This window comes from Benincasa hispida, chromosome 1, assembly GCF_009727055.1.
Source record: "Benincasa hispida cultivar B227 chromosome 1, ASM972705v1, whole genome shotgun sequence".
NCBI classification, from domain to species: Eukaryota; Viridiplantae; Streptophyta; class Magnoliopsida; order Cucurbitales; family Cucurbitaceae; genus Benincasa; species Benincasa hispida.
Window position 1 is genome coordinate 8,732,283 of NC_052349.1, and position 72,089 is coordinate 8,804,371.

Genomic DNA, 72,089 nt, shown 5'->3' on the forward strand with positions numbered 1-72,089 from the left:
AAAAAAGGGCAGAATTCTGAAAGCACCCCACTCCCAACAACAACACTCTCCTCTGAAAGTGAAAAGAAGAGACAAGATGATAAGAAGGTGTTTGGAAGCATTCTCAGCAACCTGAAGAAAGGAGGAGGACTACCCAAAGCTGGGGTGGTGAACCAACCACTGCCTACGGAAGAGGTGACGGAGGAGGAGTCAAGGAGAAGCACTCTGGTCATCATGGATCCTAAGGAAACTACGCAAGTGGAATCCTATGAATGACCCATCAGAGTCACTTTTGAGGAAGCGGCGGCGGAGAGGCAGCTTGAAGAGGCTGAAGAGAAGAAGAAGAAGAGCAAAGAAAAGAAGGCTGGAGGAGATGAGCCATCCCATCTAAGCAAAGTAGAGAAGAAGATCAAAGAGAAGAAGGATGAAGAAGATGAAGAGGCCAGGCTGAAGAAAAAGCAAGAAAAGAATGAGAGAAAGGAAAAAGAGGGCTGCAAGCCCAGAGCTGGACGGGGAATCCACCTCTGTAAGGGAGGACAAGAGGGAATCAATGCAACTTAGAGAACTAACGCAACCTGAAATAACACAAACGGTTGCAACTGAAGAAGGAGAAGAAGGAAATGTTACCCCCTTGATGCGGTGTCACAAGGAGAATGCGCCGTAAGGGTCAACCGTTGACCCTCCAATTTTGATTGACGCATTAGAAGAGTAAGAGAGGAGGAGAAAAGAGGAGGAAGAGAAGCAGGAGAAAATGATGCGGGCAAAGCTCATCATCGCAGATGTTAGTCAAAGGAGAAGATTACAAGATGAGAAGGTGCACCGCAATATGAATAGCGAGAGTCGAAGAAATAAGGAGGCTCGAAGAGGAACAACGCCTTTTGTTGGCCTCCGAGCAGTTCGAAAAAGAGTTTGAAACAGAGGAGAGAGAAGAGGTAGAAGAAGAAAGAAAAAATAGGGCAGAAGAGGAGAAAAAGAAGAAGGAAGAGAAGGAGAAAAAACGCCAAGCAAACGTGCAGCGCTTAAGAAAGAAGAAAGGAAAAGAACTTGCTGAACAGGAAAAAGAGGAACAACGCAAGGAGCGAGAAAGGAAAAAAAGGCAGCAATCTCGCCTTGCATTGACCAAGGAAAAGGGTAAAGCAGTCGCAGAGAGCAGCAAGCTCATGTTGGCAAAGGGGCGTCCATCAAGAAAGAAAGAGAACGATGACTTGCTGATGGAGATGGGCTTTTTCCCTGTGCCAACGCCACTACCAGACCTGATCACGAGCGTGATCGTAGAACATGGATGGGACACATTTTTCCAGTGCCCAGCCATTGTCATTTCAAAGATAGTGAAAGACTTCTACCATGGACTTCTACATGGCACCAAGGATGTGGAAACCATAAAAGGGCAAATGGTGTCTTTCAACGCAAGGGAAATCAATGAACTGTACCAAATGAAGGATAACCCGATGCACCGGGCAAAAAAATCATTGATGATCCCACTGAAGAGATGATGGAAGATGCGCTGCGAATATTAATGCAACTGGGCACCAAGTAGATGGTTTCATTAAAAGGCATCAGGACTCTTGCGTCCAAGACATTGCTTCTTGAGACGCGGCTTTGGGTGTACTTGGTCAAACGACGGCTGATCCCAAAAACGCATGATAAGACAATTTCGAGGGATCGCGTCATAGCCGCCTACTGTATTGCACACGGCATTCTAATCAATGTAGGACAGTTGATTGCAAGGCAGCTTAGAGCCTTGGTGGGGCACATCAAAGGGTAGTACTTCTTCCCGTGGATGGTTTCAAATTTATGCCTATCACTGGGTGTGGGCATTGATGAAGAGCCAATGGCAGAAGTTCACGGCCTAATAAACGTCAAGATTTTGAGGTTGCTTCTCAAAGATTCCCCACACTACTCTAAGCTCCCTTTGAAGAGGCCTAACATTGATTTGAATGCGCCGCAAAAGCCCAAGTCGAAGAAACAACGCAAAGACGACAAGGGAAAGGAGAAAATTCAAGACTCAACAATGCAAGAACTAGAACCCTTGGACCCTTTACCCTTAATAATTCGCCCTTCAAACCCTCCCGCACAACCTTCCTCTTCCCTTCTCGAGCACTTTACCAATCTTCTCCTTCCCCCAAATTTTTCAACCGCATACCCAGCAGTCCCATCATCACCACAACTTCCCCTTCCACTACCACATGTTGATGACCCACACGATTTGGGTGAAGGCACTTCTGCCCAACCCCAAAATGTCGTTGTTGAGGCATCGCAGGTACAACCCACCATTGCTTCATTAGCTGCTGAGTTAGCAGATGCCCAACAACAAAAACTCTTCTCCCAACAGCAAGAACTCTTCTCTCAACAACAAGCCTTTTTCAGCCAAAGAATTGATGCAGTAATCGAGCGAGTCGACGATTTACAATGCAGTGCTGCCATGACAAGGTAGGTGTTGATCAATATTCAGCGCAACACTTATACGATTCACCTACACCAAAGATAGTAAAAGAGCGCAACCATGAGTACTTTAATTTTCTGACAGCATATCTTCATGGACCAATGGTACCTCCGTATCTCAGGCAGCATCTAATTTTTGAAGAAACTCCTCAAGTACCACATCCGAACCCTCCTCTAGAACCTCCTGCTCCTCAATAATTTTTACAGTTTAATTTTTATTGCAGCCATTCAGTTATCTTTATTTCATTCATTGTTTAGCTAAATTCTTTGATTCTTTATATAGGAAAAAAGTTTTGTATTGCATTAATTGTAATTACTTGTATACTTAGTTAATTTTCAATACAACTGAGTAGCAATTCTCGCTATATGTCTGTGCCTCTTCTTTATTATCCTTTGTCAACTATGCGATATTCTTAATCTTTTATTTTGCATTATTCATTGCGCTGCCATGATGTGTAACATGCATACACTTAGAAATATTTCCCACACTTTGTAATTTCTAACTAATACTTAGTTAATTCGTAGCTTAGCAATGCTTTACCTTTTACCCTTCAAAATCTTGCTCAAACCTTCTAAGTGTTTGTCTATTATGTCTAAACAACGCAATGAGAACTTTGCGCATCTCTAAATTTGGGGGTGGGGAAGGTCTGAGCAGATGAGATCAAGAGTATGTGGTCATTAAGAAAAATGTTCTCATATAAAAAAAATTAATTAAAAATTTTTTTTCATACAAAACTCCAATGTCAGCGCAAGGGAAAACTAATAAACATTCCCAACCTGATAAGAGTTAGTTGTGAAAGGAGCTTGCTCGTAGTTGGATGTTCGCACGACACCTGTGGGAACAAGCCAAACGAAGGTGGGTTCCAAGAACGACGCATATGAAAAGAAAAAAAAAATAATAAAAGAATGTAAGAGACAACTCCTCTGAAATTCATGAGTTAAAGTTGAGATTGGCACACAAACGTAGTTGGATGTACGCATGACACCCGTGGGAACAAGCCAAAACGAAGGGTGTAACCATGACCAACAGTCTCTAATAAATGACGAAAAGTTTGACCACTGCATCCAGACGCATCAAGTTGTTTTGACAAGAAGAGGTAAACATTCTTTTTAAAACTAGAAAGACAGTTTTTAGCAGAAATTTGTAGTATAGAAGAATAAAGTAAGGCTTTGTTATGAACTAGCAAGGATAGAAGGAAATTGCGTTGTCAAATAATGTGCCTAAGTGGAGCATTCAGAGCAATCAATTGACGCAAAATTGAGGATAGGAATTGAGCATTATTGCCTTAAATGAAGATATGCTTAAGGACAAGCATATATCTAAATTTGGGGGTGTGATAACTTGTAGAAATACACGTTATTTATGCTGCTTTATTTAGATATTGCGGTTAAAAGAGAGGAAAATTGCGTCAATTGTATAGAAATTAGCTAAGAAGTTCAAAAATTATAAACTGTCGTCAATACACCCATTGACACCATTGCGATGGTAGAAAAGGATGTTTCCATTCTGTTTTGCAGGAAATCAAGTCACCGCATGTGTTCCTGGCTCAAGATAAAAAGATCAACGCATCTACGTTGCATTGCGCCCATCATTCAGGAATGAATAGACGATCAATGCAATGATGGTGCATGCGATAATCGATCAAGAGCTTTGCAATCAACGCAACTTCAACTGCATAAGGTAATAAAAAACAACACTGCATGCAGGCAAACGATCGAAGATGCAAAAGAGCAACGCAATTGCGGAGGATCCAGACACGTGTACAGCTAACCGTTGTGCATTTCTGACGGGATTGATTGCGTAACAGAAGAAATATTCATTCCACCATTTCCGGAGCTGCCATAACAATAGAGTGGGGTTCACACTGCAGAGGGTCAAAGCTGAGCCTATAAATAGCCTCTGAAATTCCATTGCAAGATATACTTGATACAGCCATATTTTGAGATTTGTATATTGAGAGAGGGACTGATCTGAATGCTAATCGAAGAAGATCCGGGAAGATTTAAGAGACAAGGACGAGAGGTGAGTCTTAGGGTAAATCCTTTCAATCCCCATCGTGAAGCTCTATACCAAGGTCACTTCTACCGGACGAGCAAGCCTGAGAGGGAAGTTCTTCCTTCCATTCACTCCATTCACCGGCAAGCAAATCCACCGTCCAGATCTATGTCAAGATGTTGACACTCTTCTGTATTTGTTTCTCTCTCTTATCATCAATTGTATTCATCTTCTTAATCTTTATCATTCACACCATGTATCAGACGTTAAATATTCGTATTGAATGTCATGATCATTTTCATCTCCATCTTTCTATCTATTTCCGTTCCTCCATCAATCGCTTTCTCCACGATGTTTTCTTAATTTCTTGGTGATTAATATAAATTAAACAAGTAACTTAATCTGTGCTAAAGAAATAAAGTTGTTTAGCTAAAGCATGCTAGATGGCATCTTCACCTATGAGAGCAGAAGTGAAGATGCCATTCTGCCTGTCGAGAGAAGGTTAAAAGAATGCGTTAACTAAAGCGAGAAGTACTTCCAGAGATGGAAGAAACCTTGCGTTCATTACGTTCATCCCTGTTTCACCATAGAGATGTGGGAACACGGCCGATCACCGAGAGGTGTACGCCAAGGGAAAGTGGTACCATAGTTATATCTTTAACGCAATTAATGAACTTGCGGTGTTTATATTAATTACCCTTTCTATTTCTGTTTCATACATAAAGACTTGCCACCGTATAACACGATCCTTTGTATAATCTTCACAGTCAGTCTCAAACTCAGTATCATGTATCAGTATCCTGTATCTTGTATCATAATAGCTTAGGTTTACTTTTATCGCATTTTATTTTATTATCGCAATTTTACTTTACCGCACGATTTTACTTTACCACAACTTTAAATACCTGCACACACACACTTTTTATTAATTGAAAAAAACCCCCGGTCGCATATATCACGAATGTAACGTATTAACTATGCAATCCCTGTGTTCGATCTCGGATCTCTCCAAGAAACTTGCGGTAGAATTATACTTGGTTTCAACGCAAGGAAACTTATGATAACGCAAGGAAACTTGTGACAACACATAGCATACTACAAAGCATTTCATTAATAACGCATACATCTAAAAGTAGTATCGCGGAAAGTCTGAATAAGCATAACATATCATCCACATTCCATTTCCATCCCAAGTCATCAAGTTTATGGCAACATGAGCTTGTTTGATCCATCATTCATCCCCATCCACATGCTTATTTGGCATTATCTCATATCATCACATTATGTGCGTACAGCGGTGGACATTCTAACTCCTCATCGCGTAGTTCATGATGAAACTCAATTGCAGCAATGAGCACTATCACATCCATCCGAAGGTTTCCCAGACCTTCTCATACTTTCTTTGCTTTTTTCTGAAACTCCTTAGCTAATTCCTCGGCAGATGAGGCTGCAGCATCAGAATGGCTGCTTTTCTTAGGTTTGCTATTGCTTGAGCGCAGTTGGTTGATGAATTCCTCATCAAGTTACTCGAGAGGTTTGAGGGTCTAAAGGATATCACCATAAACCTCGCGTTCATCTCTTCATCTGACCTCGCTTGCAATCGAGAGGTCTTGAGGGTTTTGGCCACGTGATAAGGTGGATTGCAAAAAAGCAAAGGCAAAGGCGATTAGGGTAGGAGCAATGGATGGGCAGAAGCCACCGTAGTTGGTGGCGCGTATATGGTTGGTGGGGCGGTTGGGAAGGTAATGGGATGTAATGAAGTCGTCAGTGAGACAACTTCGAATGTGGAACATGGGTTTGATGAAGGGGTTGAGGTAGGGGTACCCTTGCTACTTGCCATTTGTAAAAGATGATTGTCAGAATCTGAAAGGAATGATGGTCGGAAAGGGATATGCTACTTCGTCAGAGGCTGTCTCTTATACACATCTAGATGTGTATAAGAGACAGACCCTAATCATCACCTAACGCCACATTAAATGAGGTGACAGTTTTTTACGTCTTTTCAGTCTCTAGAGGAGACATACGATGTCCTTACCTGCGATGGGCTGATATTGTAATCGCGAAGAATTGGGCTTTTTCAAAAGCTCAACTGATCATGTGTTTTAAGCCCATAGCATCACTCCGTCGCACTCATTCATTGTGATCAAAATGACGCAATCAAAAGGATATGAAATTGAAAAAGAGTTGACAGTCATATAAAGTAGTAAATATACAGAAAGTAAAATAGATTCTGAAAGAAAACAGATTCTGAAAGAAAACAAAAGGATACACAAAAGGATATACTACGTCCCTGATGAATGTATGTCGCTTATCATCATAGGGACTGAGTGTTTCTTCTCTCAGGCTTACCCAAATCAATGGAGGTTTTCTCATGCTGAAAATCCCCTCCATGATACAGCTTCACTCTTTGTCCATTTACTTTAAATGCGTTGGTCCCATCTTCGTTGGTCAATTCCACCGCTCCATGCGGGAATACTTCCTTGATTATGAAAGGTCCGAACCAACGCGACTTCAGTTTTCTAGGAAAGAGACGCAGCCTGGAGTTGAACAGCAATACTCTTTGACCTGCCTTGAGGTTTTTCTCACAAAGACTCTTATCATGCCATCGTTTGGTGCGTTCTTTGTAAATTTTAAAATTCTCATACGTTTGTAAGCTCCACTCGTCCAACTCTAGTAGTTGAAGTTTTCTCTCTTCTCCTGCAGCCTTAAGAACAAAGTTGAGTTTCTTAACTGCCTACATCGCCTTATATTCCAGTTTCAACAGTAGATGACAAGCCTTTCCAAACACCAATGCATATGGTGACATGCCTATGAGTGTCTTATAAGCAATCCAATATGCCCACAAGGCATCATCTAGTTTCATGACCCAATCCTTCCGCGATAGGTTCACCACCTTCTCTAAGATTGACTTGATTTCTCTGTTAGAAACCTCTGCTTGTCCATTTGTTTGGGGGTGATACGCAGTGGCGATCTTATGGTGGACATTATATTTGATCAACAGTTTACTAACAATGCAATTCACAAAGTGGGGCCCTTCGTCGCTTATTATGACATATGGAGTACCAAAACGAATGAAGATGTTTTTTTGTACGAACTTAAAGACTATTGTCGCATCGTTTGCAATGCATGAAATAACTTCAATCCATTCGGACATATACAGCCAATAGAATGTATTTATGACCATTTCACGATGGAAATGGTCCCATGAAATCTATTCCCCAGACATCGAATACCTCCATCTCCAGAATGATGTTCATTGGCATCGCATTTTTTTCTGAAATCTTTCAGTGCATTGACACTTGTCGCATTTCATGGAGTATTCTCATGCGTCTTTAAACAGAGTGGGCCAGTAATACCCACATTGCAAAACTTTCGCTGTCGTACGCTGTCCGCCAAAGTCCCTCCATAATGTGATTCATGACATTGAAACGATATGCGATGGAAGGCAGTTTTTGGAACACAAAGTCTCAATATCTGGTCTGGTCCCCTTTTGTAGAGATTTGGATCATCCCAGTAGTAAATTTTGCATTCATGTATGAGCCTTTTCTTTTGATTGGATGTGTAGTTTTCAGGAAATTGTTTACAGACAAAGAAGTTGACAATATCCGCATACCAGAGTAGAAGTTCTTCAATCTTAAGTAGCTGCTCATCTGGAAATGAGGCATTCACCACTGATTGGATGTGATCCACCTTTGGATTTTCTAATCACAATAAATGGTCAGCGACCTTGTTCTCTCCCTTTCGGTCGATTATTTCCTTATCAAATTCTTGGAGTAAGAGAACCCATCGGATTAATCTAGACTTCGCATCCTTTTTTTCATCAAATATCTTATCACAGAGTGGTTTATGTGGACTATCACTTTTGACCCCCCAACAAATAGGGCCTGAATTTTTCAATAGCAAAAATCATCGCTAAAAGTTCCTTCTCGATAGTGGTGCAATTTTCCTGCGTGGAGTTTAGCGTCCTGCTAACATATGCGATGGGATGTAAATTTGTCTTTACTTTTTATGCCAAGATTGCCTCTATCATATACCCACTGGCGTCGCACATCAATTTGAATGGCTTCTCCCAATCAGGTGCAATTAGAATTGGTGTTGTAGTCAAAGCGTCTTTTAGTGTTCTGAATGCAGTAGGACAGTGTGAATCAAAATCAAACGGTCTATCAACTTCCAACAACGTCAAAGGTCGAGCGATTTTGGAAAAATCCTTTACAAACCTTCTGTAAAACCCTGCGTGCCTTAAGAGACTCCTCAAAGCCTTCACATTCGTTAGAGGTGGAAGTTTTTCTATAGCTTCAATCTTTGCTTTGTCCACCTCTAACCCATTCCTTGAAACCTTGTGTCCTAGCACAATTCCTTCCTCGACCATAAAGTGGCACTTTTCCCAGTTCAATACCAAATTAGTTTCTTCATATCTTCTCAGTATCTTCTCCAGGCTTTGCAGACAGATTTCATATGTTTATCCATAAACTGAGAAGTCATCCATAAAGATTTCAACCAAGTCTTCAAGGTACTCGGAGAAGATCACCATCATACACCTTTGAAACGTACTGGGTGCATTGCACAATCCAAAAGGCATGCGATGAAAGGCGAATGTTCCATATGAACATGTGAACGTGGTCTTTTCTTGATCCTCTAGTGCGATCATAATTTGGTTATAGCCTGCGACCCATCAAGGAAGCAAAAATAACCATTCCCCGCTAATCTGTCGAGCATTTGAGCAATGAAAGGTATGGGAAATGATTTCTTTGTAGCCTGTTGAGTTTCCTGTAATCCATACAAATTCGCCATCCTGTGACGGTCCTCATGGGGATCAATTCGTTGTTTGCATTAGAAATCATTATCATCCCACCCCTTTTGGGAACACATTGCACGGGGCTGACCTAAGTGCTATCTGCAATAGGGTAGATAATGCCGGCATCTAACCATTTGATGATTTCTTTTTTGACAACCTCTTTCATCGCAGGATTCAGTGTGCATTGAGGTTCTATTGAGCCCTTCTAATTTTCTTCAAGCCGGATTCGATGCATGCAATACGTTGGGCTAATACCTCTGATGTCTGCGAGCGTTCATCCAATCACTCTAATATATTTTTTTAAAACACTGATCGGCGCGGTTTCTTTTTCTTCAGGTAACGCAGGGGATATGATGACTGGTAAGGTTTCATTCTGGCTGAGAAATACGTACTTCAAGTGGGTTGGTAGAGTTTTTAGTTCTAGTGTAGGTGGTTGCTCTAACGAGGGCTTCTGTGCTTTTCTTTCTTCATCCAAATTTAGCATTTCAACATTCATCAACATTTCTATTATCGCATGGCAAGTCTCAATGGATGTTATAGCATCCTCTCTTTCTTCATTCTCTTCCTCGGATTCCCAATTTCCAACGTAAGTTTGTTCATCATCGAAATCAAATAAGCCTTCCTCATCTGGGAACTTCATTGCCTTGATAATATTGAACCTGAGCTTCTTTCCGTTGACGCTCATTGTGATTTCTCTCTTATGCACATCTATTTGAGCATGACTAGTAGACAAGAATGGTCATCCTAATATGATTAGAACATCTTTATCTGCCTCATAATCTAAGATAATGAAGTATGTAGGTAGGATGAATTTATCTATTGTTACCAAGATATCCTTTAATTTCCCTTCAGGGTGCACCAAGAATCTAGCAAGTTGAAGAGTCGTCGTTGTGCGTGTTAGCTGTCCCACATCCAATCTTTTGAAAATTAAAAGGGGCATTAAGTTTATGCTTGCCCCGAATCGCATAATGCTTGGCCAATATAGATTCCTCCTATTGAACAGGGTATTGTGAAACTACCTGGGTCACGCATCTTTGGTGGAATTATAGTGTTGTATTCTTGTGTCAATGCCATCGTGGCGAATCTTCCCATGCTTTTCTTCTTCGAGACAACGTCCTTCAAAAATTTCACATACACAGACATTTGCTCTATCGCTTCAATGAATGGAATGTTGATGTGCAATTGTTTCAATATTTCCAAGAAGCACTGATACTGGCCTTCATCGTTATATTTCTTTTTCAGTCTTTGAGGAAATTGAGGTAGCTGTACTTCTAATGTTTCATGGTCTGGAGGCTTAGAGGTGATCGTATCTTCTGGTTCCCTAATTGTTTTGGACTCCTTTGATTCAGTCTGCGATAGAGGCTTCTTTGATTCAATCGCAGGTTGCTCCTTTGATTCAGTCTTGCGAGGCTCATTTCTGGCTTCTATCGCCGCCTTTCCACTCCTTAAGGCAACTGCTTGACAATGTTCTTTCCCGGCATTCTCTGGATTGCGTGGAAGCTCGGTTGAGCTAGGCAGTGTCCCTTGGGGTCTGTTCTTTAGCTCTCCCACAATTTGTCCCATTTGAATTTCCAAATTGCGAATGGATGTAGCTTGGTTCTAAAGAACTGTTTCATTCTTTTTTACGTGTTCCTTCAACAAGTGCTCCAGTGATGATGAGGATGGTGGTTGAGAATTGCTAGCATGTCATTGTCCATTAGATCTATGGAAGAACCTTGGCAGTCCCTCTTTCTGAGCCACAGGCTGACTGCTTTGTTGTTAGTTGTTCTTCCAAGAAAAATTGAGGTGATTTCACCACCCAGGGTTGTAAGTGTTTGAATAAGGGTTGTTTTTGACAAAGTAAACTGATTGAGGATTTCGTGGGCATTCCTTAAAAGAATGTGATTCTTCACATAAGACACAGTTGGTGCTTGTTTGCTCTATTGCATTGACTTGCCCATTTCAAGCTCCTGAATTGTTTATTGTGATGCCTTGCAGCAAGTTTATCATCACATTCATTTGGTTTTGTAATGATGAGATGGCACCATTACTTGAATTACCTTCTTTGGGCTTCGTTCTTTGATCGCCTTCTTGCCAATCTTCATGATTTTTTTAGATGCGATCAAGAATATTCTTTGCTTCATCATATGTTTTGTCCAGAAAGCCTCCTGTTGTTGCCGCATTGACAGCTGTCTGCGATGCAGAGTTAAGTCCATGATAGAAAATGTCCATTTAGAGGCAATTAGGCAATCCATTGTGTGGACAGTCACGTACTAGCCTCTTGAATCTCGCCCATGCGTCATTGAGCAATTCTTCTTCTTCTTGTTCAAAATTGGTGATTAATTTCCTTCTTTTGGCATTTTCTATTGAATGTCATTATCATTTACATTTCCACATTTCTGTTTATTTCCGTTCCTCTATTAATCACTTTCTCCATGATATTTTCTTAATCCTTTGGTGATTAATATGAATTAAATAAGTAACTTAATCTGTGCTAAAGAATAAAGATGTTTAGCTAAAGCATATTATATGGCATCTTCACCTATGAGAGCAGAAGTGAAGATGCCATTCTGATCTGTCGAGAGAAGGTTAGAAGAATGCGTTAACTACAGCAAGAAGTACTTCCAAAGATGGAAGCAACCTTGTGTTCACTACGTTCATCCCTGTTTCACCACAGAGATGTGGCAAACATGGCCGATCACCAAGAGGTGTACGCCAAGGGAAAGCGGAACCGTACTAATATCTTTACGCAATTAAGGAACTTCCGATGTTCATATTCATTATCCTTTCTATTTCTGCTTCACACATAAGCCTTGCCAACGCATAACATGATTCTTTGTATATTCTTCACAGTCAGTCTCAACCTCGGTATCTTATATCATGTAACCTGTATCTTGTATCATCATAGCTTAGGTTTATTTTACCGCACTTTACTTTTATCGCATTTTTATCGCTTATCTTTACTTTACTGCACAATTTACTTTATCGCATGTACAACCCACAACTTTTATTAAATTGAAAAACCCCCGGTCGTATATATCACAATTGTAATGCAATTGACCTAAAACAATCCCTGTGTTCGACCTCGGATCACACCGAGAAACTTGCGGTGGAATTATACTTGGTTCCAATGCAAGGAAACTTGTGACAACGCATAGTATACTACAAGATTCTCATAAATAACGTATATCTAGAAGTAGTATCGCATAAATAAAGTGTCTAAATAAGCATAACATAGCATCCACATTCCATTTCCACTTCAATTCATTGAGTTTATGGTAATATGAGCTTGTATGACCCATCATTCATCACCATCCATATGCCTATTTAGAATCACCGCATCTAAACATCTTAAAGCGTCAATTTATGTCAACAAGTTTATGGCGCCATTTCCGGGGAACTGGTAACGGGGACATGGACTTATATCATGCATTATATATCGTAGTGTGTGTGCTTAAAAAAGAAAGCATCAATTTCTATGTCAACACCTATGTACCCTTGAAGAAAATGTTCAAGTCATGACGTAGTTCATGTTGGGTGTTATGTCCTAAAACTCGTGGTTTGTAAACAATCGAACTTATTCTGAGAATTCAATAAAGTTGTTATTGAATATATTGTTTTTTAGAAATCCAATAAACCGAAGTCCCTTGACTATTATATGAGTACTTAAACTTTATGTGGAGACATACAAGTGGATCAGGTTCGAGTAATTAGTCAAAATGAACTATAGTATATGAATAAGGTTAGGTACCTAATTCTGGTAACACTATTGGATGCGGCCTACTCTGTAGGTGTTATAAAGAGTTGTAAAGTGCTACAAACGAAGTGATCCTAATTCGTTCATGTTGAGACATGAGGAGTGGGGGTGTCCTGTGCAAATGAGTTTTGTGCAAGATCGGACCACAAAACTAGTTACTCTTACTTTATAATGTTGTTTACTGTATAAGACTGACTATTTCAAAGCGATGACCTAGGTAACTTGACCTTAATTCTGAGCTAACTATGAACTCCTGTTTGTTCGGGATTATCCTTTGATCTGCAAATGGTGAGAATAAACCAACTGCCTCTACTCAATAAGCTTACCATTTTGGGGATAAAACTGGATGAATAGCTAGGAACATAGGATACAAGAGGGAATTCACTTCTACCCGATTAGGGTTAATAGAGGGGTTGTTCCCTTCAAATGCTTATTCTGGGTCTTGAACAAGAGGTCTCACCCTTTCATTGGCCTGAGAGGGATTTGTTGATTGGATCATAAATCAATTGTTCATTAGGGGATTAGTAGGACTTAAGGAACAAGAGGTAATTTCGGGGGTAAAACAGAGATTCGACCCAGCCGTTATTACGAGCAACCTGTGAAAGGTTAACTTACTAATCATGGTTATATCGAGTGGACATAATATATCTACAGTGAGGGGAGTTCAGCTATGGGCTTTAGTGGAATCACCCATTAGTTAACGAATGGGGGTTAGATCGGTTTAATGAGTTTAGCCGATTAATCTCGAATCGTTGGAGCCCATGATCTGTAGGTTCGCGAGGTCACCCTACTAGTTCGTAAATAGATTAACTCTAGAATAGCATGATAAGTTAATTTGAAGTGTTCAAATTCTTCAAATTAGAATTAAATGAAATTGGAGAAATAATATTTAAATATGATTTAAATATTTTTGTGTAAAAATTATTTAATATTTGATATTAAATTAATTAGAATTGTTTAAATTGTTTAAATAATTATTTATTAATTTTATTAAGAAAATTAATTTATGAAATTAATTTTGTAAAATTAATAATATTTTCAATTTTATTAAATAAAATTGATTTATGAAATCAATTTTGATAAAATTGAAAAAGAAAAGAAAAAACACAAAGTTGGAAAATGATTTTCCATTGTCTTCTTCCTACTAACTTACAAACAACCCATCTTAAAATCTTCATTAACTCCAAGCATGAGCTGCATCTCATGCAGAAAATCTCTATGCATGAATGTCTACAATATATTGAAGAGATTTAAGGTTTTGAAGTAAATGCAACCAAACAATTTTTTTTAGAAAAATTCGTGAGAGAAGAATTTGTTCTTCTGCTAGGTTGCTGCTGTGAGTTTTCTCCAAATTCCCTTAATTTCAGCTTATTTTGGGTCCCACTACTCAATCTTGAGCACCAAGAGGATAGTAGAGAAGATCTTGGGGTGGTCTACTACAAGATTCGGTGGAGATTTGTAGCTGGTTCAAAGCTTATAGGAAGTTCTTCAAAGGTATGTCATGAAACCTATTTATTTCTGTTGAAGCATGTTTTCTTTTCTGCCAAAATTAATGAATTAGAGTGCTTATAGATCCTGGTAACTTCCACTGTGCATTGGTACCTTCCAACAGTTCAGGAGGAATATATATATATATATATATATATATTGTCTACTGAACTTAAAGTTTCCTTCAAGCTGCCTACGTACCCTTTATAGTGACAAGGATCAAGTCAAAACGTAGTTCAAAACAATTTTTTTTTTTTTTTTTTTTTGCCATTCAACTTTTTAGCTCATGTGGGCTAGGAGCAACATGCAGTTTAGGCTCTTGCAATTAGGAGCTTCTACATTTAAACTTCAAAAGCTTTTATTTCATCATTTGATCGTCATCTTCATTTGTAGGATTCATCAGTATGATGAGTTTTAGCTTCACCATCAAGGAACCTTCTATCATATCAACAGCCAGCTTCATCTTCATGCGTGAAGGGACACGACTATGAATCTTTTCGTCATTGTTTTCTTCATGAAATGATTTTGCCTTCAAGATTTTCATCATTCCTTTATGTTGATTGCTTGTTATCTTGAGACGATAAAAAACAGATGTTGAAGGTCGATCTTTCATTGATATAGAGATACTTGGCCTTCTGAAGGCTAAAGTTCGAGTGGGAATAGACGTTGAACATTGATTTTCTTCTTTGATCATGGACATACTCAATATTTAAAAGACTGAAGATCGAGCACCTGAAGGCTTAATGTGATCGAAGATAGAAGTTCTTTGCTCCATTTCTTTCGAGTCATCGACTCCTTCAGCAGTTATATGATTGTTGTTGATTTCTGCCATGCTGACAGCGTGACATACAATAACTTATGATACTTCATCTGGATGATTATTGAGGAAGCTTCTTGAGAGAAATTCTGCCAAAGTTATCCGTCGTCGAAGTTTACGAAGTTTTCATCTTCTTTCTTAACATGCTTAAACTTCCATTTTTTAGTCTTACTTCCTCTTCTATAATTTCGATGAAATCGCAACCCTTTTTAGACGGAACTCAACTTTCCTTTATTTTGTCGCGTCACAAGGATCCATCCTTCGTCGTCATCTTCAATGGGTACTTCTGTATATTGGGAGTCTGTCAGTAAGATCTCTTGTTGGAACTGAATAACTATAGGCTTAAAGGTCCCAAACTGGATCAAGTTTTCTCTTTAATAAGACATTGTCGGCATTGGAACACTTGAAATCGTCACTACTGTGATGTGATTTGTTTGAGCTACTTCATTAAGATCTAGCTCAATCTTCTTTTCATGAGTTAACTTTATAATAAACTCCTCAACACAAAGGACTTTTCAATTGGGTGACTAACGACCCAATGATACTTACAGTAATTAGGGTCGTCTACTTTTTCTGCTTGTTCTGACCACTTGCATTTTGGTAGTTGAATAAGTTGCTTCTCTAGCAGCTACTCTAGCATATCTGCAACATTAGAGTCAGGGAATGGATAAACATTCTCTTGTCTTTCTTTAAGAGTTAGGCAATGCTTCTCGCCCTCATTATGTTTTCTTTCAAATTTTATTTGTTTTCCTTTAGAGGAAAATTTGATTAGGATTGCATGAATGACCATAGATTCTCCAATGGCACTATTCACAATCTTTACAGTGCCTTTGGTTTCATTCTTGTTTTTTCTCCCTTTAGAGACTAGGAAATCTTTAGTTCCCTGTTGGTGATGCTCAGCTCCATACCATGAGCACATGTCGCCAACTTCTCAAATGTACGAAGTTTTATCCCATGTAGGATGTAGAGAAGCTCTCAGTGCATGGTTGGGTGCACATCTCCACTGCAAATAATTTAGTGAGTTTATATTTGCATTCCAAACTTAAAGCTCTCCATCGATTGATTTAGTCGATAACCGACTCTTCCTTTTACTGCTTGGTGCTTTTCAGCTCCATCATGTTGACGATATGCCTAGTGCTATAAAAGCGGTTAAGGAACTTTCTTTCCAACTGTTTCCAACTATCAATCACTTTTGATTCTATATCAATATACCAATCGAAAGCATTTCCTTTCAAGGTATGAATAAACTGCTTAACTAGCAGGTCTCCTCTGGTCCCTACATTTTCACAAGTTTCAATGAAGTGAGCAACATGTTGTTTTGGATTCCTCTTTCCATCAAACTGTTGGAACTTTGAAGGTTGGTACCCAGCTGACATTTTCAAATTTTCGATCCTCTTTGTGTACAACTTGGAGTATATAAAATAAGTTTGCGATGGCTATCCATATTAAACCCTTATAGAGTTTTCGTTTATATCCTGTAGTTGTTGAACTAACAATGAGGTGATAGAGATAGATTGTTGCGGTTAACTTTCCTGCAGGACAACCTTTCCTTTGTCATTGGCTTTAACAGCTAGAGTTTGACTCGTCTTGGCAGTTTCTCAAACCTATATATCATCTCTTAAGGCAGTGATTTCATGGTTTTTCTCCTCAAAAGCTTTAATTAAGAAATTTATCTTCCTCTTTATTTCTACCACGACTGACTCAACCGTTATATCAACCATCGTGACAGACACTGATCGATTAGAAGCAGAAGCAGAATTGTCGAATAAGAAATTTTCTCTGATGACAATCCCACCTTTAGGAAATTCCATCAGGTGTTCCCATATTTTCTTCCGATGAAAGAGTCTTATTCTTGCTCATGCAAGATCCCCTTTGAGTGACTCCGAGTGACATGTCTCGTATAGGAGCCATTTTGTAGCAGTTGCCTTGGATGCAACGTTCTTTGGTGCAATTTATTGATTTTTTTATTTGGATGATGAGAGAGAGATGAGAGGTAGAGAAGTCCCACTAGACGTATCAATTTGTTCACACGTGGTTTCCTGAGAAACTTGTTTCGTAGAGTTGAACTTGTGTTGATGTTGATGCTAATGTTGGTTTGATGCGATGTGGTGTGATCTCTAGTACTTAATCCTCTGATTCTCTCTCAGTTGAATGCATATGCTTAACTTATGGAAGCAGAGCGTGTGATGTTCTCAAAGTTGAAGTATTGGAAGAAACTTTGAATCTTTAGAAGACTTGTACTTTTAAGAAGTGTGCAGTTTCAAGAGTCAGGGAGTCTTCTGATCGTAAAGAATTCACTCTAGGCTCTCTGAAGTGTAAAACAGCTGACCTCTACAAATGAAGAGAACCCCTCTATTAATAAAGTTTGGGTTTCGTGGGCTTGGGTTTGGCTAATCTATGATGGACTTGGCCCTTGGGCCCAATTAATTGGATTTGGGCCTATTTTGGTATTTTGACCAAATTAAACCCATTTTTGGGCTCAACTAGACTTTAGCCCAAATTATAATATCGAATTGGATCAAATTAATTTTATTCAATCCAGTCAAGATGAAAACAATCACTCATATTCACCAATTTATGTCTTCAACTTCAATTTGGAATACCTGTCAACTTTTAATTGGTCTCAAATTTGATGATTTATAGTTTTGTCATTAAATTAGTAAATGATGTGGCAATTTGTGATTGGTCCAAAATTTCTCATTTAACAAATACAATAATTTTTTTTTAATTCCATATTTTAAAAATTCTATACAAGACAAATTAATTCAATGCATGCTGAAATGTTAGTAATAACAATTTTCTACAACTAATTACGTTAAAACTATATATATATTTCAAATTAAGTTGATGAGATTCTCTCTGTCATTCATCTCAAATTTATGAAAAAATATCTCTGGCCCACACCAATATCAAAAATAAAATACCCATATCTTGACATCGAAATAATTAATTGATATCAAATGGTTGTATCACGAGATAATATCACAAGAAAATTTTTTTTTGATATCTAGGTTTTGGGACTAGTTTCTATTTATTTTTTAGATTCCAAAATGTTATAAATTTAGTCATATATTTTGAGTTTGATTTCAATTAGTCCTTAAATTTTAAAACATTATAATTTTACTCTTAATGTAACAACTCGACCTTTTTGAATACTATAAGGGTCGTTACTCATAATTACACATTTACATTCAAAACATTTTGACCATTGAGGAAATAAATTTCATTAAAATAATAAAGACAGATTTCCAAAATAAATAACAAATAAGTAAAACCTTTGTTTGGGGCCCCTAAAATAATGAAAAAAAAAATACTTAAACAGATAAAAGTTTGACCAATATCGAGTTTCAAATCAAAACTTTTAAATAGTTTGAAAACGTAAACTGAGCGGAAGTGATTTACATGTCCCATATGGCATGATCACAGGTTCCTCTGTCACCCATCGGTCCATTCCTATCCTTACCTGAAAAACATAAATTAAGAAAGGTTGAGTATAAAAATACTCAGCAAGTGATCCCATTACCAGAATCAGGCTATGCATCCACGAGTAGAGAATGATGGGCTCGTGGCTCAAACAACTACATTTGTCTTAGATGATGAAAAGAAACCAAAAGACGTATTGTCTTGCCTTGACTTGCATGTCTAGTGACCTGATGACACACCGTCAAACATGAAAAAGTAACATGAACGTAAACCTGTCGATTCACGCATGTCTAGTGGCCCATAGNAAACATAGAAAAATAACATGAACATGAACATGTCAACTCACGCATGTCTAGTGGCCCGTAGGCACACCGTCAAACAGGAAAAATAACATGAACGTGAACCTGTCGATTCATGCATGTCTAGCAGCCCATAGGCACACCATCAAACATGAAAAATAACATGAACGTGAACCTGTCGACTCACGCATGTCTAGAGGCCCATAGGCACACCGTCAAACATGAAACTAGACCCATCAGTTCTCTCAAATAAAACATGCGTCAAGGCGAGATGGTAAACAACCCTATTGATCTATTCATGCATAATTTTAGTACTGATTAGAAATTTGAACATGCTCATAATACTCATAACTATCATGCAACAAGTATATCACAACGACAAAATCATGCTTCTAAAGTCCATTAATTAACTTTATAAATCTAATTTAGGCCGTCTGGCATGAAGGCACCGGTACTAGTACCACTTACCTCAACTTGGTCACAAAATTCCACGTAAATAATTCCTTAAAACCTTTGGAAAACTTGTATCAACCCAAAGTTGTGCTTGATTCAAGACAAATTCCAAAACTTGATTCAATTAGCCAATCTGATCAAGAATTAAATCCAAAATCAATAACTTAATTTTCTCACTATTACTCTCAATCCAAAAGAATAACCAACTAACAACTTACCCAAAACTTACCGATCTTTACCAATTTTCTGCAAAACGAAAAATGTACTCTAGCTTGATGGTCAATGCCTAAAAACTTACAAATCTTGAATCTAAGTATCACACCAAAGAGAGGTTACTAATTTAACCCAAAATCAAATTGGTGAATTTCACCTCCCAAATTATAAGGAAAATAAGTCTTACCTAAAGTTTTTCTCAAGATTCCAGCAAAGATCAGGCAAGTGGTGACTGATGGCGCATCAGCTCGTGGCTACCATAGATAGCAGCGGGTGTTGCTGTTGGATGGCATAAATTGTTTAGGCTAGCGGCTGGTAGTGAGGGTCTTGCATGATGAGGGTTTGCGAGAGTAAGAGAGAAGGGGAATTCCTAGTTTTACAAATTTTATTCAGCAGCAATTACGGACAAACCAGAGCTTCAAACAACGACCCAACTGTTAAAAATGAAACTCTACATGTCTCAAACAGATTGACTAAATTTGAACACAATCCAATGGTTCAAACTCTAGCAATCGATAATTTTGTGGAAGCTGTGGCTGAAAAACCGAATTGCTTTCTCCCCATTTTTGGTCTCTTTTCACTCTCATTTAATTTCAAAAAAATCTCAATTATTTTATTTTTTTCAAATTTTGAAAAGATAAATAAAATATTTTATCACAATATCTCCAAAATCTCCAAAGATTCTATTAAATTTATAAATCAACTTTTCAAATTATCTCAATTTAGGCTTCAAAAACTAAAATTAAAGCCATAAGATCCATCAATTTGATACAAATTAAATCCTTCCAAATATTTAAATCAATTCAAAACCACATGAAATTAATTATCTCTTTAATTTTTTTTTTAAGTTGCCCCTAAAATCCAAAATCAAAGGGAAGCAAAATTCAATATTTTCAAGATAATAATATATAATCAATTAAATTCAATTTAACCAATAAAAGTTTTTCAATTATTTCAATTTAATCTCAATTTTCCAAATGAAAGGGAAATTTAAACTCAATAATTGTAGATAATTAACTTTAAATTTTCTTGAAATTCGGGATGTTACACTTAACATTTGAGTTTTGCTTCGATTTGGTCCCTAGATTTCAAGGTATACATTTTTAACCTTGATTTTTAATTTCAATGCTCATTTTTCATCTTTATCATTAATGTATCTTGATAAATTTAAAATAATTAAAAGAATTATAATTAATCAAATTTCATTATTTTTCATCATTTTTTAAATTAAATTCAAATTTTCACATCATAATTATCTTTAATTAATTAAAAAAATTGACATCAATGATAAAAAATTAGTGTCTAATAAAAAATTAAGGTTAAAAATATAAAATATTGAAAATATGGATCAAATTAAAACAACACTCAAATCTCAATGGTAAAATTGTAACATTTTGAAACGTTTGGACTAAATTAAAACCAAACTCAAAACTTAAGAAATGTCATCTTGAAACCTAAAGACCAAATAGAAATTAGATCCAATGACCAAAAAGATATTTTTCCCAAATATCATTAATTGTATTATTCTCACAAATAAATTTAGAAAATTTAGTGAACTACATAAAGAATGAAGAGGAAGTTTCTTCTATTCCATAACAATGGATTAGTTTAGATGGGCAAACATTAATTTATATTCCTAAATTTTGGGGCTAATATCAATTTAAGCCTTAAATTAAGAATTGTATCAATTTAAACTCTAAACATCGAGTTTTGTATCAATTTAAGCTCTAAACTTTCGAAGTTGTATCAATTTAAACCCTAATCTAATAATTGTATCAATTTAAACCTTAAATTTTCATAATTGTATCCAAATAAAATATAATGGAGAGTTTAAGTTGTTACAACTATGAAAGTTCAAGGTTTAAATTGATACACTTTAAATTGTATAATTATTAGTTTGAGATTTAAATTCACCCCTAAAAATCAGAGTTTAAATCGATAAAATTATTAGTTTATGATTTAAATTCTCAAAATTTAGAGGTATAAATTGATAATTGTCCTAGTTTAAATTAAAGACCTAGAATTTTAAATAGGACTAGTTGCATAAATGAAATTAAAGCCCAAAGAATAGCATATGTAGTACAAGGATAACATAATTTCATATATAGAACAAAAATTGGTAAAAGACTAAAAAGCCCACACCTAGCCCCCATTTTGATCATTTCTTTCTGATTTTCTCAAATTGAAAGCTATCACTATAGTTGCTATCAGCTACCATCACTGATAGTTGCTATCAGTTATAACTTTCAATTTGAGAAATATTAATTCAATCTTGAAATATTAACTTCTAATTTGCTATCAGTTATCAGTGGCTATCAATGATATACTTTCATCAACTGGAATCAACCTTGAAATATTAACAGTTAAGGTTATCAGTGGCTATCAATGATAGACTTTTATAAGTAATTATCAACATTGAAAGAAAATCAACAACTTTGAAAGATTGAACTATACCAGTGATGGAAAACTATTAGTGGCTATCACTGATAGATTTTCATAAATGATTATCAACTTTGAAAGATTAACACAATAATTATCACCAATAATTTCCTATTCACTGGTAATAGCTATAGTCATTATCACTAATAGACTTTCATCAATTAGAATCAATCTTGAAATATTAATACTTAAGGCTAGCAATGAAATACTTCTATAACTAGTTATGAATTTTCAAAGAAACTCAATATATAGATTTCACCTAAATTTTATCGCCGATATCATTAATATCATTCATATCATGGTTATGAATGATAGCTTATTTCACTGATAAAATGCTATAAATGATCTCACTGATATCATGTTATCAATGATCTCGTTGATATCATGCTATCAGTGATAACTTTCTATCACCAAAAACATGCTATCAATGGTAGCTTCTGTTGGAATTGGTGTCCTAAATCTCTTGTAATTTGTAGTTTGTAAACTTTGTATAAACATATTGTTGTTAATAAAATAAATGTTATTTTATAAGCATATATTCAATCCAATAAACTAAGATCTGAGGTTATTTCATGTAATTTAAACAAGTATGTAGAAACATACAAGTGGATCTTGTTTAAATGATAATCTAAACGATTTGTAATAGATGGATAAGACTGGGTACCTTATCTTTATGACACTATAGATATGGCCAACTTTATAGGTGTATAAGTGTTGTAAAGTACTACAAATGATTTGATCCTGATCATTCATGTGGAGACATGCGAACGAGGGTATACTATACAAAGAGTTTGTATAAGAATGGACCACAAAATGATTAGTCTCTTTATATAACGCTGTTAATAACAGAAACTTACATTTCACTAGGATGACCATAGGTGGCATGACCCGAATCCTGAGTAAGTTGTGATCTCCTGCTCATGAAGGCAGTCATTTGATTTGTATGGGTGAGAGTGACCAGATTGCCAACTCAATAAGCCTACCATTTTGGAGATTCATCTGATTGGAGAGCTGTGAACACAGCTACACGAGATGAAATTCATTTCTTCCCCAATGCAGGGGCAAGTAGATAAATTGCTCCCTTAAGGGCTGATTCCGGGGCTTGAACATAGTGGTCACACCTTCTCTTGGCCCAAGAGCGACTTGGTCATAGTTGGACTATGACTTATTGTTCATTAGAAGGATCAGTGATACTTAAGAAGTTAGATGTAACTACAGGGGCAAAATGGTAATTTTGACCCAGTTGTACTTACGAGCAATGAAGGGTCATTGCACTGTTGATTGATTATATCCAATGGACACAAAAATTTATCTATAGTGCGAAGAGTGCAGCTGTTAGTTTTTAGTGGAATGACCGACAGTTAACAAATGTTGTATAATTTAATTAAAGAGTTTAATTAATTATCCGAGTACCATTGGAGCTTCAATCTACAGGTCCATAAGGTCCCCTCTGTAGCTCAACAAGGATTTAATCGATAATTATTTTTGGATTAATTTGAAGTGTTCAAATTAATTAAGAGAATTAATTATATATGAGATATAATTAATTAAATTAATTATGTATTTGATACATTATAATAGGAGAGGAATTTAAATATGATTCAAATACGAATTATATGAATGAGATACATGTAATTGAATTTAATATAAATATGATTTATATTAAATACCATAAATAAGTTGAGAGGAATTAAAGATTTGAATATGATTCAAATATTAATTATATGAATGAGATTCATATAAGTGAATTTAATATAAATGCGATTTATATTAAATGTCATGTATTGTTGAGAGAAAATACATTTATAGGCTATATTGTATTTGATACAATTTATAACTATAGATTATAGGTTATATGGGATATAACATATAGTTTATATACATATAATAAGGTTGTTATTATATGTATAATTATTATTAATTTAATTTTATTAAATTAATATTAATTAATTAAAGAGATGGAGTTCCAACTTCCTCCCCATTTTCTCTATGTTGTGGGTTGTGTGAGAGAAGAATGAATTTGATTTATCTTCTTCCTAAAAACACTGAGAATTTTTTTTTTTAAAAAAAAAATGGCTCTGATACCAATTGAAGGAACTCTATGAGGAGAGAACCGTGAATGGGCGTAAGATCATCCCAATTTTCATTTTTCACTAAACATAAGTTTTACAGTTAACAAGAACAAGATGTGCATTTACATAAATTATAGCATGCAATATTAAAGGAAAACTTAGGGTTTCAAAAACCCTTAACTTTGAAGAACACTTTCTTTAAGAATCCCTCGAACAAGTCACGGACGGATCTCCTTCTCCAAACAGGACACCACTAAATGGAGCCTTCTGCCATTCTCAATCCCTAAGGAGAATACAAGAGGCACCGTTTAGTAGTGTCCCATTTAGAGAAGGAGATCCGTTCGTGACTTGTTCGAGGGATTCTTGAAGAAAGTGTTCTTCAAAGGTAAGGGTTTCTAAAACCTTAAGTTTTCTTTAGTATTGCATACTATAATTTATGTAAATACATATCTTGTTCTTGTTTAACTGTAAAACTTATATTCAATGAAAAATGAAAATTGGAACAATCTTACTTTTGCTCACGATTCTCTCCTCATAGAGTTCCTTCAGCTTCTATCATCGATAACGTGTTATTAATGGTAGCTTTTATCATCGATAACGTGCTATCTGTGTTAGCTTCTATCACCGATAATGTACTATCAGTGGTAGCTTCTATCAATGATAGCTAGTGACCACCTTATTGTCCATTTCCTTGTCCCTTCCAAGTATTCGTACGGTCCCTTTTCTTTTTTATAACTCTCAAGGGCACTTCCATAAAAACAACGAAAAACCAAACCAAACCCTTCTTCGTTTGATTTTGTAAACAAAGATTACAGTACACAAATACACAAATATTTCAATTTGTGCCCTTCATTTTGGGTCATCTATGCCATTTTTTCAAGTTTATTTATGATAGACTTACTCTTAAAGTCCTACAAAAAAATAATAAAAACTATTTGCTTGTTTGATATCGTTCGCATTTCTCATTTTTTGAGAAATAAAATTGTTTAATAACTATTTTCGTTTCTTATTTCAAACTTTTAAGATTTTTTTCTAAAAATGGTGTAAATCTGCGGACTAAAAAAATAGTTTCTTTCAAATTCATTTTCATTTTCTATTTATATTTAATGTTTCGTTATAATAATCAAACTCGATAATTGACTTCTTGGTGTTAAGTCACTTCTGAATTGGGTGTTTTCAAGATTTGGATATGAAACTCGGCCTCATAATTCTTGTAAAAAAAAAAGGAAGAGGCAAAAAATGGAAGCAAAAATCAGAGAAGGAAAAGAAAATTAAAAAAAAAAAAAAAGTGAAGAAGTAAAAATCGAATAAAGGAAAGAAAATAAAAAAAATTAAAAAGAAGAAACTAAAAATAATAAAAAATAATAAAGAAAGAAGAATGTGTGTAATAAGATAAAGGAGAACGAAACTGAAAATTAGAAAAAATTCAAAAATTAATGAATGCTTCCATATTTATAAATATTTTTTTAAAGGTGATATATTTTTTTTTAAAAAAAAAATCATATTTTACTCTTTATTAAAAGAAGGTTAATCCAGCTCACTTAGGCCTCTCTAGGCTAGGAGCTAGCCCTCAAATTCTCTCTCTTTATAGATATAGGTATTTTATTTTTAAATATTGGTGTGGGGCCAAAGATATTTTTGCATATATTCAAATTGAATGAGACAAGAGAATCTCATCAATTTGATTTAAAATCGATATATATATTTTTTGTTTTAATGTAATTAATTATAAAAATTGTTACTGTTGACATTTCAAAGTTGAAGCATCCATTAAATTAATTTTGTCTTTTGTAAAATATTTAAAACTAAATATGAAATTAAACAAAAATCTTTTCCTAATTAAACTTGATTAAAATTTTATCCTAATTAGGGTAGCTAGCATAATCGGGGCACATCTAGATGGGGCTTGGTGTATTCTACTATGTCTAATTTCATCCATAATAAGTAAGATGTCACAAATAATATTATAGGCTTTTCCAAAAAAAAAAAAAAATTATAGATATAGAAATTAAAAGTTTATATTTTTTATTAAAAAAATTCATTAATAACACTTTTGAAAATCTGTGTTTAATTCTTAGTTCCTATATTTTAAATTTATTATATTTTGGTCATTGACCTTTCAAACTGTAAATTTTAGTCCTATAAGTTTCATATTTGTTAAACTTTAGCCTCTAAACTTTTAAAATATCGATATTAGTTTAAGAACTTCAGAAAAAAATAACCATTATAGTTATTTTTCCATATTATATGATTGTTTTAATTTATTTAACTTCCACACGTTGTTGTGATTAAGGGTGAGTATCGGTTGGTCAAAGTCGATTTTATGACCGAACCACCATAAAACCGACTATAGTCGGTTTAGCAAATGGTCAAACTGACCTCGATTGTCTAGGAGTAAAAGTCGGTCAATTTGGTTGATTTTATTCTTTGAAAATTCTTTTGGAACTTTTCGATTTGTAATTGTCCCAAACCGACACTGACCCACCCTTCTCCTTCTCCAATCGACTGACTTTGATTCGATCGGTCGACTCAATTTTTTTGGTCTATCATGCTCATCCTTAGTTTAATAATTGACACATACTCCCTCTTAGTCACATATTCAATCCTCTATCTCCATAAATACTTACTAACAAGTGACTTATCTACTGTTAATGTGAAATCATTTTTTTTCTAAAGAATAAATGTGTTGAAAAGAAAACTAAGATAATTACCAAAATGAAACATATCTAAAAGGAATATAATAAAAAGTTAAAAGAAGAATTTGAGATTTTTAACTGAAAATATAAATACAACCAATGAACTTGCGACTTGTTTTTAAAAGAACTTATTCGAATATTTTGTACAAAAATGTTCAATGCAATCTTATAAATGATGTGTTGTTTTCCCTTCTCTATGCAATTTCAGCGAAAATCGCGAGAAATTTATGGTGCGTTTACTCATTATGAATGAAATTCGAAATAATGAAAATCGGTTTAATTTTTAAAAAGTGTCAAACTATTCATAGAAATAGTAAAAAGAAATATTAATAGATATAGATAGATTTCTATCCACGTCTATCATATTGCATCAAGTTTCTATCATTGATAGATACGAACATATTTTTATCCATTTTATCAAGGAAGATTAAATTATCTTTTTTTAAAAAAAAGTAATTTTTTATTCGTGTAAATGTATATATTTTTAGTTAATTTAAAATATAGCATATTATTTATTTAATTAGTTAGAAATATAGAAGGATATTAGGATTTAAACATTAAAAAAAAAAAAGAAAACTGTCTCAAAAGATTACATCATATATGTGATTTATTTTTTTTTGAAAAGGTATTGTAATTAAAATGTGAGGTGAAAGAATCGAACCTCAAATCACCTTTGCATGAGATTAATTCATTCCACAAAACGGAACCGAACGGAGCGCTTAATTACCGCCAGATCCCCTTCCCGCATTTACGTATTTTCTCATTGCCATGTTAATTCTCCCACTTTCCTAGCCTATCCCGTCCTTCTTCCTGGCAAGTTTTGAATGAATCATCATTCATATTCTTCATTCACCAATGCAATCGCAGTCCTTTCCCCTGCATACAGATCTCGCTTCCTTAACTGAATAACGATCATTACTCTCTTGATTCTTTTTTTCTAATAGAATTGCTGTTCAATTCATGATCCCTGCCGGGAACCATGTTGCATTCCGATATGGATATGGACTCATCGGACGCTCTCCGCTGCAAGCGTAACGACGGTGCTCGGTGGCGCTGCAAGGAGTTGGCCTCGCCTGGGAAATCTTACTGTGAGAGGCACTTGATCCAACTCATGAAGCAAAGTTTGAAAAAGGTGCGGAATTCTGGTGATAGAAGTTTCTATTCCGGGGGTAGTAGAGTTACGGAGGAGGAGGTGAGACCACGATTTGGATCGCAAGGGGAAGAGAGTCAGGATGAGCTAAAGCGGAATGGAAATATGGTGAGGAAGCAGAAAATGCACCTCTCTAATTGTGATAGAGAGAACATTCCTTTAAAGGAGGTTACAATCGCTATAGATTCAGGAAAATCTGAATTCACGGCTTCCAAATTGAGTAACGGCAAGGATAGGGCGGATTCTGCGAAAAGGCATGGCACGTCTGCGAAGCGAAAGAGAATTCATGTTGTAACGAATGGAAAATCGGCCGAGACGGTAAATTCAGAGCTCGATACTTATTTATCCGCTCGTTTTAAACGTCGCTTCCATAAATTGTTTCTAAAGAATGTTCTACTCCTTGTATGAAAGTTGAATGTAAGGTGTTGTTCTATTCAGTTGTGTGATGAAAAATGCTGCTCCGTAGTATGGTGATTAGTGAATGAATTTTTAGTCTTCAATCAGAGTTCAACTACTATAAGTTGTGAAAGGCTGTTGCTGGTTTGTTTTAAAATGGACGTTCACGTGCAGGATTTGCCAAATAAAAAGAACGGTGGGAGTTTGATGTGTCATCAGTGTCTGCGGAGTGATACAAGTGGGGTTATCTTTTGTTCAAATTGCCAAAGAAAACGGTTCTGCTATAAGTGTATTGAACGATGGTAAGAACACTGATTAATTTTAGCTCGTGTCTTCTGCAGTTAGATGGGTCAAATCAAACATAATTGTAGGGTTGCTTGCTTTTAGTTTCAGCCATTTTTGGTTGTCAAGGAAAAATTCTTGAAAATGGTTTTTTCTGAAACAGGTACCCTGATAAAACAAGGGAGGATGTTGAGAATGCATGTCCATGTTGCCGTGGTCACTGTAATTGCAAGGCTTGCTTAAGAGAGTTTGTTGAGGTAACAGTTTCTTTTACCTTGTACCCTCGTTTTCCAGTAACTTGAAGTTGGGTAGTCGTTGATGCACAATTACCCAATTTTTGTGGTTGTTTTATCCTAGTATATCGTTTTGTATTGACAGTTTGCTCCTAAAGAATTGGATGCAAGTGTAAAAGTAGAGCGATTAAAATTCTTGCTACACAAGGTTCTGCCTATTCTCAGGCATATTCAAAGGGAACAGAGTTATGAACTAGAGGTTGAAGGCAATATACAGGGTATATTGCTTTAAACAATCTGGTTTTGAGAAAATAAACTTCATTTCTGGACTTTGTTACTAAATAACCAATCTACATCTTTGTGGGTTTCAGGTGCTCAATTGAAAGAAGTGGATGTAAAAAGAATCAAACTGGTTCAATCAGAGCGCATGTATTGGTATATTTTCAAACTTATTGTTGTTAATATTACAATATTGCCGCAACCACTTGAATCTAGATATTGTCTGGGGGCGGGGGCGAGGGAGGGGGGTGTATTGAGGGGGTCCTTAAATTCAATACAGCCCAGAAGGCATAAGTTCTGTTACCTATTAATTAACATAATTCATTACATTTCTACTTACGAACTTGAAACCTGAAGACCCCTTGGATTTGACCTAGTTGTAATGTAATAAGATCAAAACCTCTATAGCCAAACTCGTTGTGTTGGGTGATGTTCAATACAGCCCAGAAGGCATAAGTGTCCAACTGAATTGACAGATGAGCAGTGGAGTCTCAACTGTATTAAAGGATTATGAACATCAAGAGGATCATTTTCAAGGATGACGTTAATGATTATGAACAGTCTTAATAGTTTTGTTGTAATCAATTGTACTGAAAAGCTTGATGTAATTTTGAGACCTTGTCATTTTACAATCTCATTTACACTGGTGTGTTGATTCTTGTCAACCCCATTTCTCATCGCTTTTAAAGGAACTTTTATCCAAAAGAAAAAAGATGGAAAAAAAAGAGGGCATATAAAGATTTGTTTTTGTGGTGAAATATTTTATTTATTGTACCTGTAGAGTTGTTGTTTACGTTTAAATAATTCTTATGAACACATCTTACATGTGAGCCCTGTTTTAGGTTTACTTTGTTCTCTATCTCCCAAACACATACACACATAAATGTATGCGGATACATGTTAGCATTTCTAATATTTATAAGTATTTGTTTAAGTTGTCTTTATTATCGTTATTCTTTTTCTTCATGTTGTAATGGGTCTTTCTCCTCTGTATTTGTGTACAACAGCATATTCTTATTCTCTCGAAATTAAGAATATGCAGTTTTTCAAAATGCATCCATACATACTGGAAAATGCATACTTTCTTTCTCTCCCTCAGAAAAACATGTTTTTATTTGACAGCGACAATTGCAACACTTCGATCTTCAATTTTTACAGAAGCTGCTTCAACCCAAACTGTTCTTACGATCTCTGTCTTAGCTGCTGTAAAGAGTTGAGGGAAAGTTTCCATTCTGAAGGTAGAGAAACAAATATTTATTGCAAAGTTTTTAGAAATAAATTTTCTAGTCAACGACATCATAAGTGCATCAATGTGATGGCAGGAAGAGAGTGTCGGACATCCACATCTAAGACTTCTGTAGGTGGCATGTCATCTAGTTCCCAGGTTTGGAGTGCGAATCCTGATGGTAGCATACCATGTCCTCCAAAAGAACATGGGGGTTGTGGGATTGCAAGTTTGGAGTTGAGACGTTCCCTTAAAGCTGATTGGGCTACAAAGTTAATTGAAGGAGCAGAGGGGCTTACAAGTGATTACACAGTACCTGATACTTGTTCTTCTGAAGGCTGTTCATCATGCTGTCTTAATAGTAATGAAGTCAGACAAGCAGCTTTCAGGGAAAATAGTCACGACAACTTCTTATACTCCCCAAATGCTGAAGATATAGTGGATGGCGATGTTAACCATTTTCGAAGCCACTGGATGAAAGGTGAACCTGTTATTGTCAGAAATGTTCTTGACAAAACATCCGGTCTTAGTTGGGAACCTATGGTTATGTGGAGAGCTTTTAGACAAACAGGTGCGAATGTGAAGTTCAAAGAGGAGACATGCAGTGTGAAAGCCATTGATTGCTTGGATTGGTGTGAGGTTAGTTATCAAATTGCATTCAAGTTATAATGGTAAAGGAAGTGTGTATAATTTTATTATATCCTTCTAAGTTCTAGTAGTAGTAGTACATGTTGTTTACATATCATTATTTGTAGGTAGAGATAAATATCCACCAGTTTTTTGTGGGTTACTTAGAAGGCCGTATGCACAGAAATGGATGGCCAGAAATGTTGAAGCTAAAGGATTGGCCTTCATCAACTTCATTTGAGGAGCGTTTGCCTAGGCATTGTGCCGAATTTATTGCAGGACTTCCTTTCAGCGAATATACCCACCCAAAATATGGTCTTCTGAATCTTGCTACCAAACTTCCTGAAGGCTCACTGAAGCCCGATATGGGACCCAAAACTTATATTGCATATGGATTTCAGGAGGAGCTGAGCAGAGGTGACTCTGTAACAAAGCTTCACTGTGATATGTCTGATGCGGTAATTTTTTAGTCATTCCATTCCAGCCATATCTTTTTTCCACCTTCATATAGATATTTTTTCCGCTTATTTTGTTGATAAGCCACATACACACACGCATAAAAATAAAAGGGAAACAAACTCATTTTTTGCATAACTAGTGGTGTAGGTGGATTTATGAATACCTTAGCTTCTTTTTTTTTTCTTTTCCCCATCTTGTACCCTTTCATGAAATTAATTAAATAAATATTAAGTAAATGGGCGATCAGGAGTAGGAACACAGATTTTTAGTTTATCAAAGTGCTTGGAAAAAGCGTGGGGGAGAAATCCTTTAAAATTGTTCTTCCTTTTGAACTTTTCTTTAGATATACAGTATATTATAATCTGAAAATTTTCTGATATGTAATTAATCGATGGGTGATTGTTGATTAATAAATGCATAAACATGAGATATTTAGCAAACATCTCATTATTTATGAGCCTGCCAGTCAGATTTTAAATTTGAAGAATCTGGTTTTGTATATTCTTTGCCTGCATGAGAAAATATCATACTGCATCTCCAAGTATATCATTCTCTGCTGATAGTGTTTTTTTATTGCATCTAATGTTTTTGCTCAGCATTGCTTACCGTTACAATAACTTTGGTAAAGGTAAATGTACTGACTCATACAAGTAAAGTTAATATTAAGACCTGGCAACGTGCTTTCATTGAAAAGAGGCAAAAACGTTTTGCTGCTGAAGATCGTTCTGAACTATATGGTGGAATAAAAAGTACATCTGATGATACAATAAGGGATTCTGAAAGTAAACAAAATCAAGTTGCAGGTCAGAAGTCGTGCTTGATGGGTTTAGATGCAACTTTTAGAAAAGGAGTTACAAAACCTGTCAAATGTGCAAATGCAGATCCATCTATGACTGAAAAACCAATAGGAGAATCAAAGTCGCAGAGCAGAGAACAATTTGACGAACATGAATATAACTCTTCCAATTTAACGGATGTTACTATCAGAAATTTATCTGTAGATATGTGTAGTACTGGTTCTTCGGCTGATATCTCTTGTCCAAATGGACCTAAGACTGCTCAGAAAGTAGTTATTGAATGTTCCCCCAGTCAGCACTGTGGTCAATCTTCTAATGATACTGGTAAAATTCATCATGAAACTTATGATTCAGAAAAAGCCTCAATGTGTAATGAAGTTAATGATCTAGGATCAAAAGATTCAATTATGAATGGGGCAGATGGTCATTTAGTAGATGATGAAAAAATGGAGGTTGCTACTGGTGGAGCTGTTTGGGACATTTTCCGTAGGCAGGATGTTCCCAAGATAGTCGGGTACTTAGAAAAGCACCAGAAGGAATTTCGTCATATAAAGTGCAAACCTGTAAATTCTGTAAGTACTTGCTTTGCTTAGTGTTAGCTTCATTAAGATGCTCTGTTCAGGAGATTTATTGCATTCATTTTGTGCTTTCTACAGCTTGTTCATCCAATTCATGATCAGACCATTTTCTTTAATGCAAAACACAAGAAGCAGCTGAAGAAGGAGTTTGGTAACTTTTCTTTCCTTATCCCACTGTTCTACCTATATGTATAGTTATTTTAATTTCTAGATTTATATGTAGGTGTTGAACCCTGGACATTTGAACAATTCATTGGTGAGGCAGTTTTCATTCCAGCAGGATGCCCTCATCAAGTTCGAAATAGACAGGTATTGACTAGCTAGCTACCTTCTATTTAGATTTTTGTCAACATTTTTGTAGTGCTATAATTTTGCTTGATAGTTGATTGAACTGAATGAAAAAGACAATTGAAAATGTTGGAATGATGAGGGGAGATTGGAGTTGTCTGGATATGCTGCTTTTATAAAAATAACTTTAGAATTTTGGGTCCTTCGTTTAGACAAGCCAGTTATGTATTTGACTTAATCTCATATTTTGCTCTCCTTTAATTGTTTTTTTTTTTTTCAAGTTTTGTTTAATTCTACATGTTTCGAATTTCCAATCAGTCGTGCATAAAAGTAGCTCTGGACTTTGTATCCCCGGAGAATGTGGAAGAATGCTTTCGGTTAACAGAGGAGTTCCGTTCCCTCCCAAAACCACATAGAGCTAAGGAAGATAAATTGGAGGTACCTTTATTTTTCACTACTTAATTTTCCGGTTTTCATAAGTTGGTTGTATCTTTATTTGAAGGAGCTTTGCATTTGAACTTGCCATTTATTTGAGTGTACTCCAATTAAGAATTTAAGAAATCACATTCAAATTGATTCTTCTTTGTTTATCAGTCAAGGATCTTGAGTTCTGTTTGAGATAGTTTTGTTGTTATATGAACTAGAATTATTTTATATTCCAGGTGTTCGGTATATGTAGCCACTCCTAGTTGTTAGGTATCTTTGACTATCTGTAGATATTTCCTAGTTGTTTGTCTTCTGTTTGAACTAAAAAAATTGTGTAAAAGGTAAAGATTCTCTTACTTAGATGGTTTACTATCACTAGAGTAGAATGAAAACCTCAGGACTTGGATGGGCCTTCGATGAAGTCATGGTAAAATTGTCCTAAATATGCTTGGAATTGGAAGGGCTGGAAGTAACAGCCAGAGTTTTCTTCACCAGTCTTTTGATGCCCCAATTCATTCATTGGGAAAAAAACTCGAAATAATCATTTATAAGTTCATTAAAAAACTTGCGTAGTTGTCAAAAATCCCATCGGAAGAAACTCAAAAGGTAATCCAGGATTGGGTGAGATGGGTGAGATGGGTGAGCAATAATTAACCTGTATACGGTAGTCCACCATGAGTCAAGGATGTAAACATCGTATAGAGTTTGGACTCTGGATTCTCAGTTAGATCACACGACAGGAGCCATATGAAGATTGATCGCTAGTGCCACCTACTTTGTGATGTTTTGAAAGAAGCATGCATTTTGAGGGAATGGTTTGTTGGGATAGTGTATCCGCAGGACCGCAACTTTACCCCAACCTTGGGTGAAATTCTATTTCAAAATTGTTCCCTATTGTAATTGGACAAACCATAATAATAATAATAATAATAATATTTTTTGACAACCCATAAATGCACTAAGTAAGATTGATATGGCATAGTTCACCTTCATCAGTTTGGAGGTTGAAATGATGATGAAGGAAATAAGATACCATGTATGAATAACTAATAGAATGTTTTAAAAGGCTATTTAGACTTACGCCTCGAGGCCTAGTAGCCTTGAGACTTACACCTCCATTTAACCTTAAAGAGGCCATAAAAAGAGGCTTACACCAGACTTACGCATAGAGCCTAGTAGCCTTGAACTTACACCTCCATTTAACCTTAAAGAGGCCATAAAAGAGGCCATAAATAAGAGGCTTACACCAGACTTACGCATCGAGGCCTAGTAGCCTTGAGACTTACACCTCCATTTAACCTTAAAGAGGCCATAAAAGAGGCTTACACCTCTGTCAAATTGCATTGCGCCTAAAAGTTTCTACAACTCATGTGATTAGGAATAATATTAATTTGCCTCATCAAGAGTCAGTATGGTTCTTTGTGAAACCAAATATTATCATGATGAAAAATGAGATGGTGGAAAGGAGGGGATGTATCGTATGTAGGTTGAATTTGAGATGTAAAGAAAAATGTCTGATCCACAAATAATTCTTATTTTGGCATCTAATTAATTTATGGTCACTTTTTTGCTCCTTTAGCTATTTGCATTTTCTCCATTGGCAGGTTAAAAAGATGACACTTTATGCTGCAAGTTCTGCTATTAGAGAGATCAGAGAACTGCTGTTAAAGCTTGACTGAGGTTTGTTTCATTCCTGATGATGTATGGGATTTTGATTCTTGAAATTGCGGTTCACTGTGATGATTTTTAAGTTTTAAACATCTCATCTTACCGATTCATTGCCTAGCTCTTTCTGATTCTGGTGAATCATTCCATTGGGATACACGGAAGTAGTCTACGGAATTACCTGTTTACCTTTTGCTTCTTTTTGTGATTTATAGTTCGTGAGTGTGCTTAAATTTTTATTATTCTGGCTTTTTTTTTTTTTTTTTTTTTTTCTGTTTTCTCAGTTCTTTTAGTATCTATACCAAACCCCATCATATTGTGACATGTGTCTGTTTATTAGAGTTGCTTCTTCCTTTATACGTGGCCTCTGCTTTATTTTAGGGATGCTGAAATCAATACATCATAATCTTCTTCTCTGTTCTTGATATTTCATTATAATCCTGATTATGTGGATCTTTGGGTGTCTGGTTCAATCATGGCCAAAAAGCCAACTAATGTCATGGTCTTGGAATAAATTGCAGAAATCCTTCCAGTTTCTTTTTGAGTAACACGGGAAAAATAGACGCTTCAATCCTCCCAGATACGAGCCACACGCTCAGTTGGCAAAATTACCTGCAGTGTTGGTAGCCCGTCATAATGTTTATATGTGGAAAGGTGAGGATATCTATGGAGCAACTTTGAAGTCGGCTCTCTCTTATTCAAGAAGTTGTGGAAGGCTGAAAATAGAAAGCTAATATTTTAGCTAATGAATAAACTGGCAAAAATTCCCTTCTTTATTAGACAGCAGAAGAAATGTGGATGCTGATAAAGAGCTTTCTCGAACTTTAGAACACCGGATCATTTGAAGTAGAATGGAGGCTTCATGATTAATGGCCATGGAATACTGTAGAAGCTTACTACAGTTTTTTTCATTGCCGTGGTAACAACTTGATCTTTGTGTGAACTGTGAATGAAAATGTTCAAATGTCGATGCAAAAGGAAAATTTTCTCTATGCCTTAGGAGACCTAGATGCGATTTGGTAGAGATCTCGGTTGTCAAGCCTCTACCTAAACATCAGAGAAGTATTGGCTGAAGTTAGCAGGGAATAGTCGGAAAAAATTAATGTCGGGGACTTCCTCAGCTTCGGCATCCCCTCTTAGATTTGAGTAGAGGGACCATTCTTCAAGGTTCTTGTAACTATGGATAATCCAGCTTAGTTTCTTGAACCTCTTGTCAAAAAGGTACTCAAAAACTGCCATTGAAAAGGGAAATTGTAGTATGGATATTGCAAGAAAACCAACTACTCCAAGGAAATATGTTGAGAAATCCATGGCAAACCAACCAATTCGGAGACCAGCTAGGGTCCTTAAGATTGAAAGAAAAAGCACATCGATTAGCACATTCTCCCGCAGAAGATATAGTAAGATAGAGCACAAGCAACTTGTTCAATAAAGGGTTGATCGGTTTACAACAAAAACTCATTGGACAAACTGCTTCTTTATTCCGATCTTCTCAGCAAGTTTCAACTACCACAACTAATGATCATACTGCCTCATTGTGTAGGAAGGTAAACTTCTCGACGCTCTTAAAAATAATATCGAAGACAAAATTTATGAATAGGCTCTAGAGTGTCAGGTCATATGATGTGTTATTTTTGACTTATTAAAGAACGGTCAAATTATGAATATGGCCCCAATGGTTTTCGAAGTTTCAATTTGGTTGTTATGATTTTAAAAGTTTCTAGTTGGTTTCTATGATTTGGGCCAAGTTTCAGTTTGTTCTCTATGGGTTTCAAAGTTCCAATTTAGTTACTATTGATAAGTCGTACCTCACAAATGTCCTATATCTATATTGGCTGTCATATTTAAATATGTGACATATTTTTTTACTTTTCGTACTGATAGTTGACAGTATTAGAATTCAGGGCTTAGTAAAAAGGTTTTTGAGGGTTAAAAATGGTTAAATGGTTAAGAGATTGCTTTGTGAAACCTAACAAAACTATAAGAACTAAATTGAAAATTGGAAAATCATATGGACCAAATTGAATCTAAGTTCATTGAGCCTAAATTGAAATTTTAAACTAAGCCCAAACCACAAATTCCAAATTTATAATTTAACCTTCAAAAACTTATTCCAAGATTAAGATTGTACAGATAGCCTATTGCTCCTTACCGTAAGTGGTTGGGGTAGGATCTATTTCTCTATTTAACGATTTAATTCTTGATGTTATTTTGTTTCTTCCTAAATTAAACTGTAATTCATAATCCATTATCAAGTTTACTGAAATGAAGAAGTACGTTGTTGAGTTTTACTCGCATGCCTTTGAATTTCAGGTTTTGAGTTCGAGGCGAGGGTAGTAGAAGGTTGGCAGTGTTAAGGAGTGCTCAAACCGCTACATTCTTAAACTAAGAATTCTACAAGGTTAAGAAATGACGAACCTGTTGGCTTCTCTATCCTTATTATTATTAATCATAGAGGAATCATGTTTCCACATAATGATTTTGGTCATCCAAATTTTTTATACTTGAAAAAACTTCAACCTTAATTATTCAATAAAGGCCTTTATTTCTCTTAATCATAATGCAAATTATTACCAACTGTGTAGGTGTGTCCCATCATCATATCCTCCTTTTGAATGTAAAACCTCCTATCCCTTGTCTATGTTACAAGTGATACTCGAGAGCTTCTAGGATAAAAAAAACGTTATTGGATTCAGATAGTTTGTGTCTATCTCATTCTTGCGCTGTTAGGCTGTTTATATGTATTTCTACTACTAAATAATGTGTGCTCATTTCATGGGGAGTGTCGAATAGAGAAGTGTCATCATAGATAGGGATACAATGAAGGTTTAAGATGTATAGTTTACTACTTTGCATTTTAAATAGTTCACAATTTTTGTTTTCACTAGTAATTTGATTGTTCTGGTGCGTTGTTAATACTAATGACGTCAAACATCTTACATGAATTAAATTATTTTATGCTTTTTGCAGCATAACTTAAATTGATAGTGGCGTGGAAGAACTTGAAGAGGAATCCATCTTGTTTACTCGACACACGGATCATGGATGCAAAGTGATCGGACCGTGTTCTAACACCATTTTTGTTCAACGTCATTGGACAATGTAAAGGTTTGATAGAAAATTTTGGTGGCTTCTCTTCTAAAATTGCATCTTAAAACATGCAGAATGGGTTAAATTTTGCTTCTCATAGGATAGTTTCTGCATACGGTGAAGCAAGCAATTGTTGGTAGTCCTCTACATTTTACTACGACATCTAGACTTTAGTATATAGGCCTGTTTTGATGATGGGGAAAAACTCATCTCCCAATGAAATAAGATGCAATACTTCTAGGTGAAATGGAAATAAAATGATTATCAAACGAAATTTATGCTAAGTTATGGTTTTTATGTAACACAGCTCTGGTTCTTAAAATTATTTGATCAATCATCACTTTCATACTATCTTTACTTTTCACTTTATTTTTTGTCCAATGCGTTGTCTAGCAGGGGCCTTTTTGGTGATGACACTGTTTTTTCCAGCACAAAAATCAAAACTTTTCATTCATATTTCCTAAAAAGTTCATAAAATGAAAACCAAAGAATACTGGCATGATTTGTTAAAAAGTTTATAAAATGAAAATCAAACAATAATAATAATAAATCTTATTTATGAAAAGACGAGAACCTAAGTTTTCAAAATTTTTGTAGAGAGAAGATTAATAGACACCAACGTTATAGAAAAATTAACCATAGAGATTAAGATTATGTCTGGTTTAACTTTTTTAAATATTTAATTTTGAAAATAAATCGTTTTAAAAAAATTGAAGTGTTTTGCCATCATTCAAAATAGTTTTTGAAACACTTTCAAAATATATTTAAATTTAAAGTGCATCAAAATAGTTTAAATAAAAAAATAAAAATACTTTTTTTCTAATCATTTCAAACAGATCTTATATATAATATTTGGCAAAAGCACAGACATTTTAACTATATTTGTACACACACAGACACATATCCAAATAACTTCAATCTTCAAAACATTATTATTAATAATTAGTTTAACCATAGTTGACTTCTACCTCTGTTCCTATCTATGAGTTCCTTAGAAACCTCAAGTCTTCTATATTATAATAACATTTCCTTTTTCTTTTGTAGTTTTCTCATTAAATTATTTCATTTTGAAAAAAAAAAAAAAAAAAAGATGGGTTGAGTTTGGCATTTTTAACATCTTGTGAAATAAAGGGCAAAAATAAAACTTTAATTAACTAGTCATAATTGGCCCCACAAACAAAGTACTGCATGTGAACTTTGACCCAATATTACAACAATCTTTATTCTACTCTCTAGTCTCTTCCTGCAGCAGCAATGATCCCAAGATTTCAGAAGAAAATTTGTCAACAATTAGCAACTTATTAACCTTTTCTTTAATTTTCATTATTTTATTGATTGATCATTTAAATTAAATTATACAATGTTTAACAAACAGATTACTGAATTATTTTAATGCCTCGTGATGTCTTTATTATACAATATAGTTTAGGAATAGCCCAGATTGTCATTTAATAACATATCTGGTAATTAAAGTGATCCCAAAGACCTTCCTCTACAGGTTTAATTTCTTTTATAGATCAGAAAATTTATTGAGTTCTTATTAGAATTTAGTGTGGAAGTTGTATTGGATGTATTTATGAGAATGGGAAGGAAAGAGAAACATTTAATTTAATTTATAGATGACAAGAACAAGAATGTCGTGATGCAATAATTTGAAGCTTTCCCAAGCTTTTAATTTGTCTCCTCTTTCTTTTCATGTTTGGATAACTTTGTATCAATGAAATCATGAGCATCTCAAGGGTTTCCCGAGTCAAGTTATACTAACATTTAGAAGACGGCTTCCATGCATTTCTTTGGATCTATCTATATTTTGATCGACATATATGAATTTGATAAAATGAAATTGCAAATAAACTAAATTTTTAGAATTTATTCTTATGTATGGTCTTTTGATTACATTTTCACGTGTTTTATTTTAAAAAATAAGTTTTTTTTTGGAAGAAATTGAAATATTTGACAACTACTTAAAATAGCTTTCAAGTATTATATATTTAAAATAATTTTTTATCAAAAATGTTTAAATCAAAATGAATTTTTTGGAAAATATTTTTTTCTCGAGTCAATCCAAACGAGAGTTATAAATATAGGTTATGCAAGCTTAAAATTTTCAATTTTTTGAGCTATAGAAGCCTCAAAGTCACATTAATTAGATCCCTTTGTTAGGTAGTTTTTCTTTCTTGCTTTCATATTGGTGAATGTTCACCAACCTTCACATGCCCTTAATTTTTGCAGGATTTTACTCTCTCTCTTGTTGTTTTCTTGTCAAAAGAGAGGAGGCTTATTTGTGATGAAGTGATAATGACAAAAGGAAAATGAGACTTATAATTCTCTTTTTCTTTCATTTTTATCTTTATTGTTTTTAGTTAGGTATAAATATGATAAGGACACGAAACTCGCTACACATATCTTTACATTTATATGATATTGTCCGTTTTACCTTTTGATTTTACCAAAAAAAAAAAAAAACGATTCATATCAATAAAAATAATTGTTTTCAGTTATACTTAGGATAGATAGAATGAAGAGAGAGAAATAGTTTAATAGACTTAAAAATGATCTTTTAAGTTAGCCATTTAGATGTAATTTGAATTTATTTCATCAAGTGAATGCATTTGCAATTATATTGACAATATTAGAATATGATATTAAGTTAATATAAATATGATACATCATGTCGTCCAACATAAATAAAGATCTTATTGTCTCGAGTCTATTTTAAATATTGTACTGAACAAAACTTAGTGGTAATCAACATATATTCTTTCTTTGAAATCAATGATTCAAATTTACCTACTCCATGTGTTATACTAAAAAATATTGATTCACTTTTTTTTTTTCAAACTAAAAATTAATAAGAATGATCCTCATTAAAAATGTTTATGAGTGATTAGAAAAATGTATGAATATTAGAAATAAGATATTTTATGTATTAGGGGCTGTTTGGGGCGCTGAGATGATATAAGATGTGGGGATATACCATCTCATGTTGGCCCCCCAAACAGCCCCTTAGTATTTATGCATTCATTCAACTTGCGCAAAATTCATGTTTTAAAGTTTAAATTTGGTTTAGTTTGGTATATATTTTTAAAATGTTAGTGTTGGTTTCTATATTTTATATTTATCTATTTTGTATGTTCAAAATTACCATTTTGTTATCTAAACAAACTTTTTAAAACTATAGACTAAGTGAAAATAGACATTTTGATGTTAAAAAAATGAACTAAAGTTGGAAGTAGAGTAATTAAATTAATTTTAAATCTATACTAAACTTTTTCTTTAAGAATTTATCCTAGATAACTCTAGGTAGTGCACAATGTAGGGCTCAGTTACCCAATTCACAGCCTTCGAAATAGGGTTAGTTAATTTTAACCATGGTTGGAGCATTGCAATAAAGAACTTGGACATGATTGAAGCATATATGTTATAGGCAATATTGATAAATAATGTACTTTATTTCTAGTTTTGGAATGATAAAGCTAATAATGTACTCCATAAAGTTTAAATTTATATATAGCTAATTAATTAAACTTTTAAAAATTTCTAATTTATCAATGATTTATTAAACATATAATTAAAAATTTGAAATTTTTAGACACGAGATTAAAATTTTAAAAACATATTAGACACTTTTCAAAGATTAAATAAACAAAAACTTAATTTGAGGATTAAAATTGTTATTTAACCTAAAATAAATATTTAAGTAAATAATTTAAAATAAATTATCTTTTTTGAAAATGGTACTCGTCTTTTTAAGAAGAGGCAAATAACATAAATATTTATTTATTTTCTTTACCCACATCAGTATCACCTAAACGAAGATACCTTTTTTAGGGCATCTTTCTCTTACCTTTTACATTATTTTCTTTTAGAAAAATTAAAAAGAAAATGTAAAAATGGGACATGGGAATTGGGAATTGAGTTGAATGATGTAGTAAACATTCCATAAAACAATGTGTTTAAATTCAATTTTACTTCTTGAACTTTCAACATTATTTTATTTTAGATCTTAAACTTTTAAAAATATTTATTTTACTCTCTAAATTTTTAAAAAGTATTTATAGAGTATTTATTTTTATCCCTACAGTTTAGATTATGTTAACATTTAAAATATACAAACAATCTAGCCATCAAAAAATACAAACAATCTCACCATTATGTTTAAGAGTTAATAGAATCATAATAACTGGAACCAAAGTAAACATGAATCACAATGGCATGAACTAAAGTGAACACTTCTTAAAAGTTAAGGGACTAAAATAAAGATTTTTGAATGTTTAATGACCAAAATATAACACGTTTCAAACTTCAAAGATCAAAATAAGATCTAAACTAAAACAATAAATATCATATTGAAAATGAAAAATAAACAAACCAATAAATACAATATAGGTGTATTATACATATTATAGAAAATAAATGTCCATTAGATGTTCATGCTTAGTGTTCACTGACTATGTGTCATGTCCCTATTTTTTCAAAATGTTGTCCGTGTGTCTTGTAAATACTCATTATTAGTGTTCATGTAATTCATCTCTCACTTGTCAAATTGCCTGTAAATACTGATATTTGGTAGGTTTTCAAAGACATACATTGGGCAAATTCCAAAAGTTTGGAAAAAGTGGAGAAATTCATAATTTGTTATTTTGTTATTTATTTTATTATATATATATATGTTTAATTTAGTTTAATATTTATTTATTTTAATATTACATTTTATTGACATCTGTTTTTCCGTTGTGCTCCTCAAATTCACAACACGTTATCTGCCTGAGTTCTTGTCATTTTCTCTCACTAAAGGTAGTCCTAAAGGTATATCGATTTTCCCTCTTCATTATAATTAATAAATTTAATGTTATTTTGAATATTAAATATATATTAATTTCTAACATAAATACAATATTTTATGATAATGCTGCCATGAAAAATCTCACAAAATAAGAATTTGCCGCCCTTGATATTAACGACAATAATTATTTGTCATGGGTGCTTGATGCCGAGATCCAGGTGGATGCTATGAATCTTGAAGAGACTATTAAAGAAGGAAATACAACATCCAGTCAGGACAAAGAAAAAACTATGATTTTCTTTCGTCATCATCTCCACAAGGGATTGAAAATGGAGCATATTATAAAAATTTGAAAGAGATGTATAATCATAAAAAAAAAACAATTATTCTTCCTAAAGCTTGTTATGAGTGGATGCATTTGATGCTATAAGATTTCAAATCAATAAGTGATTACAGCTCCTCATTATTTAAAATCAGTTTGAAATTGTTATTATGCGGAGAGAAAATTACTAATGCTGATATGTTATAAAAGACATTTACATTTCATGTCTCGAATATGCTTCTGTAGCAGTAATATCGAGAGAAAGGTTTTAAACAGTGTTCTGAATTAATTTCATGTTTTCTAGTGGCCAAATAAAACAACAAATTATTGATAAAAAAAAAAAAAATGAATCTTGACCAACTGGAACGACACCACTCCTTGAAGTTAATGCTGTAAATTTTAATAATAATCGTAGTCGAGGTCGTGGTCGAGGTCGAGGTCGAGGTCGTGACCATGGCAAAGGAAGAAACAATTATATATTTTCGTGGCGGTCGTTCAAATCATTCAAATTTCAAAAGAACCACACAAAATAATGATCATAAAGGAAAAAATCCACAGGATAATAGTTTAAAAAGTGTTGAAAATAAATGTTTTCGATTCCGAATGACTGGATATTAGTTATGTACCTGTTGTACGTTAAAACACTTAGTTTCTCTATCAAGCCTCCTTGAAGGAAAAAGAGAAAAATGTGGAAGTAAAATTTGCATACCAGGATAGTGACATATTTGATCCATCTCATATGACAAATTTAGATGTAACAGACTTCTTTGAATCTCTTGAAGAAAAAATTGGCAGAATTGATGGAACATCAAATGTTTCATTTGACTTTGAAAATATCTAGATTTAGTATTGTTTTTTTTTTTTTCCTTTTTTCATCTTCATGTTTTTTTTCTTCTCTTCTCTTAGTAGATGTTAATCTTTGTATATTTCAAATATTGTTTTTCTTATTATAATTATTTTCTTTTAATGAAGCAACGTGGATCATTTTCATATGTTGGGTGACTAAAAAATGAGTAAAGTAGATCTATGTCTGGGTGACAGTGCAACTACACATACAATACTTACAAGTATAAAGTATTTTTTCAAATTGACAATGCTGGAAACAAAAGTCAATACGAGATCGGGTTCTGCAAACCTGATTGAAGGCTTTGGAAAAACAAATATTATTTTATCTAGTGGAATATATTTACAATTTGGCATGACAAATTGGGTTATCCAGGATGTATAATAATGAGTAGAATTATTGAGAATTCAAATGGACATTCATTGAAGAGCCATAAGATTCTTCAATCTAATGAATTATCATGCCATGCTTGCTCTCAAGAAAAAAAATGATAATTAGATCATCACTAGCTAAAGTGAGGATCGAATTATTTGTATTTTTAGAACGAATTCATGATGATATATGTGGACTTATTTACCCACCAAGTGGACCATTTAGATATTTTATGGTATTAATAGACACATCCAGCAGATGTTTACATGTGTGCTTATTATCAAGTCGAAATCTTGCATTTGCATGATTACTTGCTCAAATAATTAAATTAAGAACACAATTTCCTGATTATACAATTAAGAACATTTGTCTTGACAATGCTAGGGAATTTACCTTCCAAGCTTTTGATAATTATTATATATCAATTGGGATAAGTGTTGAATATCTTGTAACTCATGTTCATATACAAAAAGTGGTTTAGCAGAATCATTAATAAAACGTTTGCAGTTAATTACTAGACCATTGATTATGAGAGCTAAGCTTCCTACATCTATTAGGGGATATGCTATTTTGCATACAGTATCACTTATACATATTAGGCCAATAGCTCATCACAATTACTCGCCATTACAATTAGTTTATGGCCATGAGCCAAATATTTCGCATCTGAGATTTTTTGGATGTGTAATATATGTTCCAATTGTTTTACCACAACGTACTACGATTGGGTCCTCAAAGGAGGTTAGGAATATATATTGAATATGATTCTATATCAATTATAAAATATTTTGAACCCCTGACGGGTGATGTATTTACACGATTTGCTGATTGTCATTTTAATGAGACAAATTTTAAACAGGTTATCTATTCACATGGGGAAGAATTGTTATATCATGGCGATCGGTGAAATAGACCATAACAGTCACTTCCTCAAATCATGCTGAAATTCTTGCAATTAATGATGTTAGTCGAGAATGTGTTTGGCTAAGATCAATGACTCAACACATTCATGAAATACGTGGTTTGTCTTCTAGTAAAAATCTCCCAACAATATTATACGAAGACAATACAACAACATATCCCAAATCAAAGAAGGATATATTAAAGGAGATATAACAAAACATATTTCACCAGAGTTTTTCCACACTCATGATCTTGAAGAAAATTGTGACATCACTATACAACAAATTTATTTAAAGGATAACTGGGGGACTTATTTACAAAGTCATTAACTTCTTTGAAAAATTGGTGCATTACATTGGAATGTGGCGACTTGGAGATCTCAAATGATGTTTCCATGAGGGAAGTTAATATATTGTATTTTTTTAAGAGTATTAGATTATATAAAATATATATTATTTTGTTATATTATATTTTATTGACATCTGTATCATCGTGCTCCTCAAATTTATAATAATTAACAATATATATATTTTTTTTTTTGGAAAAAAATTGGTAGTTAACAACCAAACATTAAATAAAAACAACAAATTATATTGAAAAATGAACAAAACAATAAATACTATACGTCAACTATCAGCAATAAAAGAGCAATAGGTTAAAAAAAACTATAAATAGAAGAGGGATAGAGAGTAATGGGGTATATCGTAAATAGAATTAACCATGGAAGGGCATTTCTGTCATTTCGCAAAAACTGCTGACTCCCTTTCGCCTCAGTCATAAGCACTTCCCCCAATAATGAATATCTTTCCCATTTTTTGCTTTATTGCTTCCACCCCCATCACTTTTTCTCTTTTCTTTATTTTTATATTGTCAATTTATCATCATCATTATTATTTTCCTAATAAATTTATTTAAATTTAAATTCATTAGAATATTACGAAAAAAGGAAGAGCAAAGATTCCAACTCACTCGTTACAATCATCAAAATTTCGACAAGATTATAGTTGAATTGGGTATAATATTTTCCCCTTTTCAAAAAAAAATAAAAATAAAATAATATATATATATATATATTTTCCCCAAAAAATAGGTATAATATTTTATTATAAAAAGTATAATATTTGATGCCACCATTAGAATAGAGTAGTAGAGTTACCCAACTAATTTAGTTATACTCCTATTGACTTTTTTTTTTTTTTTTTTGAAAAAAACAATAGACAATTCTCAAAAGTAAATGATAAAAATAGAAAATAAGTTAAAATTAGAAAAATTATTTTAAATGATAAAATTGCTGAAAATATTTACAAATAATAGCAAAATATCACAATTTATCTATGATAGATTACTATTTGTATGTATCATGACATAGATACATACAAATAGTAATCTATCACCGTTGCAGATTGACAGTAAAATTTTGCTATATTTGTAAATATTCTGGTTCATTTTTCTATATTTGAAAACGACATTTCAAATTAATCCTGTAAACTTATTTGGTCTCAGAACTTTGAATAATATTCTATTTTGGTCTCTAAACTTTAAAAATATCCCTTTTAGTGTTTAAACTTTGAATATTATTTATTTTGATCCATAAACTTTTAAAATTGTTCGTTTTATTCCTTAAACATTTAAAAATTGTTTATTTTGGTATTTGTTATATTAAGATTTTATTAACTCAAAATGGTGAGGTGATTTCTATTTTTGAATGACTAAGTTACCAAATTAGTTAACTACGCTAAAAAAATCTAAATTTTCAATTTTGAATAAGGTGGCAAAACGAGATAATTTAAAAACAATTTTAGTTCAAAATTTTTGTCTTTCAACATTTGGTGTATTGGTTGTTGACATTTTATTTCACATACATCTTGCTCAATACATGTAGAGCATCGTCATTCAAAAATAAAAGTTCCCTCAAATTTTGTTGAATAGTTAACATAATTTTAATAGTTGGAACTAAAATAAATATATTTTTTAAAAAAATTAGAATAAAATTTAAAATTAAAAGACTAAAATAAGATTTAAACCTAAATTTACTGGATCTATAACTTCTGATCATGCAATTAAAAACTTCAAATTCTGGTTATGTTCATTTTGTGTCATTATATTTTAAACACTCCATTTCTTAAATTTTGGTTGAAGTAGTAGCATAATAAAGAAGCCAATTAAACAAATTAAACAATTTAACATAAACAAACAAAGATGACAAAAGAAAAAATTGAGAATTTGAATTGGAATAAGTCATTTACATTTATTCATCAATTTTTTTTTTTTAATAATATATGAAATATGAAAGTGATAGTAGAAGCTTGCTACCATTATGTTCAAATCTCGTTCTTTCCTCCAAATATGTTTATTTATTTTTCTTAAGAAAAAATAATATTTTATTACATATGAAATTGATAAGAAATAAAATCCCAACAAAAAAGGAAAAAAATAAAATAAAATAACACAGATGTCAAACTCCACCACTTTAATTTCTTATGCTTCTCCCTTATTTATAGTGTCTGAGCTCTGAACAAATTGTATCTCTGTCTTTCTTTCTAACAAAAAATGGAAGCAATGACCAAACTGTTCTCCTTTATCTTCTTCCTTCTCACTCTTCTTTCTCTCTCCACCGCCATCTCCGATTTCCAAACCCTAATTCCCACCTCTCTTCCTTCCTCACCTTCCTTCTTACCCTCCGATTCTGAGTCTTTCATCTCCTCCGACACCACCGAATCGGACCTCGGCTTAACACTGCACCTCCACCATTTGGACGCTCTGTCTCTCAACCGAACGCCGGAGGAGCTCTTCCACCTCCGCCTTCAAAGGGATGCTCTCCGAGTCAAGAAGCTGAGTTCACTCCATGATTCATCTCAAAATGTGAGCCAAACCAGTGGGACCGGGTTCAGTAGCTCCGTCATCTCGGGACTCGCTCAGGGCAGCGGCGAGTACTTCACGCGCATCGGCGTCGGCACGCCACCCAAGTATGTTTACATGGTGCTCGACACCGGCAGTGACATCGTTTGGCTACAGTGTGCTCCTTGTAAGAATTGCTACTCTCAGACTGACCCTGTTTTCAACCCGGTTAAGTCTGGATCCTTCGCCAAGGTCCTCTGCAGGACGCCGCTGTGCCGTCGGCTTGAATCTCCGGGATGCAACCAGCGTCAGACGTGTCTCTACCAAGTTTCTTACGGCGACGGTTCATACACCACCGGCGAGTTCGTCACCGAAACCCTAACCTTCCGGCGGACTAAAGTGGAGCGCGTAGCCCTAGGTTGTGGCCACGATAATGAAGGCTTGTTCGTTGGTGCGGCTGGGCTTTTAGGTCTTGGCCGTGGAGGGTTGTCGTTTCCGTCGCAAACCGGTCGGACTTTCAATCAGAAATTCTCTTACTGTTTGGTGGACCGGTCCGCCTCTTCCAAACCGTCCTCCGTCGTCTTCGGTAACGCCGCTGTCTCTCGAACCGCCCGGTTCACTCCTCTCCTCACAAACCCTAGGTTGGATACGTTTTACTACGTTGAACTGCTTGGAATCAGCGTCGGAGGCACGCCCGTCTCCGGCATCTCCGCTTCACATTTCAAGCTCGATCCGACCGGTAATGGTGGAGTAATCATCGATTGTGGTACTTCTGTTACTCGGTTGAACCGACCAGCGTACATTGCTCTGCGCGATGCCTTCCGTGCCGGAGCATCGAGTTTGAAATCGGCGCCGGAGTTTTCTCTTTTCGATACTTGCTACGATCTTTCCGGGAAGACGACGGTGAAGGTCCCGACGGTTGTGCTGCATTTCAGAGGCGCTGATGTATCGTTACCGGCGTCCAATTATCTGATCCCTGTCGACGGCAGCGGCCGATTCTGCTTCGCCTTCGCCGGAACGACCAGTGGGCTATCGATTATCGGCAACATTCAGCAGCAAGGATTTCGGGTGGTGTACGATTTGGCGAGTTCTCGGGTCGGATTTTCTCCTCGTGGTTGCGCCTAATTTCATCGGACCAACGTAATGCGGTTGCCGGGAAAATTCCTCCGCCGCCGTCTGTCCTAAAACCCTTCTTCCTTTTTTCAGACGTGATAATAAAAAAGAAAGAAAAAGAAAAAAGGTAGAAAGAAAAAGGAGTGCATAATAGACTCGAACGGTGTCGTTTAACTTTTACTATTTTAATTGACTTACTTTTTTCATTCCAATTATCTCTTTTCCTTTGCTTATTTAATTATATTATCTATTTGGAGTGTCGGTTATTTTATATATTAATTTCTTAAAAACATAAATGTCATAAACATAAATAATAAGAATTGTTCAAATTCTTTTTGGTTTCTGAATTATGTGTGCCTTTAATATGTTCTTTTTAATGTACATATTTTAGTATTTGAATTATATGTTAGTCATTATTTGGACTATGATTTTCTTTTTTAACAGTTATTTTTTTTCAAACACTATATTTTCTTATGAGTTTGTAATCTATCTTTTAAGTTCTTGAAAGTGACAACTAGAAATAGTGATTTTAAATATGTGCTCTTGTTCAAAAAATTTGGTTAAAAATTAACACTTTTCTTAATTTAGAAAAGATAAAAAAAATGTATACTTTTTAAAACTTAAAAACAATGACAAATATGAATTTATATCTCTAAATTTTTATAGGTATATCAACTTAAAATCTAAACTTTCATAAATGTATTAAAAAAAATACTTGTGAAATTTTAAAGTTTAAATTGATATCATTATTAGTTTGAAGTTTAAATTGATATATTTATGAAAGTTCACGATTTCGATAAATACAATTATTAGTTTAAAGTATAAATTGATATAATTCCAAAATTTAAAAGTGTAAATTGATACTTATCCTTAAAAAAAAAAAAAAACGGTGGTTAAGAGAAAAAGAGAAGAAGCAACATTCTTTTCTTAGGCCATAAGTAGAAAGCAATTATGGAAGTGGGATGGTATTAGAGAAGGCAATTTCAAATGAGCATAGGACTCTTATTCCACATTTGCAATGAGTTCACATGGGAAAAGGGGTTTTATACTTTAGAATAATATGGAGACAAATAATTAAGATTTCAACCTTTAATTTTCTTTTTCTTTGCAACAATTTTGAACCTTTACTTGATCAAAGAGTTCTTTTGGTTTGACTGTATTGTGATTTGTGAATCTTTGCACCCATATCCATTTTCTATTTTAAAAGTTAATGCTTCGATTCCTTTTAAGTTAATTTAATGTTAAGGATTTTTTTTCTTCTAATTTTTTAATTTTTAAAAATAAGAAGAATGCTAAGAATTACATCATAGGTAAATTGCAAGCATGCTAAAATAAGATATAGGAATTAGGTTCATGTCCATACAATTTAAATTTTACGAAAACAATAAAATCGATCAGTCTAGTTTAATTTAAATGAGACATTGAAACTGAAAAGTTAAAAAATGCCCTCACCGATTCACTGACCGTATGAAATTTGATTACTATCTGATTTTTTGCTTGCTATGTGATTACTATCTGAATTTTATTTGACATTGATTGCTATACGATTGCTAATAATATAGACCGTTCTCTGATTGCTGTTTGATTACTATATGATACTAATTGACGACTTTATCGATTATTATCTGATTTTTACTTCATTTTCGATTACTTGAACTTTATTTCTTCTTCTCTTTTACTTTTACACATTTTATTATTTCAACTCTAATATTTACTTCCCATTTCTTTAATTTTTACAACGACTGATATACACTATCGAAAGAGAATCATGGTGATTGATTTTTCTTCTCATTCTTCAATAGTTTAAGAATAGAAGTTTAGTTTGATTGTTATCTAATGGCTAGTAATATCGATCGATAACTGACTGTTGTCTGATTACTATTTGATACTTGTACTTAATGATACATATTGCTATTTAATTGCTGACTGATTGCTATTTGATATAGATTATTATCAAGTTGCTATCTTATACCAATTTGTTATTTGATTGCTATTTGATATTAATTGTTATGTAGTTGTCAATGATATCGATTGTTATCTAATGGTTGCCTGACTACTTTAATATTGGTTATGAATGATACTAATTGTTATCTGATTACTATCTAATATTAATTGTCAATAATACTAATTATTATCTAATTACTATTTGATACTAACTGTCAACGATATCAATTGCTATATGACTTTTGTTTGATTATTACCATATATTGATTGCTATTTGATTGTTGTGTGATTAGTATTTGATGATTATTAATGATACCAATTTTTCTGATTACCATATGATATTAACACTTAGAAATACTGGTTGCTATTTGGTAAGGATTACTCTTTGATACTGATTGTTATCTAATTACTATCTTATTGTTATCTTGTATTGTGATTACTAGTGATACATTAATTTACTATCTAATTATTGCCTAATTATTATTTGATATTGATTGTAATATAGTTGCTATTGATGCCTTATTATAATATGGTACAACTCATTGGGTATCATCTAATTATGTGTCACTTAGCAATCTATTAAAATTGTCAAATGAAAATCAATTAACAATTACATTGATATATAAGTATATAATTATAAAAATGATAATCAGATAAAAATCAAATATCAATTAAATAGCAATCACACGAAGTAAATAATACTCAATGTTAAGCTAAAATATAAACTAAGGAACTCAAATGAGACCTTATTGATGAATCTACATCCTACAAACTCTTAAAATCACAGCAAAATCACATGAATATAATAGAAAAAATGGACATGGAAAGATAACAAAAAAGAATCAAAGAATAGAATGATAAGTACCAAACACTTATCAATTATAAGAATGATAAATATCACTCGTCGATCTCATGCATTCCTCTTTTTTATTCACCATAATTCACCATTTTTGCTACATCTTCTCTATCGCACAAATCCTTCATAATGATTTGTTCGTTGATATACAAGAGTATTGGTAGGCACCTTCGATTTTGCCAAAGTCGCTGGCTGTACTTACGACAACGCCACCATAACTCTCGCCGGCCCTGAAGCTAAAACCAATTTTCCTCTCCCTAATCCGACGTCGTTTTTCAATTATCCTCCTTCTTACCCTCCTCGTTTATGATTCGACCTACTTTCAATAGTTTGAGCTCCACCGTTGAATCCTTCAACGGCCCTTGCCCTCCATCTACTACCGTTACTTCGACGACTTCTCCTCCCGTCATTACCTACGCACTCCGCCGCTTCTCCCAGAGGATCGTCATAGCGATTGCGATCCCCTCATCCTCCGTTATCTATGACGGCAACGACATCGCTTCCTCCGCCGTCATTCCTTTGAAACATCCTCTGCCTTTCGATCTCAACATTTTACCTTTCGATCTTCTTGATTTTAGCGCCATTGATCTTCAATGTACTGCGTTGTGCCTTTGACCGCCGACAGTTGATTGTCGAGCCAGGCCAAGCAACTCCGATTGGCTTTCCAGAGAGTGTTCAGAGACCTGTTTTGTGGGAGAGGTTGGTTTTGAGAAGGGAATGAAAAATGGAGGAAAAGAAGACTGAACCTAATTATAAGAATAATTTTAAAATAAAAAATAAAATATCAGAAATCTAATCTTAATAATAACGTGATTTTAGTCCTTTAAAATTCTTTTGCCATATTTATAATATTTAGAAAGTTGATGATTTAGTGCTAAATCATAATTTTGATTTGCTATCCATTATAATTTCCCTTGCATTATAGTAGTAGTGGAGTGTGGGGACTGAACCCTTGAGAATATATTTTTTTTCAATTTATTGGATGGTTTCTGGTGCCTTAATCATTATAATATTATACCATACTTTTTTTAATAATATCATATCATATACTTCTGAGGTCATAAAAGATCTCATGATAATTTTCATTTCCATTAAATTGAAAAATGCTCAGAAAGGGCAAGGAAGGGAAAATTAAAAGGATATTATCCTTTTAGAAACTATTTAGAAAAATATTGTTGTTTTCAAACTATTTATAAAAATATATATATATTTTTTAATAAATAAGTTGAGGGTTGAAAATTCGACCTAGATAGGTCGAATTTTGAACCCTCTATCTTTCCACATTTGCACGTCGAACGTTGAACCCTCGATCTTGCCCTAACATTATTATTGAGTCTATTTAATTATCATTCCGGAGACCTTCCTCATAATTATTTGATGTGGAGAGAATGAAAGACCTTTCTCATTCCAGAGACCTTCCTCATTCGAGAGACCTTCCTCATAACACTCATAATTATTTGATGTGTTAAAAATAATTTTGTATTGGAAGAGAACGAAAGAGGGAAGAGTAAAAGAGAGAGCGAGATTTGAGAGAGTGAGATTTTGAGAGAGAACGGGATTTGAGAGAGCTTAAGAGAGAGCGAGAGTTTGAGAGAGCGAGAGCGAGATTTTGAGCAAGTACAAATTTCCTTTTTTTTTTGTTTCTTTTTTTATTATTACACATCCATCTTCTTCTTTCTTTCTTCCTTTCTTTCCTTTCCTTTTTTTTTTTTTTTTTTTTTAATTTTCCATTTTATAAAAAATATTCTAAAAAATATTTTTATTATTTATAATTTTTTTAAAAGCTCCCATCAAAAATCTATACCAAATGCTACAAAAGGAATCCAAGATCATTATTGTAAAAATCTTTTAAACTATTGATCTCACAACTATGTGGATTAAAATTTCTGTTCTTATTATCAATAATACAGTCCTATTTATAGACTTGCATGTGAAGGTTTTTGAGTGTTGATTTGATTTATTAGTCCCAACATTATTATTTAAAATATGTAATTTGAATATTGAAAGTTTTTTTTACCAACCTTTTAGATTTAGACTACTCGTGATGTTATTATTTATTCAGGACATTTAAAAACCTTCTTATATCAAAATAATATTAATTCATAATATTAAAAGTCATAAATTTAAAAAAAAATGATAATATCATGAAAAGATGTAAAAAAAAATTATAAATTAAAATATCTCATTTATGATAAAAAATAATTACAAAAATCAATTGTGTCCCACAAGGCGGATGTCGTCGATTTTCAGCTGGGTTGTCGTCGTCGACTTCGAACTTGAGGTGTCAGCTCGGCGTTCATTCTTGTGTTGCTTTTGGGTATCCTCTGCAAGGTGCTTCATAATAAAATATTCATTATGCTCCTCGCACGGACCCCGAGACCAATTCCATATGCACGTATTGAAGACGAAGGACCTAGCCTCTGAGTCATGAATGTCCTATATAACCAAAATGCTTGCATCCAGTCAATCAATGCAAGACTGGGAAAACACATAATACAGCTTATGACTCTTGCGGTCTGCATCATAAGGGGCAAGTGCTCTCCACGATATGTCAGACGCTCATCAAAAGCTCATGCCTACTTACTGAATAGGCATCCTCTACATCGTAGGAACTAGGTGGAGAAACAAAGGTATATGGAGAGTCGTAGATATATATGAATTATGTCCTCCATAATAGCTTTGGTTGTCCACAGTTATAGCAAGAAGATCTGGTTTGGATCATTTGCAACCTCCACGCTGAGGTCGTCTACGAATTGTTCGATCTCTGTGAATATAAAACAATTAGAGCAATGATTTAAAATAAATTTAAATTAAAGAATAATTTAAGAAATAAATATCCATGAATTACCAAGGGAATGACCGCACAACTACTCTCGGACCGGTGACGTCTAGGCGCCTTGTGATTATTTATTATACCAATGAATATATCTGGAGTGACATGCGTGTGTCAAACTAATTAAAGAAACCCCCCACTGAATAAACCTTGCAAACGATAGTGCCAGCGATCGCACTAACAAATGTGCAACTGTTGGTTTTGGACGCCAATCTCCAGTCCTTAGGTTAAGTTATCATGCAGTAACGGGTTCAAGTGTTAGAAACACGACCGCTTTGAGATGTGACTGGGTCGATGCTAAGCTAGTATCGTGATTGGCGACTGACATTCTCTCGCATATCATACATCATTACGGCTGAGCTGATCGAGGCAAGCTATGCTAAATATCCACGGGAGGATGATTCATATGATTTGAGTTAGCAAACATATGGAGAAGCTCCTTCCCTCAAATTCCACTGATGTGGACATCGATGGGAGAGACGTACAAGGGAGAAGGGTTTCTTATGGATTGGATTTTTGATCAATATCATTGGACCAAACAACTTCAGTGTGTGTGAGGATAGTATGGGTGCACTATCGAAGGTACATAGTGTTGTAGTAACCGGTCTCCTATAAGCAATAGCGTTATAGAGAACACAATAAATATATATTAGTCGAGGAATATTAGAAGGACTATAACTGACAATAAAAATTTGGTTATAAAATACGATCAATTAGGAGTTTTAGTGTCAATGTAGAGGCCGAGTGGTTATCAGGTTAGAAGAGCACGATCTCAATACGAGAGTGAGATCTGATTATTTGGATTTCTCCCTTGTGTATTGTTACACTATAAATTGTTGGCTGCCTTAGGGTCATCTTAGTGGGCTCACACCATACACGGGATTCGTCAGGTATAGCACTCCTTTGTCTACAATTCACTTAAAGTTATTAAATTGACCCGTAAGATGTTAGAACTAATATTAAATGCATATTGACATATAGATCTAAGTGATGATACAATGGTATAGGAATTTAAATTGACATTAAATATCAACTATACCGACCTCCTAGAGAAACTCGTAGAGATAGGGATGTTTGTTTTCCACGTTGGCGCTAAAACTTAGCCATTAAGGTCGATGTTATTAACATAGATGGGCTTATGATGTGGTAGTGCTGTGGATATGACCGATATGTCTAGGGAAATCTGCATAGGTAATGCACCAAGGTTCCCATAGTTTGTCAGGTTTTTAATAGGTGTGATGAGCAGCATCTGGACTCATTCTTATATCTATGCGTCATCTGTACCATCAGGTTCTCGATAGTGATTGATCTTAAATGGTTTTATGTTGTGCACATTAGGTTCGATAACTGATAAATACAACCAATAGAATCGCAATGACAGTTAATGAGAAAAAAGCCTTCCAAGTACGCCATCAGAACAATACGCGTTAAAAAACTTTAAATTTTTGTTTTTTGGCAACATCCTGAATTAAATAGATCTTAAATGCTTTGATATCCTTGAGAAGAAAAATGTAAGGCACTTTGCTTGGCGTAAAATATGGTCGCTAATATAACGAAGTAGCGAACCATAGCCTTGAGCAGTTTAAAACGCTAGAACTAAAAATAAGTAGACAACGCAGATGGCGTAAATCTATCTATAAAGTGCATACGATAATACAAACTTGTAACTTGGAAATATCCGAATGAAAAAAGTCATAGATTTCTGCACACCCTAATCATTTTGGTAGTATATATTGACATCTTACCGTGCATACGACCACTATCATTTCATGGAAACTTTTGGTGATTTGCAACAATCCCCTAATCACAGTAGTTGAACTCCTGGCATCATTGTCGAGCATAAACCAAAAGAGAATTCTAGTGTTCTTAAACCCATAGTTAAACTTACAATCGGAGAAAAAAAAAACGGGCCGCGAAAACGTAGCATACTGGATGTCTCTATCCTTGCGCTACAATAGTTAATAAAATTTTGATTATGTTTGGTACAAGGGAAGCACTAATAAATTATCAAAACAAAGGAGCTTCCAAAAAAAAAAAAAAACAAGTATCAAACAAAATGGAGATAGAAGTCGCTAAAAAATACCACCGAAGCAACCTGAGGTACCAACTCACAACAGTCTGACAAACTCACCAACCTTTTCTTTCTTTTTTATACCAAGTCATCCGTGAGACATTTCATTAGATTTGTTGCTCGCGCGGACTGACCGCCCCCCCCCCCCCCCCCCCCCCCCCCTCATTCAGGCTAACGGTCGGCATACACAGGTTCACACACTCGTATTGCATTGTCTATTGGGTAGAGTGATAGTGCAATCTCCAACAGACATATGGAATGTATGCGTCTCGGGTCTCCATTCCTCTCGGACCAAGGCTGGATCAGATGCCAGTCTTTAACTGAATAAATCCTAATTGGCGACCCATAGAATCCAGATTGTGCGCAGTAGCGGTAGTATTCGAGGGTGGAACGGGATAGTGCGTGTGGAGAACTGCCTTTGACATCTGTAACGATCCATTGTACTAGACCTAGTAGTATCTCCAGTCAGTATCGATCTTTGCCTATACAACGGAGGATCGGATTGGTCGTACAAAACATCGAAATCAACAGGTCCTGGGTTTAAAAATCATGATCTGAAAAAAAAATATTTATTTTCTCAATTAAAAAAATATTTGTTTCTCAATTAGATGAATATATACAACTTAATTAGAAATAGGAAGAATAGTAAAAACTTAATTAGAAAAATAATGTTACAAGTTAATTAAAAGAATAATATACAACTTAATTAAAAGAATATGTACAACTTATTAATAAAAAAAATTGAATATATAATAAATTTTATTTACTTCTCCATAGAAATATATATATATATTTATATATATATAATATATATTATATATATATATATATATATATATATATGTATACATGACCAATGAGAAAAAAAAGCTAGTAATCATTAATGAAAAATAAACACAATAACCAGAATTTTGAATGGTAAGAGAGAGCGAGATGTTCAGAGAGAACAAGATTGTAAGAGAGGAGAAGAGATTGTACGAGAGAGCGAGACGCATACATTCCATAGAGACGTTGGGAGATTGTCCATTCTATACAATCTCGCTCTCTCAATCTCGAGCTTTTCAATCCAGCTCTCTGTCTCTCTTATCTACATCTCTCTCTTACAATCTGCTTCACCCCATTTATCTTCTTGTCCTGGAGGGTTGAAGTTTCGGACTATGTATGTCAAACTGCGAGATTCCTTTTCCTTGTCGAGGGTTGTGAAGTTTCGACTTATATATGTGCGAAACTTAACCTCGACAACCCTCTAATTTAGCGTATTGTTTCCAAGTTTTTCTTTGTTTGTCAAGTTCTCAACATTTGACCTCTACATTAGTTGAATCCTCAACCCTCGACTTCTAAGCTCGAACTCCCAAAACAACAATATTTCTCTAATAAGTTTCAAAACAACAATATTTCTCTAATAAGTTTTGAAAATAACAATATTAATATTAAAGGTCCGGACAAGGAACTTCATTTTAAAATGAAAACGCTTGTGATGAAAATTTAAGTATTCAAAAATAAAACATATATAGACTAATGATGATAATCAAGATGTAAGCTTTCAAGAAAAATATAGAGACTTTTATTTTTCTTTGGAAAGAATATAAAGACGCAATTATAATTTTAGTTTTTTTTTGAATTTATATTTAATAAGTTTTTAAAATTTTAATTTTGCCTGATAAGCCTAACTAGAACTATCAATGATAAAATTAAAATTCATACTTATTCGACAACGTTCATAAAATTAGAAGTTTAAAATTCTATTAAATACAAAATTCATTTAATTTTTGTAAAGTTGGTAATTGATTTGCACTCACACTCCCTTGTTGTCTGAGGTTGGATTCTCATCTATATAATTATTGTACTAAAAAATTAATTTTTAACAATTTATTTATTGAAATTCAACTAAGAATTCAAATGTTATTAAAGAGATTTAAACTTTCAAATTTTTTAAATTTCACAAATCTATTCAAAGAAAAGTTGAAAATTTAAAGGTCTATTAAATATAAAATTGAAATTTACATTTAATCCATCAATTAAAATATAATTTTGCTTAAATTTAATTACATTTATTAATTATTGGGAAAAATAAATTTTTGGTCTCTAACTTTTCGGTCTAATTTATATTTGGTCTTTAGGTTTTTAGTATGTTACACATTTAATTCTTAAGTTTTGAATTTGGTTTCAATTTAATTTTATGTTTCAAATGGTTGCAATTTTACCTTTGACATTTGAGTTTTGCTTGAATTTGGTCCATAGATTTCAAGATTTTACATTTTTAACCTCAATTTTTCATTGAGTACTCACTTTCAAATATTGACGTTAATGTTTATTAATTAATTTAGAATAATTATGAAGTAAAAGTTTAAATTTAGTTTTAATAGTTATGAAAAATAGTGAAACGTAATTAATTATAAGAAAAGTTTTGACAGAAAAAATGTCAAACTATTTATAGAGATGACGAAGAAAAAATATTGATAGACACGGATAGAACTTATCCCATAATATCAATGATAGACTTTTATTAGTTTCTATCCATCTTTATAAAAAAAGATTAAATTTTGTTATTTTGTGTAAATAATTTATCTTAATTTTTTTTTATTTTTGAAAATCCCCCATTATTCAAATGAATTTTTCCGATGAATTTGAATTTATTGGGTTTGATTTTTAAATTTTGGAAAAAAATAATTTTTTTTTAAAAATTAGGTAAGATACAAAAAATATATAAAATCTCGATATTGATCTCGGAATTAACATTGATCTTGATGAATTTTCGAGTACATTAATAACAATATTTTATATATTTTTTGTAAAAATTAATCTTTCAAAAATTTATAAATCAATATGCAATCATCAATCTAAAAAAATCTAAATATATAAGATTTAGTAGATTCGATAATATTTGAAAAATTGAGTAGAACCTAGATATTAAATCTAGAAAATTTAATTTAACGAGTTTTAGAAGAAAGGTTAATTTTGTAAAAAGAAAACTTAAGATGCTATTTCTGTCCATTTGAAAATACGCGATCAAAGTTGAAATGAGAAAGGGTAGTTCGGGAATTTTGAAAAAAATGAAAACGTTTTTCTCCGGGGAAACAAACTGCTCTCGCTTTCTAACGCCTTCTTTTCTGCTATATATACGTCTTGTTGACAAGAAAATGGACCATGAACGACTCATTATCGATCTTTCAAGAACACAATACAATAGAAGTTGCTGGTGAGGAGCGAGAGCTTTTTACTCTCAATTCGGGGCCGATGGAGCAGCTGCTAGTTCCGAAGAAGGAGATTAACGATGTTGGCCATCAAGTGCTTTGCTGGGTAAGTAAAGCCATGCTCATGCCCTTCTTGATTCCTAAACATAAGTGTACTGAGTTTCTATGGCTAGAATAGATTGTTGTATATTATATTCTTTGTTCATGATATGGTATTCTTTGATACTTTTGTTTTTGAAGCTGTTTGATATAGTTCATCAAATTTATCTATTGTCAAGATAACTCCATATGCTACGTTTTCGGGCGTTTGTGTTCAATGTAGATTTCAAATAAAATTTGTATGTGATACTTTCATTTGTTCATTATAGTTTGATAACCATCTAGTTATATTTTTAGTTTATCAAAGTTGTCTTCGTTTTCACACCATTTAGAAATGGTTTACATTCTTCCAAGGAAGCATTTAAATTTTTAATCAGATTCCAAAAACAAAAATAAAGTTTTTTGAACTACTTTTTTATTTGTCATCATTTTTTTTTTTTTTTGATGAAACAACCATTTTCATTGAGAAAGAATGAAAGAATATATGGGCATACAAAAAACCAAGCCCACAAAAAAGGGAAACACCCACTACAAGGAGGGGCTCCAACTATGCAAAATCATTCATTGGGAATAATTACAAAAGGTCTTCGAAATCGAAGTCCTAAGAGAAATATGGTAACAAACAAGGGACCAAACCTCGCAAGGGTCTCTCTCCACTCCCCAGAACACCGACCTATCTTTCTCATCACATAGAACCCATATCACCCCACACACACGGGTCAACCAAAGAAACCTCCCTTTCTCCCCAAACAGTGGATTGAGGAAGGACTTTGCAATCAAATCACAAACATCTCTATGGCGGATAGTCACCTAAGTGTATGGAAGAAAGAGTCCCAAACAACACTAGCAAAGTCACATCTCCAAAGAGTGTGGTCTAGATCCTCCTCCACCTTCCGACAGAGGATACAACAAAAGGGCTCGAACAGCAGAGGCATCTTCCTACTAAGCTTGTCCAATGTGTTAGCCCAACCATGGAGAACCTGTTGGGGATGATGCCCTAAACTCTCGTGTCTTGTAGTTTGTAAACACAGTTTTGAATAAACGCTTGTGATGTATAATATATGATATTTTCTTCACTTTTGTCTATGAACATTGGATGTTTTATTTGCTTTACCACAAACCAATAAACTAAGATCCCTGGTTGTCGTTTGTACCTTAAGCATGTATGTGGAGACATACAAGTGGATCATGTCCTAAGTGATAACCAAAATGCTCTGTAGTATATGGATATAGGAGGGAAACCTTATCCTGATAACGCTATGGATACGATCCGCTTTATAGAATAGTTACAAGTGTTGTGACTTGCTATAGATGGTCTGATCCTGATCATTCATGTGGGGACATGCGAACGGGGTTGTCCTATACAAAAAGTTTGTATAAGACCGGACCACAAAGTGTTATAGTCTCATTGTATAACACCGTTCATGACAGAGACTTTACTTAACTCGGATGACCAATACCATAGGTAACATGACCTCAATCCTGAGTGAGTTGAGAACTCTTACCTTTGAGGGCGATCCTTTGATTTGTATGGGTACGAGTGGTCAGATCACCGACTCAAACCTACCACTTTAGGGATTCGTCTGATTTGGGAGCTGGGAACTCAACTACACAAGATGGAATTCTCTCCTTCCACAAAACAGAGGTAAGTAGATAGATTGCTCCCTTAAGGGCTGATCTCGAGGCTCGAACGATGTGGTGCCACACACCTTCTCATGGCCCAAGAGGTATCCACACATAGTAGGACTATGTTGTATTGTTCATTAGAGGGATCAGTGGAACTTAAGGAGTTAGATGTAACTACAGGGGCAAAATGATAAATTGGCCCAATTGTACTTACGAGCATCTGTGAAGGGTTATTGTACTGTTGATTGGTTATATCCGATGGACACATAAATATATTTGTGGTGAGAAGAGTGCAGTTGTGGGTCTTTAGTGGAATGTTTGGCAGTTAATGGATGGTGGATCTCGTGGCTAAAGAGTTTAGTCAGTTATTCATGTACCATTGGAGCTTCGAGTCATAGGTGGTCCCCTTGATAGCTCAATGGATTCAAGTTGAGAATCAGTTTTTGGGTCAGTTTGAAGTCTTCAAATTGACAAGAGGGAGTTCGATTATATATGATATGATTGAACTGGCTAATTATATATGATATGATTAACTTTATGTATGAGATACATTAATTGGAGGAAAATGATATAAATATGATTTATATCTAGTGGAGGAGAAAAGACTATGGTTCATATGTTGCATTTGATGTGATATTAAACCATAGGTTAATGAATATAATATGATTATATTTATTACTTATTTTTGGACAATTATGGGATAATTGTGCCGGTATTTTCTTCGTAACCGTGTGATAGTGAGAGGTTACATTCAGTTTTCATAACTGAAGAATAAAATGAAAATCATTTTCATTTTGCAAGGAGATTAGTCATTTGCTCACGAAAGTTGTATACTGCCTATCACATAGCAAACTGAGAGCCTACACAATAGCTCAACGTTTCTAAACGATCGTATACACGCGCATAACTTTCTAAACGATCGTCTAACTTTTTCCTAATTGATTGCGCACCCGAGCGTTTACTAAACGATCATCTATATGATCGTGGCCTATTTACTAAATGACCGTATACCTCTTCCTAAACGATCAAGCATCATCTATACGATAGACATTAGACTTCTCCCATTTGCTTGGTCGTGGTATACGATCTTTTCTTCCTCCTTCCCTCTTTCAAATCCAACAGAGTCCACACCTTATAGATTCTCACACCGAGAATATCGAGGGTTCTAAGTGGTGGGTCCTCCCTGTTGCTGTGTTCGTGTGGAGGCCATTTGTGTGTAGATGACCAGGATTTGGTGAACGACTAGAGTGGACGTTCTCAACGAGATCAAGAAGAGCATTCCTTGGTGAGAATGAGTTTTTCTGTGAAGAAGAGTTCTTCAACTGGTACGTTTCTTGTTCTCTTATTGTTTATTTTTCAAACAATGCCAGTAATTTGTTGAATATTGCATATCTATTCTATTAGATTGTGAATGCGTTAATTCTGTCACAATGAGTTTGGAACGATCTCGCTTCTGCTCAGAGGTACTCTTTGTATAAGAGTTCTTTCAATTGGTATCAGAGCCAAGTTTTGATATTCCAAATTCAATGATGCAAAGAATAGCATTTACTTTCTCAGTGGGTAAAAACATATTTACTTTCTGTTTAAGCGTTAAATATTTTGTGGATGTAGGATTAATGGAGTTTCTGGGATGAAGCCTCTGGTTGTTTAAATTCTTTTACAGTTAGAGTTAATTGTAAGGGCCCCTACATTTTTGGGCATATCAACTACTATCGAGTTTGTAATTTCAAAGTGTTTGAGTCTGTGAGTCGTTCGTGAAGAAGCTTTGTGGCAAGGGTTGCTGTTCTTCGAGGATGAAGACGACCAAGCGTTGTCGGGTCGTGTAAACGATGGGGTAAACGATCGTAGAGTATCAGATACTCGGGAGCAAGTTGATGCGCGTGCACTAGAAGATCGTGTAGCTCAGCAAGCTTCATCGCATAGTTCCTGACTATATGATCGCAGAGTAAATCGTTTACTTATCACTTGTTAAGTGATCGTCTAGATGATCGTGCTCCACAGCTACATTGTNCCTGACTATATGATCGCAGAGTAAATCGTTTACTTATCACTTGTTAAGTGATCGTCTAGATGATCGTGCTCCACAGCTACATTGTCGTCTAAATGATCGTTTAGGACTCGCGTGTTTTGTCTTGTGCGCTAAACAATCGGGTACCTCATGCTTTATCGCATAGTTATTGGTACTCGATCATAGCTAAACGATCGCATACCTCGACCCTCCCAATGCACCCCTAAAAAAAGATGCGTCTGGGGATTGAACACAAAGATGAAGCTTTGAAAAATGAAAATTACGAAGCGGAGCATGCGTTTACTGATGAAGAAGCGCGACCAGACTTAAACATCCCTCTCCCAAACTCACCTTTGGCCCCACAAGAAGGGTTCTTGATCCAACGCAGTGCGAGACTACCAATTTATTACAAGAAATCCCTCGTCCCCTTCCTTCTCCCTTACCAGCTCCACTTCCAACTTTTGTACCTCCTCCAATTATTTTTTAACAAACTGGGTTAGGGTCAAGCAACGCAGGAAATCTTGAAGACCCAGTTGAAAGAGCCGAAGAGCCAACACCGCCACAACCACTCATTGATCTTGACGAGTTGAAAACTTTCATTAGTGATCAACTCAGACCACTGGCTACATCCATTGAAAATCTTCAACAGAAAAATAGGGTTCTAAGGGATTACATGTGGCAGGAAACAAGAAGAATGCAGGACCAGTTCGTCTATACAACGCAATATATTAATCAGATCTTGGTTGGAATGTTTTCTTTGCCACCGCTACCTGCTCACCTAAGGAACCCTCTGCGCTTCATGAATGAAGACCCTGCAAAAGAATGCTGGGATGATGCGCCAGCACAATAAATTTGGGGGTGTTGGCTACTTTGTTTTATTTATTAAACTTTTCTATTTGTTTGTTATGTTTGTTTATTCCATTACTGAGTTATCCAATGAAATGAATGAAATTTCTATCACTTTTCACCCTTGTGTTTGTCCATAACATACCTTTTTTGTTCTTTAGCTATTTTTCTCTTCTTATGCGTTGTTCTATCTCAATGATATTAGTAATATGAAATTTATAAGAACAGAATAGGTGTTAGGAAAATCAACAAAGCCTAAACTTTTCTGAAAAGTCTACGTGTTTTCTTTCTAACGCATGCAAGTTCTAAATCAAAACTCCTTTCTAAATTCTTAAATCCTTTTTGAAATTTTGTTTCTCTTTTAGCAATGAGGATTTAGCTGATCTCCAAAATTTGGGGGTGAAGAAAATCCAGTTAAGTAGCATTCATCGAGTACATCAAAAAGAAAGGAAACAAAATAGAAAGATGTTAAACGGAAACTCCTTTGTCAATACTGTAAAAGAAAACCTCAAATTGGCATGAGTTAAAAATTGGAACATGCACTTAGCCATAGTTGGATGCTCGCATGACACCCGTGGGGGCAAGCCAAAACGAAGTTAAGTCTCCTAGACCAATGCGTCCCAAAACTCCGTTATCTAGTTTAAAGAAGCTGTATCTTGAAATGCATGCATGCTAGATATGAGTTTAGTTGTGAAGGGCTCTCACCCGTAGTTGGATGCTCGCATGACACCCGTGGGGGCAAGCCAAAACGAAAGTGGGACACCTGGAATAATGCATGGGTAACCCAAAAATTCATACTTTTTCTTTTAACCGACATCTATTTTAAAAGCATCTAACGCATTGCTGGTTTAGAAAAAACGAGAATGTTTTGAGAAACGAAAGAAGTTGTTGACAAAAGGCTTGCTACACCTGAAATAAAACATTCTTCCTTTAATCAACCTGCGTTACATTTTCCAAACTCCAGTCTCAAGCTTATAAGTGAATATGATGAGAGGTGAATCCTGCACACTAAAGACAATGGAGGTAACAAAGATTATTTGTCGAATGCTCGAGGACAAGCATTGTTCAAATTTTGGGGTGTGATAACTTGTAAAAATACAAGTTATTATGGCTCAAAAGTTGGAACAATTAGGGTCTTTAATGATAAAATCTCATCATTTTTAGAGAAAATGCATGGAATTACTTGAACTATTAAACTCATGCAAAAGAATGTTTATTATTAAAATACTGTGGCACTAACGCATGATATTGCAGGATCTCAACAAATATTCTAAGTGTCACAGGCAAACTCTAATGCATGAGGCATGCGTCGGAGGGATTCAACGCAAGGAAGATTCATTGATTTAGGCTGTTTGTGTCAAATCACCACTTGCAAGCATGGGCATCTGCAGCGGGCGACTTTTGAAAAGCATCTGAGTGTCAGGCGGATGACCAGGGTATGGAATTTAATGCTGCTCATCATCAAGTTAGAGAAGACCGATGCCTATATATAGAAGAAATCCCACCTGATGAAGGATCTTTTGAACTCAATGCATAATTCTGAAATTTTGAGATCGTAGAGCTGTGCTGTGGTGACGAGAAGAACAAGCGGGAAGAGAACCACCACTATCGCCAATCAAGGAGCGAAGGAAGCTGAGCTCAAGGGAGACATTTCTTCCAATTCTTCCACAAATGGTTGTACACGAACTAGAATTGAGCCAAAGAGGACAAGAGATTGTACTCTGCGGCTTGATTCCTTTCATTTCATCTTACTTATCATTTTCATCTTCTCATTCGATTAAGTGTTGGTTTTGTAAAGACAATCAGTTGATTTATAAATTCACACATTTGATCTATCATACTTCGCCACAGTTTATTTCTTGTTTTATGTTGGATGCATCTATAACTTCATGCAAAATTCCACTTCAAAACGCTTAAGCTAACTAGATCAATTGGTAAAAGTAGCTTTAGCTTAAATTATTCGAGAGAATAAGAAAGTCAGCATCAAGTTAGAAACGCTTAGTACATCTAGAGATAGACGCACTAGTGTTTTATTGCATCCTATGACTGACGCATACATCTTAGAGATAGGTGTTGTATGACATTCGCATTGAGAAGTGCTGAATAGAAGTCTAATGCATAAACAGAGATAAACAAGTCATCTCATTCGCATCATATTCTTGTTTGTGTACATCTAACTTAGATCAACACATATCACTTACATTAAACTCCATTTTCACACGACCCATCATTCTCTACTTGACCCTATTGTATCTTCTTGCACATACAACAACTTAGTGTAAATAACTCATCTCTACATTCACTTGGATATTTCTACAACAGTTACAACGCAAGGTATGCGTTAGCTTTAATCTGAATCCCTGAGTTCAACCCTGGACTTACCAGGAACCTGAGTTGAATTTATACTTGGATCTAAGTCAGGAAAACTTGAACGCCTATAGAGGAGTGTCATGCGTCCTGTTGCACATCATTAATGCATTGACGTGTCACTAACGCATCATAAACGCATCATTCACATTTACACTTATTTTTCCAATTACTTTATAGAATACATTCCTAAGCTCGAAGCACGAAATCAACGGACAAGTTTTTGGCACCGTTGTCGGTGATTCAACAACAAAACTAACCAGAAATTTTGCTTGTATCTTTTGTAGGAAAATTGCAGCTGAGGAAGTATTACGAGCTAAGCCGAAGCTTGTAAATGTTTATGAGCAGGGAAAACACTCCTGAACTTGTATACGACCCCGAATTTGAAAGGACCTTCCAACGAAGAAATCGATCTAATCGTCGCTGTAGGTTAAGCCAACAACTACTCAGACAACAAACCAGGCAACAACAAATGGCGGACAAACAAGCGAATCATAACTTAGCTCAACAGCTAGCCCACGCTATGCAAAATCCTATCATAATGGCAAACAGTAGTACACGTCCCATGAGGGAGTATGCGTCTCCTGTGTTGTATGATTTCTCACCAGGGATCATATATCCAACGCCAGATGAGACAAGATTTGAGATGAAATCTGTTGATGTTACAAATGCTCCAAACAGCTGGACAATTTGGGGGTGCTCGGGGAGAAGACCCCACGCCCCCATGAAACATTTCCTGGAGACGTGCAACTCATTTGTGATTCCTGGAATCACTCCAGAAGCTATCAGGTTATCTTTATTCCCGTATTCTCTGCGTGACGACGCAAAGCAATGGGTAAGTTCTTTGGAGCCTGGAGAGATCACGACTTGGGAAAAGTTGGTGGAGAAATTCATGCAGAAATACTTCCCACCCACCACAAACGCAAGGAGGTAGAGAGAGATCATGAACTTCGAGCAGGAAGAATTTGAAACCTTGAGTGCCACATGGGAGCGTTTTAAAGGATTAGTCAAGAATTTCCCCAATCACGGATTACCATTAACCATCCAGATGGAGACCTTCTATGGCAGATTAAACAGAGCGTCTCAAATGGCAGCCGACGCAGTTGCAGCTGGCGGAATTATGGAAAAATCTTATAATGAAGCTAAGGAAATACTGAACTGCATAGCCAAGCATAATATGGAATGGGCGGATGACACTTACGATACAAGAGCAGAAAGAAAGAGGTGATCTTAGAATGTGAATTTTATTGACTCTAATGCAATAGCCACGCTCTCTGCACAAGTGGCTACTATAACAAACCTTTTGCAGAATATGTCTCTGGGGAACGCATCAAACCCGCAAAAGGTAAATCAGTTAGAAACATTCATTCAACCCATGATTAGCTGTGTGGGCTGTGGAGATCCCTATTCCTACTCTGATTGCCCACAAAATCCACAATCGGTATGCTTTATTAAAAATAACCCATTCTCAAACACCTATAATCCCAGATGGAGGAACCATCAAAATTTCTCTTGGGCAGGTAATCAACAGGAGCCACACCACCCAGGGGTAAACCAACAGCAAAGGCAAGGACCACTGCCTGGATTCCAGCCAATGCAGCAACCACACCAACAATTCTTTAATAGAAGAGGTCATGTGTTGAGTTTAGCATCTCCGCTTGAAAACCTCTTAAAGGAATATATCACCCAGAATGACGCATTGCTAAAAAGCCAGGCATATTCCATCAGAAATCTGGAGATACAGGTGGGGTAGATTGCCAGTTAGTTGAAGAATCGACAGCCAGGAGTCTTGTCCAACAACACGGAAACCCCAGGGAATAATAACGGAAAAGAGCAATGCCATGCAGTGATGTTGTGAAGTGGAAAAGCTCTTGTAGAAAGAACCATGGACCCAAGAACCAACAATCCTTCAAAAGAACTTAACACACGCCTAACGACATTAGAAGATCAAGAAGAAAGGACGTCTGAATCCACAAGCCATTCGAAGCCAAGCATGTCTAACGCGGGAGAACCTGCGGTGCAGCTAAATGCACCATTTCCTAGACACTTGATGAAGAAGAATGATGAACAACAATTTAGGTGTTTTCTTGAACTCCTGAGGTAACTGCACATTAATATTCCACTTGTAGAAGCCTTAGAACATGCCAAAATACGTCAAATTTTTTAAGGATATTTTGACAAAAAAAGAAGAGAATCAGCGAGACGGAAGTAATTGCGCTGACGCAGGAGTGCAATGCGTTAGTCAGCAACAGATTGCCTAAGAAACAGAAGGACCCGGGAAGCTTCACAGTACCGTGCTCAATCGGAGGGTTGGACGTAGGTCATGCGTTGTGTGATCTGGGAGCAAGCATTAACCTCATGCCACTCTCAATCTTCAAGAAATTGGGAATTGGTGAAGCACAGCCAACTTCTATAACACTTCACTCGCTGGTAGGACGATCACATACCCTGAAGGAAAGATTGAAGATGTTCTGGTAAAAGTTGACAAATTCATATTCCCCGCGGATTTCATCATCCTAGACTATGAAGCAGACAAGGATGTACCAATCATTCTTGGATAACCCTTTCTAGCCACTGGGAAAGTATTAATAGACGTGCACAAGGGAGAACTGACCATGCACATAGACAATCAGGAAGTGAAGTTTAATGTGTTAAACACATTAAAGTTCCCAGATAATGAAGAATGTCAACTGAACAAAATAGAGTTTCCTGATTAAGAAGTGACCCAAGATTGTGAGGTCCCCGCGTTGGAAGAAAATATGAAGGAACTCGAGCCGCCAAGTCCGAGTGAGCGGAAGACGAAACCAACGCGTCCATCATTAGAAGAACCACCAGAACTAGAATTGAAACCGTTACCTAACCACCTTAAATATGCTTTTCTTGGAACAAAGAAAACCTTACCTGTAATTATTTCAGCAAATCTTTTTTAGCCTAACGAACATTTTTTGCAGATGTTGCAAAAGCACGTGCGTGCAATAGAATAGACACTGGTTAACATCTGTGGCATCAACCCATCTTACTGCATGCACAAAATCAGGCTAGAAAAAGGGAAGACTGGATCAATTGAGCCTCAACAAAGGCTGAATCCCATAATGAAGGAAGTAGTCAAGAAAGAAATCTTAAAGTGGTTGGACGCTGGAGTAATCTACCCTATATCTGATAGCAGTTGGGTAAGCCTAGTTCAATGCGTCCCCAAGAAAGGAGGAACAACATTGATAGTCAATAGTAACAATGAGCTCATCCCTTCAAGGACTATCATGAGTTGGCGCATCTGCATGGACTATAGGAAACTCAACACGACAACCAAGAAGGAGCACTTCCCTCTTCTCTTCATTGACCAAATGCTTGACAGACTGGCTAGAAAAGAATTTTATTGTTTCCTTGATGGATACTCCAGCTATAATCAAATTTTAATTGACCTAGAAGATCAGGAAAAGACGACATTCACTTGCCCCTTTGGAATATTCGCGTTCAGACGCATGCCCTTTGGATTATGCAACGCACCTGAAACATTCCAAAGGTGTATGATGACAATTTTCTGTGACTTCTTGGAAAAGATCGTTGAAGTTTTTATGGATGATTTTTCAGTTTTTGGAGACTCATTTCAATCATGCTTAGATAACTTGGAGGTCATCCTTGCTTGATGCGAGGAAACAAATCTTGTGTTGAATTGGGAAAAATGTCACTTTATGGTGACTGAAAGCATTGTTTTGGGCCACAAGGTATTTAAAGTCGGGTTGGAAGTTGATGAGGCCAAGGTAGATGTCATAGCTAAACTTCCTCCACCATCAAATGTAAAAGCTCTACAAAGTTTTCTAGGACACACTAGCTTCTACCAAAGGTTCGTAAAAGGATTTTCTCAAATTGCTTGACCTCTGAGCCCATTATTAGAAGCGAACCGACCCTACGAATTCAATGACGATTGTTGCGACGCATTTGAAACACTGAAGTATGCGTTGACTACAGCTCCGGTACTAATAGCACTGGATTGGACGCAACGTTTCATNAATGACGATTGTTGCGACGCATTTGAAACACTGAAGTATGCGTTGACTACAGCTCCGGTACTAATAGCACTGGATTGGACGCAACGTTTCATTCTAATGTGCGACGCAAGTGATGTTATAGTAGGCACCATGTTGGGACAGAAAAAAGGGAATTTGATACACCCCATCTTTTATGTGTCGAAGACATTAAACGACTCTCAGGAACACTACACAACCACGGAGAAAGAAATGCTGGCTGTAGTGTTCGGCATCGAAAAGTTCAGATCTTATTTAGTTGGTGCATCAACAACCATCTATACAGACCACTGAACCATTAAGTTCCTGATGAGTAAGAAGGACGCCAAACCAAGATTAATTAGATGGGTGCTATTATTACAGGAATTCAACATCGATATTCAGGACAGAAAGGGCACTGAGAATCAGGTGGCCGACCACTTGTCCAGATTAGAGAATAAGAAAATACAAGACCAAGAAAATGAAATCAAAGATGCATTTTCTAATGAAAGCTTATTCAAAGTTGAAGGCAGAGAACCTTGGTACGCAGACATAGTTAATTACTTAACTACCAAACAATTCCCTGAACACTTCGACTCTCAGCAAAAGAAACGGTTAGTACATGATAGCAAATTCTATTTTTGGGATGAACCGTTTCTCTACAAACAAGGTCCCGACTCCATCATGTGTCGATGCATTCCGGAGGGAGAGACACAATGCATC

At 34.9% G+C, this 72,089-nt stretch overlaps 2 protein-coding genes and 1 pseudogene across 4 annotated transcripts; all 3 read left to right on the forward strand.

Annotated features, from left to right (window-relative positions):
* Positions 1-27,582: 27,582 nt before the first annotated feature.
* On the forward strand, positions 27,583-38,668 carry LOC120083001 (lysine-specific demethylase JMJ25). 3 transcript variants are annotated; one of them, XM_039038473.1, is made up of 16 exons: positions 27,583-28,316; positions 28,569-28,696; positions 28,840-28,933; positions 29,055-29,187; positions 29,281-29,344; positions 30,311-31,052; positions 31,169-31,498; positions 32,128-32,302; positions 32,381-32,868; positions 32,953-33,025; positions 33,098-33,183; positions 33,481-33,600; positions 35,193-35,268; positions 35,775-36,800; positions 37,567-37,654; positions 38,224-38,668. In XM_039038473.1, the coding sequence occupies exons 1-13, from the start codon at positions 27,828-27,830 to the stop codon at positions 35,265-35,267; spliced, it is 2,997 nt and encodes a 998-aa protein (XP_038894401.1). In that variant the 5' UTR covers positions 27,583-27,827; the 3' UTR covers position 35,268; positions 35,775-36,800; positions 37,567-37,654; positions 38,224-38,668. The 3 variants fall into 3 exon arrangements, with proteins under 3 accessions (XP_038894401.1, XP_038894411.1, XP_038894391.1); XM_039038483.1 differs by having other exon boundaries at positions 30,311-30,426; positions 30,511-31,052; positions 32,128-32,868; XM_039038463.1 differs by having other exon boundaries at positions 32,128-32,868.
* Positions 38,669-48,062: 9,394 nt separating this feature from the next.
* LOC120070143 (aspartyl protease family protein 2-like) lies at positions 48,063-49,792 on the forward strand. Its single transcript, XM_039022001.1, has one exon. The coding sequence runs from the start codon at positions 48,121-48,123 to the stop codon at positions 49,531-49,533; it is 1,413 nt and encodes a 470-aa protein (XP_038877929.1). The 5' UTR covers positions 48,063-48,120; the 3' UTR covers positions 49,534-49,792.
* A 2,202-nt stretch (positions 49,793-51,994) lies between these two features.
* LOC120075823 lies at positions 51,995-52,936 on the forward strand (annotated as a pseudogene).
* The last annotated feature ends 19,153 nt before the right edge of the window (positions 52,937-72,089 follow it).

What these genes read in the sequence shown, in the direction of transcription:
- LOC120083001 (XM_039038463.1), top strand. Translation starts at nt 27,828, where the DNA reads ATGTTGCATTCCGATATGGATATGGACTCATCGGACGCTCTCCGCTGC. An exon ending in TATAAGTGTATTGAACGATG is followed by an intron (nt 28,697 to 28,839) that starts GTAAGAACACTG and finishes TTTCTGAAACAG; the next exon opens with GTACCCTGATAAAACAAGGG. An exon ending in AGTGCAAACCTGTAAATTCT is followed by an intron (nt 32,869 to 32,952) that starts GTAAGTACTTGC and finishes TGCTTTCTACAG; the next exon opens with CTTGTTCATCCAATTCATGA.
- LOC120070143 (XM_039022001.1), top strand. Translation starts at nt 48,121, where the DNA reads ATGGAAGCAATGACCAAACTGTTCTCCTTTATCTTCTTCCTTCTCACT.